General features: G+C 33.6%; 1 protein-coding gene across 1 annotated transcript; it reads right to left on the bottom strand.

The window, feature by feature from the left end:
- Positions 1 to 27,356: 27,356 nt before the first annotated feature.
- On the bottom strand, positions 27,357 to 57,336 carry LOC118190509 (uncharacterized). The gene is made up of 4 exons (XM_035361227.2): positions 57,254 to 57,336; positions 34,200 to 34,340; positions 32,396 to 32,602; positions 27,357 to 27,811 (listed from the first exon to the last, which is right to left on the bottom strand). The coding sequence occupies exons 2-4, from the start codon at positions 34,332 to 34,334 to the stop codon at positions 27,713 to 27,715; spliced, it is 441 nt and encodes a 146-aa protein (XP_035217118.1). The 5' UTR covers positions 34,335 to 34,340; positions 57,254 to 57,336; the 3' UTR covers positions 27,357 to 27,712.
- Positions 57,337 to 72,089: the final 14,753 nt, after the last annotated feature.

The raw sequence follows: 72,089 nt of genomic DNA, 5'->3' as shown, positions 1-72,089 counted from the left end.
AAAAAAATAACTTACCAGCAGTGCTGTAAACTCAAATCCAATATCTGTATACAACTCTATAAAGATTTAGAACATACTGCTGTTTCTGCTTTTTACTATTTTGATATTTGATGTTTTCTTTTCACCGTGGCTTTTGCAAGAGAAAATGGGGTTGATCTTTACAATATGGTAACTGGTAGTTTGGCGACATTTTGGAGGCGATAAAGGTTACTACCTGGGACTTTGGTAATAATGTGAGCAGTACTCAGTTCCGATTACGCATTATTTTGTGTGGGGGAAATGAGAGATCATGGGATATGTCATGTGATATTAATGGACGAATTACGGTTCTTTAATCGGAAAAGGGGGGAATTTGGACAAGTATCTGTGGATGTATATTATTTTGTATTAAGCTTCATTGTGTGTTGTGTGAAGTAGGGTTGAATAATTTTGGGATTGTATGGCGCTGTCTAAAGTGAATTGTAGATGTGATAAAGAGAATTTTTTTTTTATCAAATTCGGAAAAAAAATCGTTCAGTAATTTTATTGAATCCATAATAAAAGTGTATGCACCATGTAAGGAAGATTCGGAAGAAGATTAGGTTAGTTAGACTTTGTTAAGAATGTGAGTAGTATTCAGTTCTGATTACGCATTATTTTGTGTGAGGGAAATGAGAGATCATGGGATATGTTATGTGATATTAATGGACGAATTACTGTTCTTTAATCGGGAAAAAATCTGGCAATTTTGTATTTGGCTTTATTCTGTGTTGTGTGAAATAGTGTTTGTGAATTTTTTTATCCAATGGCCGTAACTAAAGTGAATTCGAAATGGGTATTTAGTGGTATTGAAAAGGATAGTAATAAATGTTTTTTAAGGTTGTGCGAGAGAGAAATAAAGATGTTTTATTATGTTATTTATTTTACCTGGTATCTTGCTTTGAAAGATAAGTATGATTTTAAAGATTCTGAAACAGAAGTAAGAAAAGTGTATCCGCCACGTAATCAAGATTCTGAAGAAGATTAGGTAAGTTTGTATTTTTAATTATTTGAGGATATTATTTTTATGCATTGTTGGTGGAAAGGAATTTGGTATTATTGGGAAAATTGTTATTAGCAATGATTTAGTTTAAAGTAATTAGGATTGTAAGGTAATTTTTATTAATTTAATGTATGTGCTCATTTATATTTTAAGTAGTGTTTTTGAATTTAATTATATTTTAATGAAATGATAGTTATTTTGTGAATTTTATGTTTGTAGGAATTTGGTATACGTTTTAGTTGAAGTAAACGTGCATGGAAATAATTTAAATATCTGACCCTAAGTATTTGTAATGGTTGCGGTATGAATTCGTTGGTGACGTGTATAATGTAATAGATGATTTAGAGGTAAACGTTTTTGGATATTTTATTAATTTTATATGTGGAAATGTTCATTACTTTTTCGCGATCAGGTAATTTCATATATGTTCTTTTTACCGGGTTTAAAGATTGAGAAAATTGTCATGTATTTTCGTGAAATTTTTGTAATTTATGAGAAAAAAGCAGTGTACATGGATATAGTGAAGAGTGTGCGCAATGCCATTTTTGTGCAATTCTGGGATGTTTTTTTAAGTAAAAATAAGTCGACGTGTACATGGTTTAGTGATATTTTAATTAAATGATAGTTATTTTGTGAATTTTATGTTTGTAGGAATTTGGTATACGTTTAAGTTGAAATAAACGTGCATGGAAATAATTTAAATATTTGATACTAAGTACTTGTAATACTTGCGGTATGAATTCGTTGGTGACGTGTATAATGTAATAGATGATTTAGAGGTAAAAGTTTTTGGATATTTTATTTAATTTATATGTGGAAATGTTCATATTTGTAAAGGGTAAATACTTTTTCGCGATCAGGTAATTTCATATATGTTCTTTTTACCGGGTTTAAAGATTGAGAAAATTGTCATGTATTTTCGTGAAATTTTTCTAATTTATGAGAAAAAAGCAGTGTACATGGATATAGTGAAGAGTGTGCGCAATGCCATTTTTGTGCAATTCTGGGATGTTTTTTTAAGTAAAAATAAGTCGGCGTGTGCATGGTTTATGTGTATGTGTTATTTTGAAAAACGCGTAAGGAGTATGGTATTGTGCACTTTTTCCCAATTTTGCAGTGAATATTTGTCATGATTAAGCAGTTTTGTTTGATAAAATTTCTAGCATAAGTTTAATTCGGCTAGTAGATTGTTGGAAGAAGTGTTCAGTAGATAAGAAGAAAAGAAACATGTCTTTACTTCGTGAAGACAAAATGGCGGCGGGGAAAAAAAATAGAGGGTTGCTGTAGGAGTGTCGGTTGCCAAATTTTCGCCAAAAAATCGCCAAGTTACGATAATGTAAAGATCAACCGAAAATGGCTGCAATTTGAGTTTAAGAAAGTGCAATTTGTTGCTGATTTTTTTTAAAACTGCTATGAAAATGAAGCTGACTAAACGGTGTAAACTGTCAATTGGGGAAAAATTTGATATCTATGCAACACATTTTAATTAAGTATATGCACAAAAATAATTTAATGTTAATTGTATTTTCTTTTAATATAGTTTTTCAAGCAGTTTGTTTAAAAAAAACAATGTGTATGAACATGTTCAATAATTCATTTTTAACAGACTTTGAGTTGGCCATAGTACAATAAGTTAATACATTTAGTTATCACAATAGTTACACTGCTGAGAAGTTAATACAATAGTTATCACTGCTGAGAAGCTACCTAGGCATGCATTTCCCTGAATAAAGCATTATTAGGTGATGGTGAAACCTACTCATCTTTTTTCTGTTTAACCATTTCAGTGATCTCCATACGTATTCTACTTTTCAGCTGTAGCAATTTTCTTCCATGAATGCAGATATTAAATAGCAAGCATGTTAAATGCAACTGAATTCTGGTAATCTGTATTCCATTTCCAGATGTAAACAAACAATTCAGGTTAGAGTTGACTTTAGGGTACTCCTTCTATTATAGCGAAGTTGTTTTCATTTATCACCAAGTTGTTTCATTTATTGCCAAGTTGTTTCATTTATGGTAATCTGAGTAGTTGAATGTTATGGAAACCCTATTCTGATGTAATCGTTTGCGTTATTCTGAGAAATTGTGAATCATGGGGTGTTTTGTAAGGTCTTTTGTGATGTGTGTGTTTAGGAAATACATTACTTGTTTCATTGTTTAGACGGTAGAATGGCTGAATGTAGTAAGATTAAGTTGAAGTTTCTGTATGATTTGGAACGAAAGGGGAAAAGGGCATTAATTGACTGGTATTTAAATGAAAGTTTACTTAAGCCATTTTTCGGAGAGTCCGGAACACATAGTATGTTTTTGACTCTTATTTTTGTGAATTTATGCCGCCGATATACGGATTCTAGTTCAGATAATTTTAGGAAGTTTTTGAATGCTATTGAGGAATTTTGTGTGCCACAGAGGAAAGTAGATATTTGCTTTGTGTAATGCTTAAATGCATAATGTTAATGCATAATCCTTTTTTATGTTATTTTATTGTTTAGTTTAAAATGTAGTTTGAGATTATGTATTTTGGGTAGAGAAGACTTTAAGGTACCCCTTGTATTATGGCGAAGTTGTTGTTTGATTTGTCGCCAAGTTGTTGTTTCATTTATGGTAGCCTGAGTAGTTGAATGTTATGGAACCCTATTGTGACGTAATCGGGTGCATGATTCTGGGAAATTTTGAATCATGAGATGTTTTGTAAGTGTTTTTGTGTTGTGTGTTAAAACTGTTTAGAAGGATTTGTAGGAAGAAAGGTTCAGATGGTCACTATGTGAAGCATTCGATCAGAAAGAGTACCTGGTTTGAAAAGTCATTTGAGTATGATTGATATTTTGATTTTTACGTGGCTCTGGGTGTACGAAGCGAATTCGAAAATCATGGTAAGTGAATATTTGCTCTTGGTAGTGCTTAAATGTATAACATGTTTTTCCTTTTTTATGTTATTTTATTGTTTGGTTTAAAATGTATTTTATTGAGATTATGAATTTTTTGTTTGCCTATATTGTAGGCTTTGATGCTCCTTTGACTTTTTAAGTGAAAATATATCGATGTGTACATGGACAAAGTAAAGGGAGTGGGCAATGCCAGTTTGTGCAATTCTGGGATATTTTTTTTAAGTGAAAATAGGACGACATGTACATAGATAAAGTTAAAAGAGTGCGCAATGCCATTTTTGTGATATTCGGGGATTTTTTTAAAGTGAAAATGGGTCGACGTGTACATGGATAAAGTCAAAGGAGTGCGCAATGCCATTTTTGTGCAATTCGGGTTTTTTTTTTTTTAAGGGAAAATAAGTCGATGTGTACATGGATACCGAGTTTGTGCAATTATTTGTCTTGTTATTTTGGCTTTGTGTAGCGGTGATTTTTGGCGCAAAAATCGCCACTTCGCAAGCCAAAATAACGAGTCAAAGCATTGCACAAAATCGGTATCCATGTACCGCCAAAAATCGCCAAGTTTCGCCAAGGGGTACCCTAAACTATACTTTTACATGTATTTTTTGTTTGCCTCTACTTAGAATTGGGTGCTCCTTTGATTTTTTAAGGGAAAATATATCAGTGTACATGGACAAACTCAAGGGAGTTCACAAAGCATAGTTTGTGCAATTCTCTGATTTTTTTAAGTGAAAATAGGTTGATGTGTACATGGATAAAATCAAGATCGCAGCTATACAAGCCAAAATAACAAGTCAAAGACTTGCACTAATTCAGTATCCATATGCCAAGTTTCGTGAAGTGTATCCTAAAATATACTTTTACCACAATTAAATTTTTAGAAAATTCAGCATGCTAAGTTCTGTGTTAATTTTTTCTGATATGAAAATATAAATTGAAATACGCTATATTTTCGTGATGTACATATATTGCTTAATGAAATTATTTAAAATTTTTTGCATCATGAATTTGCAAATTTTTTATTGTAAATCATAACTTTTGAGAGGGTATGTTGTCTTTCGATATTAATTTCGAGTTTATGTAGTTAGCAAGTGTAAATAATTTATTCACACTATTTCAGATACTGAGTATCAAATGGAATATTTAAAAATGAAAATTTTAATCAGCTGAAGAAAACCATGTGCACACAAATCACCATTTGTTTCTTCTCAGGGCAGTTAGAAAAGGGAAGTATCTTAGGTTTTTAATACCACGTGTAACATTTTTGGTCTAAATTTTGCTAAAAGTTTAAATAGTAAACATTTGTTTAAAACAATACTTTGCTCTTTTCTAATTACGCAGTTGCATTTTCCAATATTTGTGCTTAGTGTGTTTATATCCTTTCGATGTATTTTAAAAAAATTCGATCTGTTAAGATATCTGAAAAGGAATAAATTTCGAAGTTCAGTTTAAGACCATTCACAATTTAACAAAAATTTTTTTTGGAGGGGGGGTTGATAATTTTAAAAACAGTTTCTCTGATGGCACGTTGCACATTTTGGACCAAATGTTCACCACTATTTAAGAGTTAACTCAGACTTCTTTCATGAATTTGCTATATAGCCATAGAGATGTCTTTTTTACTTATCTTGTTCAGTGTATTATGTACTTCTGTAGTGGCCCAGTTATTGCATGAGAAATAATTATTTTTTATTTCATATATTTGTTCATGTGTTTAATTATTTTATAAAATTAACTTTAATATTTTGTTAATATTCATATTTCTTTTATGCTAAATGGCAATAAGTAGTTCATATTTATATTTAAATTTCTTTATGCTGAATGGCAACTAGTTCTAGTTCTGATTCATGATTGCTAGGTTTTTGTTTCAAAACGTTGCATGTAGCATCGTATTTCGATAGCTGGAAAATAAAATGCAATAAACTTAGCTATTTGTTTATAATTCATGCTGTTCCTAATCATAAATTAATTTTAAACATTAGTAGCCAAGGCTGCATCGTAGTGACCCTGATTAATTTTCGAAATGTCAACAAATGACTCTTCTGAAACTGCTACGAAAGATACGATGCAGTCACCGGAGCTTCATAAGGTGAGTGTAAAAATACCTCCTTTTTGGACTGATAAACCGGAAATATTGTTTTTTTCAAGTTGAAGCTCAGTTCAGAATTAGTAATATCGTTTCAGAAGAAACGAAATTTAATTTAGTTTCACAGCTTGAACCTAAGTTCGTCGAACATATTTGTGACATTGTAACGAATTATAGTGCCACAAAATATTCGGATGCTAAAATTAGGTTATTACATTTATTCAAAGATAGTGAAATTGTACGAATTAAACGTTTGATTATTGGTATCGAACTTGGAGACATGAAACCAAGCCAACCTTTTGCAGAAGTTGAGATCAGTTGCTACTACAGATGTGTCTGAAAATCTAATCAAAACTTTATGGCGACTCAATCAAAAATATATTATTAGTTAGTGATGAAGATGTAACCAAGTTAGTGTCTATGGCAGATAAAATTAGTGATGTGAGTCGGAAACCAGAAGTATTTAATGCTAATGCTTCTTCCGTTCCCGCCAATGATTTGTTGCAAAGAATTACCTCTCTTTAACACAAAATTGATCACATAACCATTCGCTCAAGACGCAGGGACTCGGATTTACATAATTCACGTTCACGATCTCGAAGCCGATTTCGTAAATGATATGACCCTATTGGCAAATTTTGTTTCTATCACTTTCGATTTGGAGCAAAATGTATTCCAGAGACATGCCAGCCTCCGTGTGCTTGGGTAAAAAACGATTCCAAAAACCAGGAAAACTTGAATCTGCAGTAGGTTCAGCGACAAACGCTGCTGCAGAAAATATGAAGGATTGTCGCAAATTTCGTTTATTCGTTCGTGACCGAAGATCAAATTTTCACTTTCTTATTGATAACGGAGCTGACGTAAGCATAATTCCTGCTACTTCACAGAATAAATGTAAAACTGAATACAAACTGTATGCAGCTAATGGCACAGATATTTCCACTTATGGAATAAAAACGCTAACTCTTGATTTGGGATTACGTCTTGATTTTCAGTTTCCATTCATAAATGCTGATGTCACAAAAGGTATTTTAGGAGCTGACTTTCTTCACAAATATAAATTGCTTTTCGATGTAAATAAGAAAAAATTGATGGCGTAACACAGCTTTGTGTCCAGTGTGATGTCGCTGCTATTTCCACTGATTACGCAGTAACCACATTAAATAAATCCATAAAAATTTTCGATTTACTGTCGAAATATCCCGAAATTTCTAAACCTAACCTTTTTCCTACATAAATTAAACATGGTGTTACACATTTTATTACGACTGATGGTCAACCCGTTTATTCAAAGGCACGACAGCTCGATCCAAAACGCTTAGCTATAGCTAAAGAGGAATTTAAATTTATGCTTGACAATGGAATAATTCGTCCATCAAACTCCCAGTGGGCGAGCCCCTTGCACCTTGTTACGAAAAAGGATGGTTCATATCGTCCTTGCGGAGACTACCGACGATTGAATGCGCAGACGATACCTGATCGATACCCAATTCCTCTCATTGAAGATTTTAATCATATTTTAAGAGGTACAAATATTTTTTCTAAAATTGATTTATTCAAAGCTTATTTTCAAATTCCCATTGCAGAAGAAGACAAATGTAAAACGGCCATCATCATTCCTTTCGGTTTATACGAATTTAATGTAATGAGTTTCGGTTTAAAAAATGCTCCTGCAACGTTCCAAAGATTTATTCACGAAGTCTTTAGAGGATTAGAATTTGTTTTTCCCTATTTAGACGATATACTCATTGCATCCAGTACCCATGAAGAACACGAAAATCACTTTAAATTAGTTTTCGAAAGATTACGTACGTTTGGGTTAAGAATTAATGTTTCAAAATCTGTATTTGCTGTTCCACAAATCGAGTTTCTAGGCTACCTAATTACACCTAAGGGTTCCCGTCCTTTGCCAGAAAGAGTTCAAGCTTTTACTAACTACAAACGACCAGAAACAATTCATGAACTTAGAACTTTTCTTGGAATGCTTAACTTTTATCGTTGTTATGTAAAGGATGCAGCGAAGAATCAAGCATTGTTACATGCATATCTTAAGGGAGCTAAAAAGAAGAACAAACGTAAAATCGAATGGACTGAAGAAGCTGAAAAACAGTTTGAAACGTGCAAGAATGACCTGGTGAACACGGCACTGTTGTCTTTTCCCAATTCTGAACTACCTCTGGCATTATTTACAGATGCTTCAGATACGGCGATTGGCTCATTGTTGCAACAATATGAAAACTCCTCGTGGAAGCCAATAGCATTTTTTTCTAAAAAATTAAGTGATACTCAGCAAAAATATAGCACCTATGATAGAGAACTATTAAGCATATATCTTTCAGTTAGACACTTTAAGCATTATCTAGAAGGAAGAGTATTTACAATTTATACAGATCACAAGCCCTTAATATTCGCCTTTCGTCAAAAACTTGACAAAGCAGCACCTAGACAGGCTCGCCAACTTCAATACATCTCCCAGTTTTCGACTGATATCAAATATGTAAAAGGTGAGAATAATATTGTGGTGGATACATTATCTAGAGTTAATGAAATTTTATCGATAGATTATGATAAAATAGCTGATGAACAAACTCAAGATGAAGAACTGAAGAGTTTGCAAACCACTACTTCCTTGAATTTAAAGCAATGTTCTCTACCTTCGGGAAAATATTTGTGGTGTGATACATCAACTAAACATATTCGACTGTATATTCCTCAGGCTTTCAGAAAACACGTCTTTCAACGAATTCATGGTTAAATTAATGGTGAATCGACTATGAAATTAATAACATCCAAATTCATTTGGCCTAACATAAAAAAAGATGTACAGTTGTGGACAAGAACCTGCATTCCTTGCCAATTTCATAAAATCAGTCGGCATACCAAAACAAAATTAGGTGAGTTTGAAGTACCACCAGGAAGATTTTCTGTCATCCATATTGATCTCATAGGACCACTTCCACCACCATCTAAAGGGAATATTTATTGTCTTACTTGCATAGATAGATTTTCGAATTGGATGGAAGCAATTCCTTTAGAAAATATTTCAGCTGAGAATGTCGCAAGAGCCTTTTATAGCAACTGGATTGCGCGTTTCGGAACGCCAAGTAAACTTATTAGTGATCGTGTATCCCAATTTAAAAGTGATACATTACGAGCTTTGTCCAAAATCTGTGGCATCAATTTACAACACACTACTGCCTACCACCCCTCGCGTAATGGCAAAGTTAAGCGCCTTCATCGAACATTAAAAACATCATTAAAAGCCCACAACAACACATCTTGGACGGAAACATTACCAACAGTACTTTGGGGTTTGCGTACTGCTATTCAAGAACATACAAATCATTCTATTGCGCAAGTAGTTTATGGCCAGAGTCTCAGACTTCCTGTAGAGTTTTTTCAGCGAACCAAATATCCAGACTGCATCGGAGACTTTTGCTAATAAACTCCAGAAACAGATGGAAGATGTTGGACCGAGACTAATTCGTAAAAATTCATCTGAACGGGTATTTGTACATAAAGACTTAACAAATTGTTCTCATGTGTTTCAGCGAATAGATCGGGTAAAAAAAACCTCTGGAACCTCCTTATGAAGGAACATTTCTTGTTATTGATCGCAAGGACAAATATTTTACTATTAGCATAAAAGGAAAACATGTTAATGTATCCCTGGATCGCTTGAAACCAGCATATATTTTAGCTGAGGAAAATTCCCACTTGATACAACCTGACTACAATGACTTGCAGAGACCGATCTCAAATTCCGATGTGAATCAAAACCATTCTCGCAGAGGCAGAACTATACGTTTAACCTGTTAGATTCAAGGACTGACTAAATTATTTTGATAGTGGTTAACACTGCAATACTAGTTACTACCTATTTCTCCATCTTTGTAACGTAACTTAGTTACTAGTGGGGGAGTAGTGTACTGGCCCAGTTATTGCATATATTTGTTCATGTGTTTAATTATTTTATAAAATTAACTTTAATATTTTGTTAATATTCATATTTATATTTCTTTTATGCTGAATGGCAATAAGTAGTTCATATTTATATTTAAATTTCTTTATGCTGAATGGCAATAAGTAGTTCATATTTATATTTAAATTTCTTTATGCTGAATGGCAACTAGTTCTAGTTCTGATTCATGATTGCTAGGTTTTAGCTTCAAAATGTTGCTTGTAGCGTCGTATTTAGATAGCTGGAAAATAAAATGCATTAAACTTAGCTATTTGTTTATAATTCATGCTGTTCCTAATCATAAATTAATTTTAAACATTAGTAGCCAAGGCTACACTTCCTTTCACCGCAATAAAATCTTTGAGGCTGTACCACTCCCAGTCCCCAACCTCAAATATTTAAAAACATTAATGTGTTATCTTTACAAAAGCCAGTATGTGGATTGCATAACTAATAAACAAGGAAATCAGGAATTTCAGATATATGACACATGCAGATTCAGTTTAAGGCCATTTTCAGCTGCTTTTAATTATATTTCTTTCATTTATTTTCTTTCATTCACATTCTTTTAGCGATTTTTATAAATAGAAGTCTCATAAATGGCCCTTTACTTTTTCCTTACTCTGTGCATCAAGAATTCACATGATCATTTAAAAGGGAACTCAGAAATCAATCATGGGTTTAGTGTATAGTCATAAAAATGCATTCCTTACTCATCTTAGTAAATGTATTATATAATTATACTCACTGCGATAAAACATTTGAGGCTCTACAACTCCCATTTCGCAACCTCATATATTTTATGAATACAAAGTACAAGATTGAGAATCATCAGGACTTCGGCAGTTTCCAATTTCGGAAATTTTCAGATTATTAACTTAAATGTAAAGATGACAATTATAAAAATAAAAATATGAAATATATGTTTATGTAATAACAAAGCATTTATGTCATTCAAGGCATGAAGTTAACAAAAACAAAACAAAACAACAAAAAAAAACCCTTAATGTTTATTTGTTTGTTTTCAATGTATGTTTTTGTGCTAATACCTTTGTACGTTCCGTTGTTTAAAAATAGTGGACTGTAAATTAACTTGATGTTACTTCAGTATAGAACCCAAAAAACCTCAGACTCCTAACGTTGACCGAAACTTCTTTATTGACTTTCAAATAGTAAGTTAGGCGAAGAGGAACGGCGAAGACCACACAAACTCCGACTTCAGTGGCGGCTTACCAACACAAACTCAGAAGAACCTCCGCTTAGTTGAAAGTCCAGTAATTCACAGCAACCTCAAAGCTCTAAACGCGAGCTTTAAAAACCTAACAAATTTGCGTCTGCGCCGTTCCTCGGTACAAAGAAAGAAATACAATTTGCATAACATCGAACATACCCCCAGCCTTGAAGTCCCAAGGGGGTTCAAACAATAAATTTAAACTGTTGAACTGCATAAACCTGAAAAAAAAATTAAAGTCTCTAAATCAAGAATTAAATGGCAAAGCGCATAGCTTTGCTATAGGTCGTTTTATTTCACCATTAGACGTGCGTAAACTCACCACTCGAACTTTCTCATCCAGACCGGGATGCACTTTAATAATTCTACCTAATTTCCAACGTAGCGGAGGTAGATTTTCGTTCTTAATAAGAACCATATCACCAATCTTCAGGTCTTGTTGTACCTTGCACCACTTGGGCCTCTGCTGCAATCTAGATAAATACTCACTGCTCCAACGATTCCAGAAATGTTGAAATAACCTTTGCACGTTCCTCCAACGGTCACTGCAGCTCATGGTTTCTTAAATTTGGTTAGATTCTGGAATAGCGTTTAAAGCCGCTCCGGTTAAAAAGTGTCCTGGTGTTATCGCCTCCAAGTCGCTACAATCACTTGAAGCTGGTACTAAAGGCCTAGAATTAAGACAGGATTCAATTTGGGTTATTAATGTCAAAAATTCCTCGTATGTTAAAATAAGTGTTCCTAAACATCTTTTTAAGTGGTGTTTCATAGACTTGATACCCGCTTCCCAAAGCCCTCCAAAATGAGGGGCAGAGGGAGGATTAAACAACCATTTAATATTTTCTGAAGAAATATAACCCTGTAGCTGTTCATCACGTTGAACAATAGAAAAGGCTTTCCTTAATTCTTTATTAGCTCCTATAAAATTCGTTGCACAATCACTGAATTTCACACGGTTTGCCTCTACGAGCTATAAACCGCTTAAGTGTCGCGAGGAATGATTTTGTTGAAAGATCTCCAACTAATTCTAAGTGTATTGCTCTTGTAGTAAAACAAATAAATAGACATACGTAACACTTAAAGATTTTGACTCCTCTACCAGGACGATATTTAACGTTAAATGGTCCTGCTAAATCAATCCCTACACGAGAAAAAGCTCTACTTTGAGTAACTCTTGAAGCGGGTAAATCTGCCATTAGCTGAGTTGCAGTTTGCACTCTAACTCTACGGCAGATAACACATTGTTTTATACACTTTCTCTAGCATTCACAATCCAAAATCTATGTCGTATGACAGAAGTGAGTAGCTGCGTACCTGCGTGAAGATACGTGTCATGATAATGCTTAATAATTAAACGCGTAATATTGTGATTCTTAGGTAAAATCATAGGATGTTTCTGATTATTTGAAACTGCAGAGTTTCTGAGCCTTCCGCCTACACGCATTACTCCCGCGGAATTCAAGAAAGGACTTAAAGACAGTAATTTACTTGATGTCTTCAAGGGTTTACCAGATTCTAAACAGAATAATTCTTCTGGAAATTCGGCTCTTTGCACAATCCTAACAATCATAGAAGTAACTTCACAGAATTCTTCAGTAGATAAATAACCCTTTATACGCTCTGTAGGTAACTTGCTACAATTATTTCTAAATCTTAAACACCACGCTAACACCCGACATAACTTTAACCATGACGAAAATCTTGAAAACACACTAGGCTCTTCAAATTTGGAAGCATTTGAACTGAAACTATTTTTCAATTCCTTCAACATAACTTCACCCTCTAATTCTACACTTGAATTTTGCTGTACATGAATTACGGATTCGTTTAACCACTGCGATCCCTTCATCCATAACTCACATTGTAGGAATTCTGATGGAATAAAACCTCTGGTCCCACAGTCTGCAGGATTTTCTTTCCCAGCAACATAATTCCATTGAATACCTGGAACAGCTTCCTGGATTTTTGCAACTCGATTTGCCACAAAAGGTAGCCAACGGCGAGGTTCGGACGAAACCCATGCCAATGTAACCCGCGAGTCGGTCCATGCGTAAATATTGTTAATAGGCAGTTCTATGCATGATAATACTGCATGTAAGAGGTTTGCTAAAAGTAACGCAGCACACAACTCTAGTCTCGGAAGAGACTGGGTTTTTAAGGGCGCTACTCTGGTTTTCGATGTCAGAAGGCTGACTTTGACTGACGAATCAAGGTCGATTGTACGGAGATAGATGACTGCACAATAAGCCTTTTCTGAAGCGTCGCAGAAAGCATGTATATCTATCACTACTGCCTTCGGACTCAAGACATACCTCGGAAATTGTAAGCATGAAAGTAAGGGTAATTCTAGATAGAAACGCTTCCATTTTCTACTTATTCTCTTATCAACAAGTTCATCCCAACCCAGCTGTAAGTTCCATAACTCTTGTAATAATATTTTCGCGTATATTATTGTTGGCGCTAACCATCCCATTGGATCAAAGATTTTGGCTACTTCTGATAAAATAGTCCTCTTAGTAAACTCTTTATCACTTATGCATACCGAAAAATGAAACGTATCACTAGAGTTGTTCCAATTAATTCCCAATACTTTTACTTTCTTGTCACTGTTTATTCCAAGAGAAATACTGGATTCTCGTAAGCACTCGGGAATATTCTCTAAAATAGCTGAACTGTTTGAAATCCACTTCCTTAAGCGAAATCCACCCCTTTTCATCATTTCATTCAACTGCTGAACTAGAACATTCGCTTCCTCTTCACTTTGTGCCCCTGAAAGCAAATCACCAACATAAAAATCACGAAGGGCAATTTTTGATGCTAAAGGAAATCTAACTTGTTCATCTAATGCAAGTTGTTTCATTACTCTAGTAGACAAATACGGCGCACAGGCAGTCCCATATGTAACTGTCACTAATCTAAATGTACTCAAGGGCTCACTAGGACTATCCCTCCAAAGCATTCGTTGCCAATTTGTATCTTCTGGGTGGACACGAATTTGTCTGAACATCTTCTCTACATCGGCACATACTGCAATTTTGTGATTTCTAAACCGTAGAAGAATTGGAAACAGCTCTTGCTGAACTCTTGGCCCAACCATCAAAGTATCATTCAATGAAAGACCCGATGTCGTTTTAGCTGAAGCATCGAAAACAACTCTCAGTTTAGTCGTAGTACTTGATTCCTTTAATACGGCATGATGAGGCATGTAATATGTAGAGTCAATAAGAATCTCTCCCTCAGGCACTCCCTCCATATGTCTCAGCTCAAGGTATTCCCTCATGAAATCCTTATACTGTTCATATATCTGAGGCCTTTTTAGAAGTGAATTTTCTAAAGATTGGAATCTACGCATAGCTAATTGTCTGGAATCTCCAAGCTGAGAAGGCGGAGAGTGAAACGGTAATTTCACAGTATATACCCCACTTTCCTCTCTCGTATATGTAGTTTTGAAATAATCTTCACATGCTCTCTCCGATTTAGTAAGCATGTCAAACGTAGGTACAGCATCCAATTTCCAAAAGTCAGACAGCATCTGATCAGTTTCGACTTGTATATTATTAACATAGATAGTAGGATTAATTTCTGTTGAATTATTCACACTACCTGAAATAATCCATCCTAGTTCAGAACGAGAAGCTACCGGTTTACCTTCTTCGCATTTAATTATTTCTCCCTTTAAAAGAGGTTAGGCAATATCTACGCCTAAAAGTATATCGACAGACCCACTTTTGTAAAATGTTGGATCTGCTAACATTAAATCATTATATTCCTCAACGTACTTCTTATCCAATGTAAAATGCGGCAAAGTTCCAATAATTCTATTGATGATAAATACTGGTGTTTTAAATGACACTTTCGCCGGAAAATGCGGAACGAAGTTTATTTCCGTAATCCCATTAGTTTTCGTATCCAAAGACCCTAAACATGAAATAAAAACTTTGGCATTTCTTCTTGCTAACCCTAGCCTTTGTACACAATCTTCTGAAATCAGGCTTGCTTGACTGCCAGGGTCAAGGAGGGCTCTACACAATTGGTATTCACCCGATGAATCTAACACTTTAATAACAGCCGTACATAATAAAACTTCACACTGAAAGTTAAAGTCTGAAACACAAGATTTAATTACTGGACTAGAACTTGCGATATTCTCCCCTGACCCAGCCGATTGAGCGCGAGGTTCTGGCCCAGGGAAAAATGGCTTAGCCATCACTGATAATCCATTCGAACTGTTCGTAACTCCTTTACGTGCCTTTGGCTCATTTTGAACTCTTTCGAAATGCAGTAGTGTGTGATGATTTTTAAAGCACTTTTTACATTTATGTTTACTTCTACACTCGAAAGCTTTATGGTTTGAAACCAAACAATTAAAACAAACATTATTTCTCTTGACAAAATTAACGCGTTCCTGAACATTCAGATTTAAAAACTTATTACATTTAAAAACTGAATGACCTGCTTTACAATACGTACACTGCGCGCGAATCTCTGAAGCCAATGAAGTTAATTTGTCTTTTGTAACTTGTTTTTTAACACCTTGCGTTTTACCTGCTTGCAAGGTTCTGGCATGAGATTTCAAGAACTAGCAGATTATTAAGTGTTGGTATTTCTTCACTCTTTAATGTTCTTTCCCACCATCCCCTCGTCGAAGAATCCAATTTAAACTGTACTATTAACATTAAAATAGTATCCGCGAATCGCTCCACTTTGAATCCTAGATTTTCAAACGAACATACACACTCTCTTACAGTGTAATATCTGACTAGGAATTTCAGATTGTAAATTTGATAAATACAAGATTTTCTTTAATAACGATGAAAGTAATTCTCTCTTATGTGAAAATCTTTGACACAATAAATGCCACGCTATTTCGAAATTCCTGTCACAAATAGTTAAAGCTTGAACAATCCGCAAAGCATCTCCTTTTAAAGAACCCTTTAAATATTGTAGCTTTTGTGCACCTGATAAACGGTCATTATCTACTATCACCGTTTTAAATAAATCAGAAAATGATAACCATTCTTCAGTACTGCCACTAAATACAGGAAGAGTTAGCTTAGGTAAGCGTATACTCGCTATTTCACAAGATTTAGTTTCCACACTAATGTCTTTAACATTCTTAACTCTGGTTAGCATTAAAATTAACTCATCAACAGTATTTTGTATGACCTGTTGTTCTTCTATAAATACATCAATATCTTTTTCTTCACACACTACAAATATGTTACTAAAAATATCCGAAAGTTCGGTCATTAAGTCATTTAATCTAGATTTAAAAAGTTCTAACTGATCAACATCAGCAGAATCGTAAGTCACGGTAATTTTCTCTTTCAGTTTACTTAACTTAGCTTTAGCTACACGCTTTTTAGTCTTAAGCGTTGTAAATTCCATTATCTAATAAGAAAGATAAAAAAACACACTGACTCACCAAATGTTTTGCGACTCCGTAGATGACGGACCAATTAAACATGTACGTTCCGTTGTTTAAAAATAGTGGACTGTAAATTAACTTGATGTTACTTCAGTATAGAACTCAAAAATCCTCAGACTCCTAACGTTGACCGAAACTTCTTTATTGACTTTCAAATAGTAAGTTAGGCGAAGAGGAACGGCGAAGACCACACAAACTCCGACTTCAGTGGCGGCTTACCAACACAAACTCAGAAGAACCTCCGCTTAGTTGAAAGTCCAGTAATTCACAGCAACCTCAAAGCTCTAAACGCGAGCTTTAAAAACCTAACAAATTTGCGTCTGCGCCGTTCCTCGGTACAAAGAAAGAAATACAATTTGCATAACATCGAACAACCTTCTCATTAATTTTATAGATAACACTGTCCTGTAATTGTTATGTCGAGAATTCCCACTCATTTATCAATCGCAATCTTTTCATTCTTGACAATTTCTTATCACTTTCTTCATTATTGCCAATTTCATTTGCATTGGTTGACTGATGATTGGGGCATTGTCATTGTAGTGGAAGCCTCTGTTATACCAACTTCATTCATCGCTTCTACCATCTTCTCTGCATTTCTTCACAAATTTTATTAATTGAAAAAAAAATTTTTTTTTGCTTTTGTTAACAAAAATGTTCAGATTTGCAGATCATCATGAATGGAATATGGTAATTGACCATAAATTATGTCGTACCCTTTTTTTATACCATATCTGCAAATAGGTCCTCCCATGATCTTGCACAGCCCCACGCAACAGATTTTATGTTAAACTGTTTCAAAATTTCTTGAATGATCTTGCCACTGTCCAGAAAATTTAGGGTAGTTTTAAGAAGGCCACATGCATAACAATCCAATGTCCATCAGCTGAATGATGAATGTGTAAACTAAAAGAAAGAATGAGGCATTATCTTTTACTAAAACTTTTTAAGTGAAGTTTTAACCAAAAAGTTGGCTATAATCAGGACAGTTTTTTTCATCATCTGGTAATATCCAGTTTCATATATTGCCAAACCTCAGGTATGGAATAATTTTCAAATTAATCAGGCATTAATGTTAGTGTAATACATACTTTTTATTTGAAGGATAGATGATGGGGAAAATCTTTACTCCTTTAACTACCTAAGGGTGTGTACTTTTTTTCAGCTATAAAGTTTGACATTTGTGCTTTCCTGCAGCATTTGCAAACATTAAAATTATTAGTCTCAATCTAGAATCTTTGACTTAAAATGATGCTTTTTCTGTCGAGGTCTCCAAGGTATTTTGTATCACATATTGCCAGAAAAAACCGTTTTCATCAGCATTATAAATATGTTTTGGAGATAACATTTTGCTATTAATAAGTTATATGAATTCATCTGCAAATTTTTCTGCTTGCTAAGTACCAGTTGAAGCTTTTTCAACTGAAATGTTATTTGCCTTTTACCATGGCAATTTTTAAATTTGGTTAACCAACCTGTTAAATATGTACTCAGTTTTTTAAGTGCATTTATGTGAATATGTTATATTCAGTTTTTTTAAGATTATTCTTCATGAAATGTTTTGGCTTGAGTTATTAGCAATGAGCCATTATTAGCATGCCTAGTTACTTATTCAATCATCACTTTGTGGCTTTTTCTGTTATTCAATGCAAGTAAGCTGAGAGAATCTATAAAAAATTCCAAAAATTTTGTTTTTCTGTTTTTATTATTATTATTATTATTATTATTATCGCATACTATTGGCTTTTCAGCACTGTACTACTCATATAATTTTGAAACAGATGTACCTTTATTATTATATATGTATTCCACCCTAAGGCACTACATGGAAGGGAGGGATGCCTCCGTGGAGGACTTTCTAAGGAAAACTGGCTCGTATTAACATGTTACACATGGGGAAAACCACGAAAACACCCATGCAGCCAGCTCGCTCGTGGGATTCGAACCTTGGACCGAACTACCAGTGTTCAGGGACTTTACCGCTCCGCCACTGGTGGGCCAGATGTACCTTTATCCTTTTTTTTTTTTACAGCAATTGAACTTTCTGCTTGTTTAACATTGAAACATGCTTAAACTTTGCAAATCTTGCTACAGCTCCAGAGTTAGAAATTCTTTTTGACCTTATTCTTTAGATATTGTTTTGATCTTTTTTACTCATTTGATAAAATTGTTGTAATAATAACAACTTAAGAAATAACAAGCTGGATCAAATTAGAGAGTTAAGAAATAATGCATTTTGTTATGTTAACTGAATTTAAGTTCATTGGAATTTAATTCTTTTTTCCTTTCCCCTCTACTATGCCAACAAAAGAAAAATAGTACTATAAGAAACATTTTGCTCCAAGAAATATGCTTTGGGATTCATTTATTGTTTTGATCAAACAAAAAATAATGCTAACCTCCCATAACCCCTCAAGGACTGAAAATATGGTTGTAACCAACATCAACCAGTGTATTTTCACTGGCCACAGTGTAATTCGGTAGCCAGCAGGTATTTAAAAATAACATCTAGTCTTCATGTTTAGTCAGGTAAGGAACTGTTTTTACAGCTCACTTGCTTTTTCTTGAGTATTACCAAGGCCAACTTATACTCAAGTCCTGCCAGTGTGAAAATATTCTTTTGAGTTTTCGATGGCCTCCGTCAAATTTCTATTGAGCGCAAGACGGCGCTACTTTTCTGCTACACTTTGCGATGTTTACAATGAGCAGAAATGTACCAGAAACAAATATTGTCTTGTTATATGCAAAATTTTGAAACGATTAATCTGTAGTAATCAGAAATTTTGCATTTCTTTGTAATAAATTTTTTTTTATTTAGAAAGAAAGCATGAAATCTTAAGTTATCCTACTTTTGTTTTCATATATAAATGACAGCTACTTGATTCCGATTTTAATTCCTGCTTGCATCTAGATCAGCGGCTCTCAACCTTTTGACTGAAGAGGCATATTTAATAAGCTTGCTTTTTTGCCCAACTTTATATGCATATCTTAATAAAATTTAGTACATACCTCATTCTACTTATATTGTGGGCATGTGTGATGGTTATATTATTTATATTCAGCCTAGTTTTCCAATTTTACACTTGGTATACAGAATTAAATGTTTTCTTAAGTGTATATTGTGATTCTACGAGTTATTATACTACTTTGTTGTGTTTTTGAAACATATTTTATATCTATGCCTGTCTCCTTTCTGTATAACAAACTGAGAAAAGCGTAATGTTTGATTTAATGAATAGCTGTATCAAAAATTTCATTATTTTCATTGGAACAGTTCAAGATTCTCTAACATTGAAAACGTAAATTGCTGCAATACATTTAATTCAATTTCTAATTTTTTAATGTTAACACTAATCAAATCTGAAACACAATTGTAGTCGAAAGAGAAACATACCAGTGTAATATTAAAATTTGGCAAAAAAGAAACTTTAATTTTGAGTTTTATTCAAATCCTGCATCAAATTAAGGTTGCATTTACTCTTCAGAGCTCTAAACCTGCATTATTTAAACTTTTATTTTTTAATATTTCCTAAAAGCAATTATTTGATAATAATTAAAAAAGGGGAAAAAATGCTTCAGTACCTAAAATTAAGTCTTTGTTAGTAACACCTTTTCTGTTATGTATTAGAAACAAATATATAAATTTTAATAATTTATTAATATGTTAACTACGTATTTAATAGGGGCTATTAAATGTTTTCTTTGCACAGGACAACTGATAGGAATATGATGAAAATTTTTTGCTGAAATAGTGTATGTTCTGAACCTATCTGTTAACTTCGTACTAATAAATAATTGAAAAGTAAAACATATATAATTTAAATTACCTTTAAATTAGAATAAATAGCTCTAATAAAGTGCAATTCAAAATAGCATATATCTAGGTCAGGTGTTCTCAACCGGTGGTACGCAAAGAAGCAAAGTATTTTTAACTATTAAATTCAAAAATTAAAACCTCAACATGCTGATTGAGTTTTTTGCTCTAACACTTAAACTTATGCGATCTCAGCTTTGTTCAAGAGTGGTGGTGAAAGTAGTATTTTGTAGTGGTATTATTAAAGATTTTCAATTTTTGTTTAGATGGTACGCGTTAGGCTGCTATCAGACGTCCGTTTGTTTCGGAAAAACCACTGTTTGGAACTTTTTTTTCTGCTTCGTCACAACAGCTAATCCCCACAGAGTAACCCAACTCTGGGGTTAACATGTAAAGGGGAGACTGATTCTCCATTACAAACAAAGCCATTTTACTTCCCAAGCCAGGAAAGAACATTACAAAATCAGATGGATTTCAGCCTATAAGCCTACTCCCCGGTCTAGGCAAAATTCTAGAACTAGTAATACTGAACAGGGTGGTTCCTTACTTAGATACTGTGCCACCCGAACAATTCGGGTTCCGAAAAGGACTTTCGACCACTAAGCAGTTGGTCAGACTGACTGAATTTATTGGAGAAGCTATCCACAATAAACAATGTGTCACCTTACGCATGCTAGACGTGGCGAAAGCTTTCGACTGCGTCCGGCATGAGGGGCTAATTTATAAGTCAATACACTTCAATTTCAGCAGAGAAATCATTCTACTTCTTCGCTCATTTATCACTAAGAGAAAATTTTATGTTAGTTTCGGTAAGGACACCTCTGACAGCAAAAGGATTACTGCCGGCGTCCCGCAAGGATAAATTTAAGGCCCGCTTATCTATTTATTTTACGTGGCGGACTTTCCTAAGGTCCATATCCCTCATAATCACTTTCTCGGCTGCTACGCGGATGATACCGTGCTAGCAGTAAAAGCTATGACAGCCATTCCTAACCTGCAGGATCTCATGTCACAGATACAAACATGGTGCACCAAGTGGTGCATTGTTATAAATGCTTAGAAATCTCAACTGTTAATCGTCCGCAGAAAATTCTCCAGAACTCCTATAAATGCTAGATTAGAGCTTTTTAAAACAGAAGTTCCAATTGTCAAAAAGTATTTGGGCATTACTTTAAATAATAAACTCACCTGGACCGATCACGTTACTAACGTGAAAAGAAAAGCTGTTGGTGTTATGAGACAGCTTGCGCCGTTAATTGGGAAGTACTCGTGCTTAGATCTGCACAAGAAAAGACATATTTATATTGCAATAATTAGGCCTGTATTTACCTACTCCTCGCCAGCTTGTGCTGCCTATACTAGGAAGGATGTGTCAAAATTATAAGTCCTTCAAAGCCGTTACCAATGCCAATTATTATGTCTCGAACGAGACACTGCATAAAGACTTAAAGATTGAATACGTGGACCACTATTTGCAGAGAATGAACACTAATTTCTTCACCAAGGCTCAAAATTGTACAATATTTTAAAGTCTTTGATTACTACGTACTAAAAGAAGATTATAATATTAGGCCCTTCGCCGGGTATCTCACTAGGGATTTAACCTTCCCGACCTAATCTATCTCCTAGGTTCTCTTGATTCTATACTGATACACTTAGGTATTTTCAGTATGTTTTCAAATTTAGACATGTATTAATGTTTGTATATAGTTGTAAATAGCTTGATTTTGTGTGTAGATTAATTTTGTAAATAGCTTGCCAAGTATTTTTGTTATTTGAAATTCCAAAATTTTGACTTGTGCTTGCATTTCAAGTTTCGCGTTACTCATAGCTCATAGAAATTGTCAGACTCGACGCGGCACTCCTCTCCATTGTTCGCCCTCACTTGTAGTTGGGCTACACAAGCCTTGGTGATGCACGGTTATCCCCTTCTCTTTATCTTTGACCTTTCAACCATCCGTTCCGACGTCCTATGCCATCGGCCTCTAATGGCAACTACTCACAGACCCGGATACATCGCGCTTGCGCGATATCCCGGCGATACTGGTACCGACTAGATTAGACCATTACAAACAAGCTGATAGCATTCGAAGCTAAAGCCAGCCAAAATTCTCCCTTTAAATCACTTTATACAGCGACTTTCGGTTAACTTTTTCAAAAAGATTCCTTCGATTGGAAACTCGGTACTAAGGCCACTATAAAGGGCTACATATATAGTAGAGTTACTATCTAGTAGCTCTACCCCGTACTCCACACTCTGCCTATCTATCATTCGGGAATTGCGTCATCACATAAAAGACCCAGAACTACTCTGGAAAGCGCATATAATGTGTTACCATTTCCCAAGAGGCGTTGTTATGGAGACAAGACCCCTCGAAGTTATCACTCTACTCGTTCATTTTTATTTAATATGATTATTAAATATTATTATTTAATACTTTAGTCCAAAGGGATTTATCCCTTAAGGACTATTGTTTACGTTTTGGAATTTTACGTGGATTCACTACAAATGGCGAATTATCACTTTTCAAACTGTTGCCACAAAGTATTATCGCCCTGTGTTATATTTAAAGAAATTAAATAATGAAAAATCTCCATAAATGTATGTATATTTCTCGCAATGTGATAAAACAACGGTACATAGAGCCATCGAATTTTGAATGACGTAATCCTCCTACGAATATGGGCATGTGGAAGACCAAATTTGAAATTTGGAAATTGTTTTATGATCCATTTCCTATTTTGTAAAACTTTAACGAATTTTGGATTAACAAACTCAAGCATTTCAAAGCGAACGATGGCAGCGTTGTGCAGGAAAAACATTTTTATCTCCAGCGCGGGAGTCTCTGTGTCGGAAATTCTAAAGATATGCTCAATTTAAAACTATTTTGCTATATTGCTGTTGAACTGAATTTTATGGTTTAAGTGCGAAGAACGTGATATTTAATAACTAAATGTAACACACAAAATGTTAAAAAATCGCCCCTTTGGACGTAATTTAAAATCTGAAACATTTCAGATTTGCTTTTTATTATGAAATTTATGTTTTATTTAATATTATTAATTTACCATTATCGCTACTGTTATTTACTGGTAAGACAGGCATACAACGATGATGGTTTTGACATGTATACTGTCAAAACTCTCGACTCGACGCTCTTGGGAGTTGTAAAGAATAAGCGGAAAGTGCCGCCGTCATATGGCAAAAAGTGAAAAAAAAAAAAAAAAAAAAAAAGGAGAGAGCTCCAGAAATTTGAAAAAGAGTCAAGAATATGCCGTCAGATAGCAACTTAGCGAGGTGGTAGAAATTAGATTCCGTTCATTTCGAAACATAAATAAATAAGTGTATTACAATAAGATAGATTTTGATAGAATTCCATAAGTTCGCTTGCAAAAGTCGGGAAAAGGCTAGTGCTGCTCGAGTGATGAGTGTGAAGCATTACTCCATAAGCTTTTCGAGAATGTCTAGTATTTTAAAGCAGATTTCTACTTTGTGTTCTGTTTATTTCATATATTTAAATCGCTAGCTATATTTATGGGCATTTCTATGGCATAAAAACAGTCTAGGTTTATCCTTTTCTTCAGTTCACGTGGGTTATTTATTATCTTTTCGAAATAGATTACTAAATTTTGTCGTTTCTCTTCGTTCTGGAGTACGCTTGGGGGGGGGAATTCGGTAAATGGAATTTTCTGTTGATGTGCGAAATATTTCTGCTGGATCTTCGGAGTTCTTTGAAATGTCCTGGTTTGATTTTCATATTCTTCCCATCCACGGTACGTACTGCGTGTTCTTTTCCACAGAACGCACATTTCGGCTTCTCTTCTTTTCCCATTTTACATTGATAAGTGTAATGTCCAAGAGAGCATTTCACGCATTTGGGCGGGTTGTTGCGAATGTTCATGTCAAAGGCAGCAAAAACCCTGCGTTTTGTTGTTTTTTAGTTCGGAATTTTGACACTAAGATACGGAAATTCATGATCAGTTCTAAATTATATATTGTTCTACCTTCAGTACTAAGTTGATTAAATGACAAGATTTTTCGTTAGCTGTTTGACCTTTTGTACTGGGTTATCTTCGGATCGGTTCTTCCTTCATTTTCTCTTCGGCGTAGTATTCGGGATAAGCTTTTAAGTACTACTCTAAGGTTGCATAATGTTGAGTGGGTCATAAATGTATGAAACGGAGTACCTCTTTCCTCTAAAAGTTTTGAAACAATTCGATACTTTTCTGCAGTTTCTGAGTTGTTCCGCTTACGCTTCGATGTTGTCGCCAGTACGATCTGTGATTTTTTCCCGAATTGCTGCCCAATCAGCATTCATATCAGTGATGACCATCGGCGGAATTTTATCCTTTTCTTCGTTTTGATATGCTCTATTTTCTGCTGCTATGTCAGATTTTTGTCTTCTTCATCAGACGACAGGGACTTGTATGGGTTTTCGTCTTCAATTAGAAGTTATTTTAATTTTGGGAGGCTGTTTGATTGGATTTTTTGGGGGCTGATAGACAGATTTTCTTTCTTCTCGGCGAGGGGAGGGGGCGTTGATGACTTAAATTTCCATCTCTCTCTCCTATTTGAAAACTAAAAAAGCTAATTTTCTTTACCGGGAATGTATCGCCTTTTTTTTTTTTTTTTTTTGTCTAATTGTATCAAAAAAGCAAAACACAACACTTTTATCAATGAAAAACTACTAATTATGTAATTAATCTTTGCAGAGAGATCAAAGGAACAGAAAACTCTCCGAAGAATTTATGAAAGTTCGCTGAGAAGTAACCTCAAATCCACTAACCAGCCTTTATTTAACAAGACTAAGTTTCCTAAATCTTCATCTGGATTCCAGAAATTCCCCAATGGAGCAGAATGAGAGCGAAACTCTTTTTTACCGTACAGTTCCAAGAAATCACTCACACATATATTTCCAGGAACAGCCCAATATAGCGCGCGATAGAATGTGCGTGACAGGCCGACGCCCACTCAAATCCACTCGCCGTCTGTTCATCTCCCGCTACAAATTTTGGAGCAAGTGGCAGCAAAATGAACAAGCATCATCAACTAGAGGCAGCGCTAAATTTACATTTTTTCCTTCAGAATATAATTTCTAATTTTTTTTAAATTTTGATTCTAAGTTTTGCTTTTAATTCTTTAATTTAATTCAATTTATTATTTTATTTTCCTGACACAGAAGCCTCTGGCAAAAATGGACACGGAATATTGAAGTGTGCGGATATTAAGCTCAAGGGGCGAAGTACTGCTGCCAAATCCATTGACATTCCTTTTGAGAGTGTTGTTCTCTATACTGTGGAAAAGTGAGTCAGGCAGAAAATTCTATATACGTAGTAGACTATAGATTTTAAGTTAGCTGCAAAATAAGGATCGTAAAATCGAAACTCGACTTCTCGGATCTGAGTGAAAAACGAAATGAAAAGATTCCTTTGACTGCTGATTGATCATTCAGGTCTCACCCAATAGCATATGCTAATAGGGGCAATCTACCGATCTGTATACAGTATCGTAGCGTCTCCCTGCTGTTTCTATGCAAATTGTGGTGAGTATTTTGACTGATAATTGAATGAATATGATTCAAATTTTAAGCTATTCCAGTGTTTAAGTAGATCAGGTTTTGCAATAAACTTTAAATATTTTGAAGCATTATATACATTAAGACAACTTTGTTTTTAATGTTAGATATTACTTAATCAGTTTATCTTACTTGATTTTATATCTGAGGTTTTTGAACCTGTATTATCGTGCTAATATATTTAACATTTTGTTTCTATACACATTATTTCACTATTGCTTTTGTTTTAAATAAATTAAAACTGTTTTGAGTTATACAAATTTTACAGCTTTTGGCTGTAATACCTTATTGTAATTAGAACCATATTCCTACTTCAAAGTTATATTACATTCCTTTACCGAAGCTTAAGGAGTAAAGAGAGCAGATTATATAATTTATTGCTCTTTCCCAAACCCTACTTTTCTGCTTAACAAATTAATTATTTAAATCATTGTTTTATGAGTCTTTAAACAGATTACTTATTAACCTATTTGTTCTTTTAATAACTTTACATTATTAAATGGGCGGGTATTCCAATATATATTTTATTTTCAGTACATTTTACATAAAATATTTAATATAGTTCATTCATCCAATTTTATGTCCCTTATTTATCTTTTTAACCAGAAAATATTTGACTTGCGACAGTTTAGTTTTTTTTTTTTTTAATTATAATGCAAATTACTGCTCCTTAAAATGAGGCAAAAAGCAACCTTAAATTAGTGTAGATACTGAATAAAACCCCATCGACTTAATAATCGAATAAAATTCCATCAACATGTATTTCTCTTTTTGAGGTACAAAATTTTGTTTCAAAGGCGGGAAGAGCGACAATCATATTTATATGGAAATTATTAGGTGGAACAAAACACAGTTATATGGAGTTATAGTCGTTATTTGTATAGAAATCTATATACGTATGGTTGCTGCTTCTCCCACTTTCGCGCCCACCAGCGGCTGAGAGGTAAAGTCGTTGGAACACTGGTAGTTGGACTTGGGTTCGATTGCAGGCGAACGAGCTGGCTGCATGGGCATTTTCGTAATTTTCCCATGTTTAACGTGGGTACCAACTAGTTTCTCTTTTCATTAGCAGGTATCCCTCGTATACTGTGTTGTAATCAAATACAGCCATCTTCGCCGAAATCTTTTATTTCTCAAGAAAAGAATGTATCTAATCGCCGTCAGTATCCACACAGTTTTATTCAAAATTTAAACCAATTTATTGCTGCTTGTTTTCTTAATTTAAAATTTTACTTTGGCATATTTCTCAACAAGTTTGAGTATTGCCACTTAGTTTATTGCAAAATTGTTAAAGGAAATATTCATGTCAATGTTAATATTGTTAAATCACTACAACACAAAATACTGAACACAATTTATTGAGCATCAGTGACATAAGCACATCATCGGGGTGTAATGAATAAAATAACGAATACAGGATTTTAAGATTATAATACAAACTATTAAGATAATAGTACATATACTAGTAAAATGAACCATCAATTATCTTCTGAACGAAAATGCAGTTTCTGCTACCGTAGCTGCAACAGTAAGACAGACAACAATAAAATTTCTAAAGTTCAAAGATATAATTATGTCAAAAACGAATATTATCTTGGTCAAGACTTTTTCTTCTATTTACAAACGAGTATCTCATTTTAAATCAGAAACCTTTAATCGTCTGTAAAGGGAAGAGATCGAACAGTAAATCCGAAGGCAATGTACTTAGCTGCACTCATCATAATTGATAGAGACATATTTATCATTGTGACATGCTGGAGTACTGTTCCTTAGTCGAATACAATTTCCTTTATAAGTTTCCGTCTGTAAGACAGAAAAACAGTATTACCCATGAAAATAATGATACACAACTTTTGATAAATGTAGAAAAGGAAAAGAAAAATGCAGTTGAATCTCAATCTACCATTCCTGCCACGACTTATTTCCTTGTAAGAAGTAAAGAAAATATTGTAATCGGAAAAAATTTAGGATATCATATTTTACCTGAAATATCCATTCTGACCTTTCCGAATCCATTTGGACGATTTTTTTGGGTGACTCCTGTACGTACGCACAGAATAAAGGATTCTTTTTCCCAGAACGGAATGTAAAATAGGCTTGAAAGGAATTCAAAAAAGAATTTGTTTTTTGTTTTGGTGACGTCAGTATGTACGTGTGTATATATCTCTTATAACTCAATGATTATCCTTAGAATGTTAAAATTTTATGTATTGGTATCCTTAGAATGTTAAAATTTTATGTATTGGTATCCTTAGAATGATAAAATTTTATGTATTGGTATGCTATAATATCTAGTTCGTACCTCCCTTTTTTTATTGCAATCGGTATTAACAAACGAAAACACACACATATCTATATTACAGATATGTTTTAAATGACGAAACTATTCATGTTGTGGCAATGTCAAAATAAAAAAATAAAAATTCCGACAAATAACGAAAAATAATATTTAATGTAGTCTTCTAGTTCTCATATTAATATTTTGGGGAAAGTTCGATGTGAGAAAATACAATTATAAGAGGTTTAACTCCCGTACGACGAAATTTCACTGGGATATTTAATTTCAAAATTTGCAGAGGAAATAAGTTCAAATGAAGTGAAGCAAAAAATGTTTATAATTTTATAGGCCGTACAAGAAAGCCATCTAGTGTCTACATCGGATTTTTAGCCCAAAGAGCGTTAGCCCAGAAGGGCTGTTAATTTCGCTTTGGCATTCTGTGTCGATTCACGATAAATGTCGGTTCACTTTTCAAACTGTTGCCACCAAATATTACAGCCCTGTATTATATTTAAAGAAATTAAATAATGAAGAATCTGCATAAATGTATGTACAGGGTGATCAGCGAATAAGCCCTGATTTCAAAATTAAATATCTCTGCAACAAAAAATCGATAGAATTATGTGGTAAACTGTACATTTATTAGCAAAACTGAAAAATGGTGTACAAAAGTTTAGAAAATTTAGTTACGAAAATCGTTAACAGATGGCGCTTTGCACTGAAAACTCTTTCTCTGAAAGGAGTAAAAAAATTAATTAAAAAAATAAAGTGAAGCAGCCTTTGCAATCAAAATACAATTTTTTCGAAATGTTCACCGTTCGAAACAATGAGGTGGCGTAAACAAACAATGAAATTTGACATCACCTCTCGCAGTGCCTCGACGGAAATGGAATCACATGCATCACCAATCAACGATTCAAGCTCATCTAAAGTAGCAGGATTGTTTCGATAGAAAATTTCTGTCTGGGAAAAAAAATCCTTTATTCTGTGCGTACGTACAGGCGTCACCCCAAAAAAATCGTCCAAATGGATTCGGAAAGGTCAGAATGGATATTTCAGGTAAAATATGATATCCTAAATTTTTCCGATTACAATATTTTCTTTACTTCTTACAAGGAAATAAGTCTTGGCAGGAATGGTAGATTGAGATTCAATTGCATTTTCCTTTTCTACATTTATCAAAAGTTGTGTATCATTATTTTCATGCGTCTTTCAATGCGCCCTACAGTCACAAGGACTCAGATCGGGAGAATATGGAGGCCAAGCTATTCCTGTGTCAGTAAATTGAGGATAATCTAATGCAATTACTTTATTCCCAAAGTATTCATGAAGAAATTGAAAAACTTTATTTGTTCGATGTGGTCGAGCTCCATCTTGCAGGAACCAGTCGATACCTGGTCGATCCTCCAACGCTAGTTGAGTGCTGACAAATTGTTCCAAAATTGTAACGTAACATTCAGTAGTTATCGTTTCTCGTACGAAAAAGGGTCCGATAATGCCTCTGGCGCGTACCGCAGCCCATGCCATAACTTTAGGCGAATGCAGTGCTTTTTCTTCACACAAATGAGGATTTTCGGTACCCCAAAATCTCCAGTTTTGTTTTTTAATGATTCCCTTCAAATGAAAATGTGCCTCATCTGTGAACCAAATGCAGCTCACATCAAATCTGTCGTTGTCGATCATTGTTAGAATCTGATTCGCAAAGTCAACCTTTTGTTGCACAGCTTTCATGGGTTATGGCCTGATGACTTTGGATTTTGTATGGAAACAGCCGTAGGCTATTTTTAAATATTTTTTGTGTGCTCGTGTACTTCAAACCTGCCTCTGATGCAGTCCGTCGGATGCTTTTCCTAGGATTTTGCTGAACGAATCTAGAAACTTTGGCTGCATTTTCAGGGGTGACTATAGTTTGCTTAGGCCCAACATTTCCCTTTCGATCATCAGCCACGCTGCCAGTCCATTCGAATTTCGCGAAGAGCATGCGAATGGTTTTCGCATCGGGTCCAACTGGAACATTGAATCGGTTTTGAAAATTGCGACGTGTTGTCCTAGGACTGTGTTCTAATCGGTGAAATTCCAGAACCAAAATGCACGTTGTTCAATGGAATGCATTATTTTGCTTTCTATGCTAGCCTCTTTACTAGCCAACAGTTGTACTGACCACTTTCGATTTCGAAGCACATTTTAAAGGCTATTGATAGGTTATTGCGATTAGAGCGCCATCTGTTAACGTTTTTCATAACTAAATTTTATAACTTTTGTACACCATTTTTACAGTTTTGCTAATAAACGTACAGTTTACAGCATAATTCTATCGATCTTTGTTGTAGAGATATTTAATTTTGATATCAGGGCTTATTCGCTGATCACCCTGTATGTTTCTCGTATTGTGATGAAACAACAGTTCCTAGAGCCATCCAATTTTGAATGACGTTATCCTACTGCGAATATGGTCATCTGGAAGCCCAAATATGAAATTTGGAATTTGTTTTATCATCGATTTCATATTTTGTAAAACTTTAACGAATTTTTGACTAACAAACTCAAGGATTTGAAAGCGAGCAATAGCAACGTCGTACAATAAAAATATTTTTATCTCCAACGCGTGAGACTGTGTATCGGAAGTTTTAAAGATATGCTCAATTTAAAATTATTTTGCGATATTGCTCTTGAACTGAATTTTATGATTTAAGTGCAAAGAATATGATACTTAATAAATGAAGGTAACATACAAAATGTTAAAAAAATGCTCCTTTGGACGTAATTTAAAATCTGAAACCTTTCAGATTTTTTTAAATTATTTTTATTTAGAATATGTATTTTATTTGCAATGTTTAATACTTTCAGAGCTCAAGTGCTTTTCCGCAATCATCTTTTTGCCCTCTCTACAACCTTCAAAAATTATAGTTCGAATGTCCACTGAATTCATTAACATTTTGCTTATACTTTTGTTGGTTAAAGGGAAACATTTTTGTATTTAATATCGAGTGTCTCGCGAATTATGCTTTCTCTTTGTAGAGAAAATGAAATTAAGTTTTAGCTAAAATGTGATTAAATTTTTTTTTCCTTCTTCCCCAAACGCACTAGAAATTAGTATAAGCAACAAATGTAGGTTTTCAAATGATTGGGCTACTCACAGACGTACCGTGAGCATCTCTTGCATTGAATAGTGCAAGATATGTACAATGTCATCCGATTTCAAACATGGTGTGAAAGCCAGAATTTTTTTAAATCAAGGAAACTAAAAGATATTTCATTGATCAAAGGTGCACAAGTTAACTTCCAATCGATTAGTATTTAACTGAGCTTAAATTTATCTTTAAAATTTATCCGAAAACAAAAATTTATCTTTGCACCACGTTTTATTTTGCCTTGTCCTGCTTCTGAGCGGTGAAAAGAGAAATTCAAAACTAGGAAAGGAGTGTTTGTCATATCGGAATATTAAATTCAATTGATGCGTTGGCTGTTGTCAAACAAATGCAACTTACGCAAAACGTTCACTAACTGAATAAATTGCACAGATTTGATCATAAATTCCACAGTTTGTTTTGAATGCTTAATACGGAATCCCTGCATAACTGTGTTCTATAGAGACATTAGGTTATTTTTCGCAGGAGACATGAAAAATGTGTAATCGCCGGGACTCGAACTTGGACCTCTCGAATACGTGCTGAATACCGTTACACCACAAAGGCATGCAGAAAGGAGGGAGAACGTACTTTATAAGTTTGTTTTTCATTTAGCTGTTTCTATGTTCGTTTTCCTCTCAGATTTTTTTTTTTTTTTTTTTCCACTTAGATTTTACTTTTTCCCTTAAATTATTTTAACATTTTCAAAAGTTTAATTCTCTGTTGTTTCAAAACTTTCGGAAATGTAATTAATTATGAAATTTCTTGTCATTCCATGTTTTCGTTTGCTTTTACAATAAATACAATAAAATATTTCCTTACATCAAATATGCTACAAATAAAATAGTTTCTTACATGAAGAATATTGGTTTGAGTTCACAATATGACTGAGGTATTGTTCCTGTAAGTGGTAAAGAATTAAATGGAGTGCAACAGAAATACTTTCTAAAAAGCTTTAGATAAAAATTAATTACTTCATACCACTTGTACATGTATGTGGCATTGAGCTTTCTCTTCTCCAGATCTTCCATTACGTCTTAAAATACCTGACATTTTGAAAGGAAGATTTTCTGATCTTAGAACAACTTTATCAATATCTCCGCTTGCCAGTTTCGAAATATCCAAATTTTCTTCTCTACCTAACAGAACGCCGGGTTCTCTTTCCAGTTCCATTCTTATTGGGTGATTCTGTAAATGAAGACTTCAGTATTAAGGAAAATTTATAATTGGCACTCTGAAAGAAAGCGTAAAGAAAGTAACATTAAACACTTCAAACAGAAGACTTCTTACAGCTGAATAAAAACTTTTTTCATTTGAAAAGGAAAACAATTACTTGAGCTTCCAGACAGTAATATTAATTTCTTGGGAATAATTTTGCTAATGATTTTTGATTCTGGCTGAGTCCCTTCTTTATATTTTTAAGACATGTTCTAGCCTCGTGGTCATGTTCTTGTGGTCATATCTGTCTATGAAGAATACATACAGTGACACTTCTTTGTAAATGTTTGTAAGGTTATTAGGGTTTTTTGAAACAGAGCCCTCGCCGGGACTCTCGAATACGTCTCGAGTATGCTTCCAATTATGCCACGAAGACAAGGGAGAGAATACTTTATAATTATATAATAGAAGATTTCAGTGCTATTAAGTGTAAATTTTCTAAACAATATTTGGGAAGAATAAATGTTTCATGTGATTTCTACTCTTTGATTCATGTTATAAAATCAATCAACCATGGCAATCGGCTAGGATTATCAAGTTTAAAACAATGCTCCATTATTAATATGGATTTCATTCGGTCGGTGACTTGGGTTTCAGGCGAATGAGCGTTTTTAGGTTTCCCCAATGTCTAACATGTATACGAGCCAGTTTTCCTTAGAATGTCCTCCACGGAAACATCTCTCCCCCCTTAAGTAAATAACCGTAGTGGGCTTTGCTTTAATCTCAATAAACCAAACCAAAACAAATAAAAACTTCGGTCAGTGTAATGTAAGGCGATCAGGAGCCAAGGCACAGCTTCTTTCAAGAGTTCTCACTTATATTGCTTCAGTGAAAGTAAAGATTATGAAAAAGGCCTGTGACGATTCTCGGGAAGCCTAAAATTTGAGATTTTAAGACCGGATTTGTGGGCCTAGGCTATAATTAGTACCTGATTTCAATGGTAAATCTGCTAAAAAAATTGTTCGAAACAGTTGATTATCACAAATAGGTGATGTCTGTTACCACTTTTAAAGAACCGATTTGGTGATAAATTTGTCTAATAAAAACGTCTAATTGGTAACGCGCACTTGGATTTATTAATTTTGTAATATTGCCAGTCATACAGCTCAATATATATTTCAGCTTGATTTGGTTTTCAGCTTTTCTTAGTCAGGTAAATATTACGCTGAGAATAAATTGTCATGTACAGCTAAAGCTTAGACTGTTTAGAAGAAAAATAAGGGAGAAGTTAAAGTTAAATAAACTTTAAAACTTCGCTAACCTAAGACTACTGTACTTTATAACTTGTATAAATAACAACAACAAGAAAACGTTGCGATCTTCAAAAATTCAAGAACATTAACATGACATAAAAACATCAGTATTTTAAGTCATCGTAACTGAAACAAAACAGAGAGTACTAGTATTTTAAACATACACGAAATATAATTTAATATAAACTATATCAAGAAAATTTCACATGCTCTTAGTTTCTGCAAAACGGACACTAAATTTTGGAAAAGAAAAAGACTGAAATTTATAGCCTGTTAGGCTGCTTTATTGAAAGCTATTTAATATGCAGGCTTACTTTAGGCATGCCCCAGAAGTTGCTGCTATCATCTGCCTTGCTGAGCATAGCCCGAAGTTGGAAAGGCATATCTGCGCAAACAATAGTAAATGGCAGTAAAACCAATCCTAAGAGACACAATCTTTTCCCAGCCATTTTAATCTGGAAATACAAAATTTAGAGAGCTCAAAATTTAAAATATATGATATACATATATCTTTATGTGTTAAATAATTATTGCATTCCCCACGCCTTCTCTTATGGTGTAAGTGGTTCTCTTGTGGTGGAATATCGCACGAAAATTTTTATGTTTCACGCTTCCTAAAATCTGGTAATCGCTTCAATCACCCCAACTAAGAATGTAGAGGACATCATTAATTGGAATCGTCGACTGGATTTTATATGCCTCCCCAGTCGCTCTTTCAGTATATAAGACATTTTCTCTGATTTCGTTGTGATATAAGTGTTTAGTCTGTCCAACTAGCAACAGGAATATCTGTCGTTGGGGGACATTTGATTTTCCCCGTTTCTTGCTCTGAAGAGCTGGATAGTCTCTACTTATGCTTTTGCTAAATGCTGTTAGTAGTTTTTTTTTTTTTTTTTCTGAACTAAATAAAATATTAAAGCTCTTAAATTAAAGAGGTTTTGTTTTCTAACCTATTTCAAAATATAACTGATAATTCAGGTGAAAGAGTACAGGAAAAATGGAAGAAAGATTTAAAAATAATGCTGTAGATTTGTTAACCTTTTCGAAGATGGGCACGTGGAATATCATTTATGCTTTCGCTGGAATTTCAAAAACGGATTTTCCCATTGGGAATCAATCGTACTACCGGTTACACTACGAATGAACGCACTAGGAAAGACAACCATTTCTTATACGATTTACATTAAAATAATTTTTTTATTTTTTAGAAAAAAGTTTTCACTGATGAATTTCCGAACGACTGTTAAACAATTTTTTGAATACTTGACGAATATTCTTTTCGAACATATTCTGTTAGTTGTTACATATATTTTAACAAAATATATATTTTAGAGCCGTTTTATTATTTGTAGCGGATTACGTCTTTTATATACCTTTACATACACTTTATCATTATTTTAACATACATAATATTTTAATAATAATCTCAAAATCTCAGATTTTGGTGTTAATTTAGATAAAACCAAGTTTAAAGCATTTGAAGAGCAGGCGCTCAGAGTAATTTTTTTTTGTCACGAAATCATGCTTCCTCATTTTTTCGTTCAAAGAATTTAGCCTCCTTCCCTTAAAATAACTTCGAGAAGGAGTTGAGTGTTATAAATTCCTAACTTCCAAGTTGATATGTATCAATTCCTAACTTCCAAGTTGATATGTATCAATTGCATATATGTGAAATGTTGTTATGCTGAGAGCATTTAGTTTCATCTTTTATTGTTGAAATTTTAATGTTTAATTTGCCTAAAAAATAATCGTATTATCAGAGCATCGAACTAACTAGAAAGCTAACTTTTAAATCAAATTTTAAAATAATAGTTTTAACGCCAACGATCATTATATGATAATCTGTTGGATAGTGATACTTCCACCTGTGCGCGCGCATAACGGATTGAACTGATTACGTAAGTTTTAACCGCGCGCTCAACGATTTATGATGTAATCAGTGTTCTATTTTTATTTTAGTTTATTTTTGAATGCCTTACGAAATGGATGCGTAGTTTTTGCTCCCTTGTACTTTTATAACTTGTGTACAGATTAAAGTTTTTAAAAAGCTGAACCTGTGCGTATTTTTTGGATATACCTAAATGAAGAACCCTGTGATTCAGGTAAGTGCTATTTTGCTTACCTACTGTTGGAATGTTTTACTCATTGATTAATATTGTCTATTGAATTGACGCAATATTAATTTCGGCATCCCGTGCCGAGACGAAAGCGAATTAATCGCAGATTGATATTAATGATTTTATGTATTTTGAATTTGAAAGGCACTAATTGAATTCTTTAAGATTTTATATGCAAACGATGCAAAAATTTCGGACATACGGCGACTTGATACACTTGGCATTTTGTACCCTGGAGAGAAGGGAAGTCGACAAGAGCTTGAGATGGCAGCTGAAGAACATTTTAACAGAAGTGTAAAATTAGATGTCGATGGAAGGTACGTTGTAAGTCTTCCGTGGATACAAGGCCATCCTCCTTTGACCACTTGCAAAAATGTTTCAGAACGAAGACTAAAGGGCTGCGTTGAATCACTGAAGAGGAATGGAAACTTAGAAGCATACGAAGAAGTGTTTAGAGAATATCTTCAAGAAGGCGTTATTGAAGAAGTTAAGAATTCTTGTAAAGAAGAAAGTGAACACTTCTTACCTCACAGAGCTGTAGTGAAAGAAAATTCCACTACAAGAGTCAGAGCGGTCTTTGATGGATCGGCTATAGAAAAGAACTCGCCTTCTATCAAAGACTGCCTGGAAAAAGGTCCCAACACCGTCGAGCTCATTCCCGCCATCATGAATCGATTTAGATTAAAGAAAATAGGCGTTGTTGCGGACATACGTAGAGCCTGAGTGAGAGTGATCGACTATATCTAAAGTTTTTATGGTGAGAGGGTGGTGATTCTGCCAAACCTCAAGTTTTCCAGCATAGACGGGTTGTGTTCGGACTTTCTTGTTCCCCGTATCTTTTGGGAGCAACCATTCGATTTCATTTACATAATGCTCCTCACCGTTTTGAAAAAACAGCCACCATGCTGTTGGAATCCTTTTACGTGGATAACTGTGTTACCAGTGTAAAAAATCCTGAAGAACTTGAGAAATTTATTGAGGAATCCAAGCTGGTTCTTAGCACTGCCAAATTCGAACTTCGAGAGTGGGAGCACAATTATAATAATCAAGACTCTGAAGATCCTTTGCCTAAAAATGAAAAGAATATTCCAGTTCTAGGGCTTCAGTGGAATTTAAAGAATGACTTTTTGACGGTAGATTTACGAGAAAATATTGAAGACGATACGGCTGTGACAAAGAGAAAAATCCTGTCAACCGTACATAAAATCTTTGATCCCCTTGGCCTCACCTGTCTTGTTACTTTGGGACCAAAAGTCCTCCTACAAGATTGCTAGAAATTGAAAGTATCATGGGATACTGAACTTCCTACCACCATTGCAAAGAAGTTTGAGAAGTGGAAACGGAAACTTTCTAAGCTAAAAGAAATAGAAATTCCTCGGTGTCTTATTCCCAATTGTGAAGTACCAAACCGTCTAACATTGCACGTATTCTGTGAGAATGGTTCTAATTTTTCAGGAGCTGAGAACTTGCTGAATAAAATTGATTGGGACGTCATTTCCCAATACAGCGAATCTCAAAAGATCATTTGGAAATGTAATCCCCCGTCTGCCCCATGGTGGGGTAGGTGGTGGGAACGTCTGATAGGTATAATCAAAGGAATTCTACGAAAGGTTCTAGGTAGAAGCTCACTTAATTTAGAAAAAATGAACACCGTTATTTGTGACATTGAAGGTATGATTAATCAGAGACCTTTAACCTATATTTCGGAAGACGTTGATGATTTAACTCCACTTACCCTTTCTATGTTTTTGCATGATCTTAAAGAAACAGGAATTCCAGATCTTGATGTTCTGGATTCGTCGTCGTTAAATAAAAGACATGCTTACCGTCAACGTATGAAACAAGATTTAAGAAAGCGGTTTCGTACTGAATATTTAGGGAATTTACGCCAATCATCGAAATCTCATAAAAATCAGAAACCCATCCAAATTGGCGATATTGTTCTGGTTTCTAGTGATAACGTCAAGAAAATTGAATGGCCTCTGGCTAGGGTGGTCGAACTCTATCCTTCTAAAGATGGAGAAGTTCGCCTAGTAAAAATAAAAATGAAAAACTAAGAATTTCTCCGCCCAGTGCTTAGGTTAATACCTCTTGAAGTGACTGATAAAAGTGATCCCGTTATACCTGTAGCAGAACAGGATTCTATTCTCAATGAACCGAAGACTGATGAAAATGGTCTTTCAGAGACCGCTTCTGACAATCCAGTACTAGTTCAAAAGGTAACTCCTTCTAAGCAACGAACTGTTAATGATTCTTTCCTAGAGACTGTTCCTGGAAAAAGATCCAGATATGGACGATTAATTCCTAGAATTAGGGTTTGAGATTCGGTCGGCGCTAAATCCTCGAACGCGCAGGGAGGTCACGTGATCGTCGCTGCATGCGTAAGCCGACGTCACAACGAAGCTCCACCCAGCATCAACAACTTCGTTCGATGTAAACAGGGTTCGCAACTTCGATTCGGAAATCTAAAATAAGTCTTTGTGAATATCTGTGAATATGTATGTTTGAACGACTTCCAGCATTATACAACTGAATGGTTTGGTTATGTTTCTCCGTATAAGAAAGCGAAAGAATAAATAGTGTTAATTTTTTAGATTGGTCTTATATAGAAAATGTAGTGCACGTAAAAAAATCTTCAACAAGATATTCTAGTATCAGATATTTTTAATCTTATTTTTATATGATACGATCGCTTTGTCAAGTTCACCGATTAAGCCAAACTTAGCAAAACTAGGCAAATTTAGTCTATAAATTTCTCTTTCAAAGAATATTCAGAATAAAACTAGGATTATGGTAACCTCACAGTAAGATTAATAATTTAATTCACAATGGAACTGTGTTTGAATAATCAGACCTTAAAAATAGATTCTAAGTTCTTGAAAATGCCAATCAATTGCATTTCCATACATGTGCTATTTTTTCTCATGTCACATCATTCATCATCATGGGTAAACTTGTGAAGAAAATTTATATAGTTGCTACTAAAACATCTGTGTGTTTTATTGGATTTACGATTGCTTGCATAATAACAGATATTTGTCATGCCACCATTCATACTTGTGGATAAATATCTGACTCTCATATAACAGTTGATAATGATATCAACGCAATTAGAAACTGAATTTCTTTGCTCCAGCCAAACTGGAATTTGTGTTTCCTCGCTTTCAAAATCAATTAAGTTTTATCCAAAATCTAGGCCCCTATTTTTTTTACCTAATCTGAAATAGTTTCCTTGCCAATTCAATATAATAAATAAAAAAAAAGTACACAGTTTCTATTCTATGACTTCGCAAATCCAACAGATGCATAAATCAGAAATTACAGAAAAATTGACGGTTTTTTTTATTGCAAGCTGAAATTAGGTGCATTTGAGTAAAAATTTTATATGATGCAATTAAAATATAAAATGAGCAAAATTTCCAGCACACATCTTGTAATACTATTTCCATCATTATCATATTTTTCAAACAAGAAGCTCACATGTGTTAAAAAAATCATGCACATTGTCATATCCTTTTTCTTGGGCTTGTAGATTCTGGATATGCATTTAATTCCTACCGTAGACGTATCGTATTGTGGGCGTTGCATAAAACAGCCATTTTAACGGCAGAAAATTTTATTAACACACAAATAAAAATAATAAGTACAAACGATTAACACACAAGTATAACTTCGTATTTTGCATCTAAGCTGACATACAGCACGTTTCCTTCGTTACTTCGCTACTACCTATTAACTACTCTAGTAAGTCTCGTGAGAGAGAGGCGTTGCAGGCCGTTCTGCTAAACTGCGTATGAGTGGTCATCACGTCATGACACCTCCCCTCGAAAAGATTTGATTGCGTCTTTCAATGACCTGTCAAATCCACATATATAAACATTTCTTGAAACAAAATAAAATAACATTCATGAAATTTTCGAACTTATTAACCAATTCTTACCATTTTAAATTAAAATTACTTCAACATAAATTCAATAATCCTATTCATTTAAAAAGATGTAACATTCAATTAACTTTCCAAACTTAAATCCTTCACATAATCATAATCATATAAGCAGTTATCATATAAACGAGGCAATACAAATCAATTATTTAAAATTAAATATAATACTTTAGCAAACCATGGCTAAATCTTTAAACCTATTACATAAAGTTAAGGGAAAGAAAATTAGCATTTTAGCTCAAAACAAATCAAACTAAACAATCAAAATGTCTTATAGTTCATAACGTCAGTCATGCTCCCAATGTGAGGCAGTCAATCGAGATAACGAATCTGTATTAATATGATCTTTTCCTTTCCGGTATGTAATCACTGCATGAAATCGCTGTAATGCTAAAGACCAGCGTTGTAAACGAGAACTTTGTGAAGAACATTCGGTGAGAAATCTGAGAGGGTTATGATCACTAACGATGACTATCTCAGAACTGAAGATATAAGCTTCAAACTTCTTCAGGGCAAAGATAACGGCAAACGCTTCCTTTTCAATAACAGCGTAATTTCTTTGTGTCTCGGTCAACTTTTTACTAGCGAAGGCTATTGGGTGTTCTACACTATTTTCATCTTGTTGAGCCAAACAAGCTCTTACAGCGTATGCCGATGCGTCTGCGTAAATGATGAAAGGCAAACTAAAATTTGGAGAGTAACATTTAGGGGCATTGCAAATGGCACGTTTTAATTGAATAAACGCTTCATCGTGTTCCTTCAGCCAAGTAATTTCGTTCGAAGCCCTTCTTTTTGTTAACGCCGTTAAAGGTTGTGCTATCGCAGAAAAATTGGGTACGTAAGACCGGTAATACGATAATAGTCCTAAAATACTTCTTACATCTTTCTTAGTACGGGGAATTTCTAAATTCTGTATGGCTTCAACGTTTTCTGGGTCAGGTTCGTGTGAACCGGAACCAACTACGTGTCCTAGAAATTTGATTTTATGCTTTGCAAAGTCACATTTATTGAAATTAACCGTGAAATTTGCCTTTTCTAGCGTACTTAAGACTTTATTAAGATGTTCCAGATGTGTATTCCAGTCATCAGAAATTATAATCACGTCATCAATATAAGAATCGGCGTAGTCTTTATATTCGGCGAGAAGTTTGTTCATAGTTCTCTGAAAAGTTGCGGCGGCATTCTTTAATCCAAAGGGTAAAACTACAAAGGCAGATTGTCCTCTGTGGGTCACAAACGACGTCAAAGGTTGGCACTCGGGCTTCAGTCGTATCTGCCAGTACCCTTTAAGAAGATCAATCAAAGTGATGTATTTGGACTTTGACACCTGGTAAATTAGGTCTACAGTGTTTTTCATGGGGAAGGCATCGGTTTCCGTCTGTGAGTTCAGGTATCGATAGTCCACACATAATCTAACAGTTCCGTCTTTTTTTGATACACAAACTACCGGATGTGCATATTTACTCTCCGACTCAACAATTAGCCCTAGCTGCAATAGCTCATCTATTTGTCGATCAACTTCATTTCTTAGAACTTCAGGTATTCGATACGGTTTCTGCTTTCTTGGCATACTTCCAGGTTTCAGTTTGATGCTGTGTTCTCTCACATTGGCGATTTTCGGAATATCAGCTCTTAGGTTCTTATACCTTTTTAAAATTTCCATAAGTTCTTTCTTCTTATGCGGTTCAAGGTGCGTAAAATCACATTCCTCATTAGAATAGTGTTCTTTTGCTCTCCGTGGAACAATTCTTGAAACGTTTTCAACTTCGCCGAAATCAATTTCTGTATCATATATCACATCGACATTATTCACGGCGGTATTGAACTTTCGTATCTTGTTTGCGAGAACGTGCTTCGATGAATTGTCAGGCATTTGTACTATGTAACTATAATCAGTATGCTTTTTGATGATCGTAGCTGGTCCCGTCCATCTGGCATAAAGTTTGTTTTGGCTATCAGGGATTAAAACTATGACCCTGTCTCCTTCCTTGAATTCTTTATGACAAGTCTTTCGGTTACGGTAGAATGCATAAGCTTGTTGCTTTCCAACATCTGTAAGTCCTGCGTATTCAGCAGCTTTTTCCAATTTCGTCTTCAAATCATTCAGATAATCGGTAACTGAACTTAACTGTCCATGAGGAACAGGAGTTTCATTAGTCCATGACGATTTCAAAATAGACAACGGGCCATTAGGACGTCTTACATAATGCATTTGGAACGGACTAACACCAGTCGTAGCATTAGGAACTTCTCGATAAGCCCAAAGTAAGTACGGTAGATGTTTCTCCCAATCTTTGGAATGTTCTCTAACGGTATGATGTATCATTCCCTTTAAAACAGCATTAAATCTTTCTACCAGGCCATTTGAACTTGGATGATAAGAAGTCGAGAACCTTGGGGACGATCCGATCCTTTTCAAAAACTCTTGGGTCAACGAAGCAGTAAAATTAGTTCCTTGATCTGAAGCAACAATTTGAGGAATTCCTGTGCGTGAAAAGATTTGCAACAATGCATCGCATGTTGCTTTGGCATTCAAATTCTTCAATGGCACCGCTTCGGGCCACCTTGTACATTGATCAACAGCACACAGAATATATTTGTAACCTCTACAGCTTGGCTCTACAGGTCCTAGGATATCCACATTAATTACCTGGAACGGTTCTTTAGGACGTGTTACTGGCGTAATCGGAACTTTATCAAAGGTACGCTTTTTCGCTTGAAGTTGACAAGAAGTACAAGCACTGCAGTATTCATTCACATCTTTCTTGATTTCAGGCCAATAGAACGAATATCTCAAACGTTCGACTGTCTTCTTGGTTCGCAGGTGACTTCCCCATAAGCTAGAATGAGCTAAGTCCAAAATTTGTTTTCTTCTTTCTTTGGGAACGACTAACTGGTAAACTCTTTCTCCTAGAACTTTATCTTTATGATACAAAAAGTTGTCAATAGCAATAAAGTTATTACTTCCATTCTTAACATTTTGCCAGCATGTTTTTAAAGATGGGTCATTCATTTGTTGCACTCGAAACAGTTCTGAATCCGAAACACATTGATCATGTCTCCGGCTACCTTTGGAATCATCCTTACCTGTATCTTCATATACAAGAGCACAGCATTCTATTATCTTCTTAACAGTTTCATTAATTAGGTTTTCACTATCATGGTTAAGTATTTCGTCAAAATTTTCAGTTTCATGAAAATGTATTTCACAAAAGCTATCAGTGATAATGTTTACATTTCTACATTCGAAATTAAACTTTCTTTTATCATCTCCCCTTAACTCATTAAAAGCACTTAACGACAAGAGTAAATCGTTACATAACTAATCCACCATTGCACATGTTATAAAAATAGGTGACATAAATTTATCATTTTCAGAATATATTGCTAAAGGTAGGTTAATGAGAGGAGCTTTTAAAGCTTGCCCGAAAGCTGACGTGAGGATAACACTTCCATGTGGCGAACGGTATTTTTCTGGTACAATGTCGGCCTTGACAACGGTTAATTGCGTGCCTGTATCTGCTACTGCATTAATTAATTTACCATCACATATAAGTTTAACGGTTGGCAAGTCATCTATTAATTCTTTAACCTCTTGATTCGCAGTAAAATATTTAGAAGAAATCTTTGCAGTTACGGCGTTAGAATTATTCTTAATTTCTTCTTTAGCAACCCTTTCCTTATCTTCATGCAACAATATATTATGATACTTAGAATTACATTTTGAACATTTTAATTGAGAAGGGCAATTTTTTATTCTACAGTTCCTTTCGAAACAAAGAAAGCACCGATTAGAAGCCCTTAAACTCTTTTTCCTTTCTTCCGGAGACATAACGCATTTTTACGAAGCATGATTTTTGCTTTCGCAAAATAAGCAAGGGAAAGTTCGAACAACTGCTATTTTGCTTACATTAGGGGAATAGCTGGCGCCAAATTTGTTGGCGTTGAATGAATTCCGAGTGTGGAAGTTGTTTCGCTTTTCATTTGGTTGTGAATGCCTTCCAAGAGAATTAGTGTGACTTTTAGAATAAAATAAATTTAATGAAGTTCGTTCGCGACTTTCAATTTCCCGTTTTAGAAATTTCATGAGGTTGTCGACATTAAGAGTTTCCTCATCTGCGTTTTGACGAGCAAAATCAAGCGTTATATCCTGAGGTATGCATTTCATTAACAAAGGGTATAGTAACTTTCCATACGATTCGGTCTTGACCCCTATCGAATTTAGTGACCTTACTTGTACGTTGCAGGTATCATATAATTCCCTCAAAGAATTAATGTCATTAGAACTTCGGACAGGCCGTAAATTTAAAAGTTTATGCATGTAAGAATTAATAAGGAGATCATTTCGACCATACCTCTCTTTGAGAATTTTAAAAGCTTCGTCGTAGTTTTCTGGAGATAAAGAAAAGCCTTCTATTGTTTTTAAAGCTGCACCGCCTAACAGGCTAAGCAAGTAATTAAACTTATCTACTTAAGATAGTTTTTCGTTTTGATTTATTGTCGTGTCAAAAGAATTGTAAAATGTCTGCCACATTTCAGCATTCCCATAAAATTTATCAATCATAATCTTTGGCAATTTAACATTATAATCAGAACTTTTATCGACACCAGAAATAGATAAATTGTTACTATCATTAGAAGAACCATTAGAAACTAGCGAATTATTGCTATTTCTTTTTTCTTTCAATAATTTTGTGCCTCTAAAGCTCCATTTCGCAATCCTTTCTTCGTACTCCAAGGCACTTTTGACTTCGGTTTCAATGTCATTAACATCAGTCAAAGTTTTAATTTTTTAGTCTAACGCTCTCAAAGAAATATCTTTTACTTTTAAAATTTCCAGTGATTCTTCAAGGTCTTCGAGGTTACCGGCTGTAATTAATGATTCAATAGCATTTGTTACTTTAGTAATGGCTGAACGTATAACTTTCCGTTCTTTCTTAGATTTCTTTAGCTCTTCAGCCATTTTTGTAACCTTGAATTCCACTTTACCACAAAATAAATTGAACAAATTTCTTACCTTTCTGAAGACTCACTTACGCACTTATCCGTGAACTATGCAGAATGACATATCCTCCTGTTCTGACACCACTGTCATATCCTTTTAATTGGGCGTGTAGATTCTGGATATGCTTTTAATTCCTACCGTAGACGTATCGTATTGTGGGCGTTGCATAAAACAGCCATTTTAACTGCACAAAATTTTATTAACACACAAATAAAAATAATAAGTACAAACGATTAACACGCAAGTATAACTTCGTATTTTGCATCTAAGCTGACATACAGCACGTTTCCTTTGTTACTTCGCTACTACCTATTAACTACTCTAGTAAGTCTCGTGAGAGAGAGGCGTTGCAGGCCGTTCTGCTAAACTGCGCATGCGGGGTCACACGTCATAACACACATTGTTCCTATTAAAATTTTGGCTAAAGTGCAGAATCGCGCACTTATTTGTTTGGTGCTTTTACAAGAGTAAAAAGAATTGGATTTTTGTCAATTTTCTTTGACTTTTTAAGTGAAAATAGGTCGATGTGTACATGGATAAAGTCAAGAGTGTGCGTAATGCCATTTTTGTGCAATTCTGGGATTTTTTTTTTTAAGTGAAAATAGGTTGACGTGTACATGGATACCGAGTATGTGCAATTCTTAAAAACGCGCCAAGCAGTGGGCGATTCTGCACTTTCCCCAAAATTTTATGCTCATTTTTTTTCTCTAATAAGTATGTTTTTAAAATGCTTGTGTACTTTTATCATGCATCTTAATAATACGAGTGAAACTGAAAAAAATTCATAAATATCAGATTTCATATGGGGCGCTCAACACACTTTTGTTCTGCAGTGTTGCCTCTGCTATAATTTTATGGAACACTGCATTTCTGAATATTAAAAAAAAATCGATATCTATAGTATAGGCTGCATCTTTATGAAAGGCAAATTAAATGCAGATTCTGCCAAGTTGGGAAATAATAGGTGGCAGTGCCAGAAATAAATTTTTTTTCTACATGTATCAACCATTTAACTTACTTTCTGTTTTTTCAGCATTCATCTTTACAACCTATATTTCTGTCATTGAACTTGATTTAGTATTAAACTATTATTTTAATTCTCAGGTATGCATACATAGAATTAGTTTCATTAGTTAAAAAAATTTTATTTGTAAGTAAGATGCTTACAATGCTATATTGCTAAAGATATATAAGCATGCAGGAAAAGAATTGTTTTAAAGGACATAAATTATATCTTAATAGACAAATCAACATAATCAACATAATCAACATAATCAACAAACCAATCACTAATATAATTTGCTATTTCAAAATTTTCAGTAACAATACATTTTCTTTTCTTTCTTTTTAATTTTTCAAAGCTACAAAACAGAAAATAAATCCATGACTGTTCCAAAATTTAAATACTCAAAGAAAGTGTTGAGAACAAAATATGATTTTAATAATGAATATTTATAAGGAATAATGTTTAACATTTATAAGAACTGTGCAAATAAATTATCACTAACAGCAACACATGCATCGCAACCACAAATGAGGTAACCTACATCTACTTTGAAAGATGGCTGGCATGCACTTCTACAGCAATGGTGCTAATTTGGTGCCAAGGTCGGAGTAGGGTTTCAAAAATTTATAGTTAACTATCACAAAATTCTGCAAAAGCGTGCCTTGTGGTATATAAAAAAGTTTCTTCAAATTTTGTACATGCCAAACAGATCTCCTTTTGTGATATAGTTTTGGCTAGCCTATATCAAATTATATAACAAAACAGTTTGCATTATACAAGGCAATCAGTCTCTTCAAAATTTGTTGCACTATGCATGAACTATCTTCTCTATAAATACTTCTGTTTGATATTTCATAACGTAGAGTAAACTTGGAAAGATTTGTTATGTACTGCTAAGCAACTTTTGCTCTATTTAATATTACTATTACATTAGTGTTTATAGAATATAAACTCTGAAGGGAAATATACCTCGTGTTTTAAAGAAATTATTCTGTACTTTGCTATTAATGCAATTGGTACGGTCTATAAACAAGCTATTATTTTTTCTAAAATTACAATTTTAAGTTTTTAAATTATTGAATATAGTTCTGTTTGGATCATAATTATACTTACAAATTAACATTGCATTATTTAGATTATAACATAGGACTAAACAGCTATTTGCCTAAGAGGAAAAATGCCTTTGTGGAATACTTATTGTAAGAAAAGTTCCTCACTTCCATGTTACACATGGAAAAAAAACCCCACAAAAACTCTCATACAGTCAATCCATTTGCTGGGATTTGAAATTGAGTTGAACTAACAACACTCCACAGTTTTACCAATTGCCTAGTGTGAGCCATTTCATCGCAGGAAAATATTGTTAATACATATTAAATATGGGTCTCGCCAGCCGTTGGGAAGTTATGACCACTCAACACTGGTAGTTCAACCCAACCTGGTTTGAACACATTCAAATGAGCTAGCTGCATTGGTGTTTTTCTCCATGTGTAACATGAATATGAGCTAGTTTCCCTTAGGCAGTTCACTACAAAGGTATCCCTGCCTTTAGGCATGTAACCCTTGTGTACTTGTACCATATTAAAAATAACCTAACTTTAAATTTGAATGCAGTGTTCACAGTTATGGTAAATCACACATTTTAAGGTATTTTTTAAAAATTTCTTGAACTATAGAAAAAATTACTCATTATCTGTAATATGTGTTATTAAACGTTTTGCATTCCTAGATATCCGTACCCTGTAAGGTCATTAGGCCTTTAACTGTAATAACTCATTTGCGTCATTGGAAAGAAACATTATATCTATTGCAACGATTCATCCACTGCCACTTGTTTTTCTGTATTCTCCTTTTTCTATATAACACACATATACGTCTAAGTTTTTGTGCTTTTGTTCTCACGATATGCATAGTAATCTGTTTTCAGGAAAGGAAACATCTGAGAATGTTATAAACTTGGTATTAAAATTCTAGAATCAGAAAGAAGAAAGAGGCGCATGATGTCTTTAAAGCAAGCCACATTACAGTCTACGCATGCAGAAGGCTAAATATGAGATTTTGCCGAAAACAATCAAAACTGCACTATGCTGTCCACCACTAGGCTAAAACATTAAAATTCCCATTGGAAGGATCATAATCTACGATCATGCTACTTAAAAACCATCTGGGAAAATGCTATACATATGCCTGGGTTGAACAATAAATACTTTTTGGTAACATCATGGGTTCCCACGTAAATGCTTTTTGGCGGCATGGTGCGTTGCTTCATCAATATATTGTCATGGCTTATCGGTGGAAGTGTAAAAAAAAAAAAAAAAAAAAAAAAAAAAAAAATAACTGGCAAAATATTAGGTACTGTTCTATTATCGGGACCGGATTAACAAATGTATGTGTATACGCATACATTCGTACTTAAATATATGAACACATACATACATATATACATGTATAACGTTTCTACATTTCTGAATTAGGTCCTTATAAAGGAACAGTGCCAAATATTATACAGAAATAGGTAAATTATGTGTTTAATAGAAAATGCAGTGGCTATTAAAATAACGCCCTCACCAACCAGTTAAAAATTCTTTATCTACTTCAACACAGCCTCTTTCTGCTCAGATATTTAGAGATATAGAAATTTCCTGTGAGGAGACTACATAATGTAGAGTTTTATGAAATTAACTAAAACATACGTAATACAGAGTAATGACACATTTCTATATTTTAAAAAGAAATTCAAAGGCATTCGTAATAGGACGATACCAAAATCAAAACATACTGATATGGCAACGAAATGAACTGAAATATAAACAGAACGTTAGTTTTAAAAATGTTACGATACTTCTTTAGTATTGCAGCTTCCATTTTTTTAAACATCAAGCTGGCATCAGAATTATTGCCAAGTTCATCTCTCATGTACACTTTGTTGCTGTCCTGCTTCCTCAATTGCTTTTAATATGGCATAAGAAGCATTCCAAGGTCTCAAAGTTTTTTGCTATATTAACTCCGCAAAGTAAGATTCATGCTGATAGTGAAACGTGCCTCTTCGATTTTTATTCCATCACTTAACTGAGCTCCACAGTCTTTCTATGTTTTATATATGAGCAGCTGTTGTTAGATCAAGAAAATTAAATTTATTGTTCACAGAAAAATGTCTGTAAGCTGGTATTTACCAGTTCCTGTCTTTTATATTCTCACCAGAAGTTTGAATAACTTGTCACTCCCTCTTGTAGACGGTCGACAACTTTTGTCATGAGTGTGGATGGCTCTCTATTTAGAAACTGAGCGAGAAAGAATTTTTCAGTTTTTTGGCATAACTTGTCATATATACAGCATTGTGGAAGAATCATGCCTGTTTTGGTTTTTTGCTGTGTGAACAGATTTTCCGCTATGTTCAAAAATTTTTCAGGGCCACCTATTCACATATTTGGTTGGCGGATCATATGCAGAGAATACATCTCTCTCGTAAAAATGTTTCAGTGAATAGTCACATTTTTGTAGTGTTTATTTCATTTTATGCTGTTACAAACAGTATTCTGAAATCACTAAACCAGCTGTTAAAACATATACTTTTCTTTCATTTGCAAATTTTCAAGCTGCACCTCTAAATGCTTTCACTGATGTGAAATTTTATTGAATGTCCATTTTTGCATATTCGAATGTGATGTAAAATATGTGCATTTCTTGAAAGAAAGATATAGCAAGCATCTTCCTTACTTATCAGTAAATTAAGAATTTTAAGGTTATAATATAAATAAAAATTCATTAACATGTAGAATACTGAGAGCTCTTTTTGTAATGAGAGAATTCTGATTGATTATGAATTATTAACATTTGCATGGTAAGAAATGTGATCACATGGTCTCCTCAAAGCTCTTCTCATAAGCAAACTGTACATCATCATTGTTGGGGCTGCCGGATGTTTCAGAATAGTTTACTTTGGCGATTTATAAAAAATCTTGACACCTTTAAAAAACAAGATCCGTAATAATAAGGAAGAAACAATATCACATCCTTTACCAAAGCTTGGTTTAACTTATTTGATTGTAGCACATAAGGGCTATCAACCTAACGATGGATGCCTTTGTGAAGGACTTTCTACGGGAAACTGGCTCGTATCTACACTAGAAAAGCCTGGAATCCGTCTTTGAATTATATTTTAAGCCTTAAATTGATATTAGCTTTCTATGAAAATACCTTGGCAGCTTCACAAGAGCTCATTCATATTAAAATTTAAGTGTATTTCGCAGAATAAAAATTTGTTATTTGAATTTAGTGTGGGTGCAATATATTTTTCAAAACTATTCAGAACAAACTTATAAACTTGAAATCTCATATATTTCTCAGTGATTTAAAATAAACACAAGAGTATATTGGAAAGCTATACATGCAAAAATGTTAATATTTGGTATGTATTTAGTTAGCATCTGTAGTATTTTCAGAAAAAATTTTTTCTACTGAAATTCATATTGCACAAGCATGTTTCAATTTATGCGCAGAAATTTACTGAGCGTAAGGGGCGTATCTTTGATGTGACATCATCTAACACGTAACATGGACCTTATAAGAAATAGACTAACCCAAATGGGTTTTCTCCCTCGTCTGAGGCGTTGCCTTCTGTCACCTTGATCACATCCGGAGGAGTAATGACCAAGGAGGTTAGAATAGACCTAATCTAACCTCCTTGAGGACGACTTACAGAAATTTAACATTGGTTGCCTATTGCAGCGTGTATAATTGTGAAGAAAAAGTTGGTTGTAGCGCCTCATTACACGAATTAGAATTTCTTACATATTTTTATTTTTGAAATTGAGATTGATTTTTAAAAATTTAGCATATTTATCAAGCATAATTAACATTCCAAATAATTATAAAGCTATTGCATGCTTTCAGGGCTGGATATTTTTTAGCTTTTCCTATGCTGTAAGGAAATTTGTAACTACTACTTTTAGAAAATAATATTTTAAATCTGAACTAAAAGAAAATTTCAAACAAGCAATTTTCTCTTGCAATTTCTATGCTTTTTATTGGTGTAAATAAGTAAAAAACACTAAAATATTTAAAAACTAATTTTTGAAAGTTTTGTTTAAAATTCTAAATTGTGCTGCTTTTTTTAAAATTATAGATGAGTACAATAGCACACTTTCTATAAAGGAATATTATTTCAATTATATTTCATAATACATCATAGTGATAAACACTTTTGACTCCTTAAAAATTTTTATACATTTAATTCTAATATTAAAATTGTATTTAGCCGTAATAATTAATTTTGCTTGTATTTTATAGTGATTAATTTTTTTAATTTATTTTTAGTTCTGCATAAGATTCTTTTTTATTTACTGTTAATTTAATTTATTAGCCCAAAGCGGCGGTAGCCTAGAAAGGCTGTTAGTTTCGAAGCGGCATTTTGCGCTGTACTATAAGTGTCCGTGTTTCCTTGCAAATTGTTGTTACCAAATATTATCGCCCTGTATTATATGTAAAGAAATTAAATAATGAAGAATCTGCATGAATACATGTATGTTTCTCGCACTGTGACAAAAACGACAGTATTAAAACCAAAAATTTTGAATAATGCAATCCTCCACCCGACCATGGGCATCTGGACAGCCGAATTTCGAATTTGTTTTAATCTATTTCATATTTTGTAAAACTTTAACGAAATTTTTATTAACAAACTCAACGAGTTCAGAGCGAGCACTGTACGGAAAATAACAGCTTTATCTCCGGTGCGGAAATCCTAAAGATATGCTGTTTTCAAATGTATGTGGTTTACGGGCGAAGAACATGATATTCAATAAATATACGTAACACACAAAACTTTAAAGAAAGGTTCCTTTTGAGCGTAATATAAAATCTGAGTGCTTCTAGATTTTATTTTATCTTTTTTTTTTCCTTCATTACGCTCAGAAAATTTTATGCTCCGAATTTTATGAATTATTAAAATAACTAATCCACTTTAATGTTAATAATTTAATGATCATATAATCAAATAAATATGGTTATTTTGTAATGTTATTATAGTTTGGAAAATCACTGCCTGAAAATGTTCATTAAATTAAAATTTTTTTTTATCAGATCTTGTTTAATTTTACCTTATTTATTTCAAAGCATCACGTACTGTCAATCTTATTTAATTTTACTTTATTTTTACGCAAAATTAAGTTCATAAATTTTGTACTTAGAGTTTTTACCATTTTACCAAAGTAAAGATGTTTGTACAAGAATTACGCGTGAAAAAAATGCGCGAAATGCAGTAAAAAGTGCTTTAATGAGATATATTAAATCCTATTTGGAAAAAACTGTGGCTTTCATAATCTCATCACTCTACAACGTACCACATTTAATAATTAAAAAGAGTTATGTGATAGAAACGCCATAGGTTTCAGTGTTAAAGTAAACCAGATCGTCCCTACTCTTTCTTGCCGACATGTCGGTGACGCGCGCCCCGCCCACTGGGTTGGTCTATCTCTTATAAGGTCTATGACACGTAGTTCGGATGTCACGTGACCTCCCTGCGCGTTTGGAGATTTAGCGCTGACCTTGAGATTCCGTGGTTCGAATCTCAAAGGTGAGAGGATGTTGGATAGTGATACTTCCGCCTGTGCGCGCGCATAACGGATTGAACTGATTACTAAGCTTTAACCGCGCGCTCAACTATTTATGACGTAATCAGTGTTCTATTTGGATGCATAGTTTTTGCTCTCTTGTACTTTTATAACTTGTGAACAGATTAAAGTTTTTAAAAAGCTGAACCTGTGCGTATTTTTTAAATATACCTGAATGAAGAAACCGGTAATTCAGGTAAGTGCTATTTTGCTTACCTACTGTTGGAATTGTTTACGCATTGATTAATATTGTCTATTGAATCGACGCAATATAATCTGCTAGCGTTAAAATTATTGTTATAAAATTTGATATTTTTTATTGCAGAACCCTCAAGCTGAATCTAAATTTGCATGTTCTGTAAATGATGTTCTCTGTTATTCTTTCAATAAATTTTTAGATCAATAACTTGTTAAACTGCTAGAAAACTGGCATTTTTTTAGTGGCTTTATTAAGACTTTTACTATCTTCATTCATTCTAAGGGCTTTACTAAGACATTTTAAGGAATAAAATATTTACAACACTTTGATATTTAGCAGGATCTCAAGGTTCCGTTCCGCTTATAAGTAAGTTAATATATATATTTTTTTCCTTGATAGTTTATTGTTGCTCAGACACTGTTTCCGGGTTTTTCATTTTAGGATAGCAAACTATGGGTGGCACTGTGTCATATTTTCATAGCTAGATTGTGAGAGTTTCACTTTAAAACTTGATAAGTGCTTTTCATAAAACTTGTATTTATCATTGCTGAAATGACATCCGTATGAACGTTTGTTGTTTTTGAAAAACAATTAGCAACTTTACACTCTATAAGGTATTTTCTATAAGGTCTCACTCCTTCCTAGCGTGCTTTCGTGGTGTAGTGGTTCTGCACGCTGAGCCGGTATTCCAGAGGTCCGTGGTTCGATTCCCAGCGAAGGCGATTACTAATTTTTCATCCCTCCGGCTTTAAAAAGAAAAGAAACCTAATGTCTCTACACCTCTAACATAAAAAATGTGACACACACACACACACACACAAAAAAAAAAAAAAAAAAAAAAAAAAAAAAAAAAGGCTGTCCCAATAAATCATTGTATTCACAGAATCAGTTCTTCGTGACATTATCACCTTGCAGGTAGTCCCCATCAGCATTCACACACTTCTGCATTCGGTGCTGCCATTGCTGGTAACAGTTCTGGAACGAGGTTTTTGTAAAGCCCTTCAGGAGATTCTCCGCTTTTGCCTGTACCTCTTCAACTGAGGTAAAATGGCTTTACTTTAAGCAAGATTTAACTTTAGAAAATCAAAAAAAGTCCCATGGAGCCAAATCAGGTGAGTAAGGAGAATACCCCATCACAGTAATGTTTTTGGTAGTCAGAAACTGCTTGACAGATAGGGGCCGTGTGAGCAGGTGCATTGTCCTGTTGCAACAGCTATCCATCACTCCACAACTATAGCCTTTATTCCCTGAATTTTTCAAGAAGTATTTGTAGTACTTTTCAGTGTTGATTAACAGTCTGACCACTGGAAACCCACTCAATCATTACAATTCCATTAGTGTCGAAGGAGATAACTAACATTGCCTTGAATTTTGATTTTGACATGCGTGCTTTGTTAATTTCCCCTGAAAACCGCTTATGCGATTTGAAGACAGATGCACGAAACAATCATCTCCATAATCCTCAGTTAACATTTGAAAAGTTTCCGTGGCTGATTTCTTAAGTTTCACAAGAAACTTGATGTTGATTTACTGTCCAGTTTTTACATTAAATATTTTTCCGGCAGAATGCAGTTGCACATGTTCACTCAATGACGCAGTACTTCCAATTGCTGTGATCAGTGAAGTCGAAACTAGCCGCACAGATAGAGGAAGTATTTGGGATGACGTCACCAAAACAGTTGTTGCTAACTCCACTCTTTTTTTCAAACTAACACCCTTATTCTTGTTTTTTGTTTGTTTGTTTTGTTTTGTTTGAGACTTCGTAAACTTGCGTAAAGCGCACAGAAGGAAGGCAACTAAATTTTAAGAATTGGATTTAAAACAAATTCTACAGGATGGATATTTATATATAAGCATTTTTTTAATTAGCTATAAACGTTATAATACATTAAAAGCTTTAATATCATAGTGACATCTTCTAGTAATCTGTAGATTCGCTAAGGTAAAAATTCTCTTCTCTTTGCGAAATAAAATAAAATATAAATTATAACTTTAAACTATGCTATTATTTATAACACATAAATAACTATTTAAACTATTTATTTATTTTTAAAAGGTTTAGAAACCAGAAAAGGGAAATGAAAGCAATAAATCTGGAAAAATAATTCAAATTTGGAAAAAGCGAAAGAAGTTTGATTAAATCATCCTAAAATCATATTTAATTTCAAATCTTTAAATAAGTAGATAAATACAATTTATGCAGTCTGCTATTTTAATTATTTACTAAAATATTTAATATTTTACTGATGAATAAACATGAGATTTAAACCCAAGATGGTAAATAACATTTTAAGAACTTTAAAATAACATTCTGTACTTCAAATTCATATAAAGGTAAAAACGTTAAATATACATTTGATGTTTGCTACCGACTGTAAATTAAAACGTCACTAAAACAGTCGATTTAGAAACTGGAAAAATTTAGCAAGTATCATCCTTTATTTATACGTACATGCTTGTTAAAGGATCATTCCGTGGGAGAATAAAATGTGCTGCCATCAGAATCTCTGTTTAATGGAATAAAAATAAAAATATATTTTTTAAGCATTCTATTGTAAATAATTCTTACGTTTTTAATAATCGTTGTGTGTTGGTTATATGTTGATCAATTTCTCTAATCTTTTAAAAAATGCTTTATAACCGCTTGAAATTTTTAATGATATAGAAAATTTAAAATTAATAAAATTGCAAATTTTTAGAATAATTTTTAGAGGCCGTAGGAAATTGTTGAGAAGTATGAAACAGTAAAAGATAAATAATTTGCTGTTTACTGATAATCGCAATGCTTCCCAGGTACAGTGTAACGTCTATTAAATCACATGATACATACACACGGATATTTGAAAATAACCTGAATGACAAAACTGTAGGTAAGCATTTCATAATTATGGATCGATTCTCTAAGCCTTGTTAACTTAGAGAATTTCAAGTGTCTCTTTTCAATGTGGCATTAATCAGAGCAGAATGACTCGTCTTGGGTGTTTTTGTGTCTGAAAACCCTACATCAAATTTCTGAAGAAACACTCTAGGTGACACTTCTTGGGGAAGAGCAACACGATACACTGACGCTACTCATCAAATCTTTCTGGGTGTGGTTTTATTCTACATATTTCCACGAAGAAAGAAAGTTCCGAAGAAGCATTTCAAAGGATAAAAAGGCAATCCATTGCTGTTGATGAGATGAAAAAAAAAATAATTTGCTTTGCCATGAGTTCCATTATAATGCCCCAAGCAGTGAGCAGAATGTATGTAGAAAACGCTTTGAAGAAGAGTAAAATATATAAAAGTAATAATAGAATTGCTTTTTAAATAATTCCGCTGAGTTTTAAGTCGCTTCTCTTACATCAGTAAAGTAAAGTATTCGAAGCTAATTAATGCGGGTGCAAGAAGATACTTAATTTTATGAATGCATATCAAAGCTACACTGAAACACATGCCAATATATTTTAATACCTCTAAAGAGTGTTGTTTCATTTAACGAATATCTGATATAGATGAAGATTAAATTGATACCAACTAGTAAGACGTTAAAACTTTCATTTATTTCTCATTTTTTTAAAAAAAGTGAATTACTTCTCAGTGTAACAAAGCGAATCATTCAAAAAGTATTTTTACCTACATTTTTTATAGCATCATGAAACAAGTATTATTTGAAATGATCAGTATAGCGTAGTAGAAATAAACACAATTTTAACATCACTTAACACTCGTACGTCAATTAGAATAAAATTAATCATAGTAATATAAATTATATAATATTATATTATATTAATGTTATAGTATTATAATATGTATTTAATACTATATTTCCTATATTTCTGAGGGGATTAATATCTACAAAAATAAAATAATTTTTAGTCATTGTTAAACTTTAAAATAGATACATTGTTATTAGATTTAGATATCACGTACACTATGCATATAAAGTAGAGAGTTTATGAAAGGAAATGTGATTGTATTTAAAGGAAACAGGCCTAAGCTCCGAAAATATTAGAAAAATATAAACAACGACATCTTTCAAAGGAATAAAATTGCATAATTTCTTAAACGCTTATTTTAATATTGTAGAATTTAAGAAGGAAATGTAAGTAAACCACATCATGCTTAACAGAAATAGAGAATATGAGTATAAATTATAATCATACTGACGGTAAAAGAAAAGAATTTTCATCAGTAAAAGTATATATCTTTATATATACTTTTAAGTTAATAAGAATGCTACTAATGAAATGCTAATGAATAAGGCAATAAGAATGCTGAAAATATTTTGAAGCAAGTTCATTGTCATTTTGAAAATGTCTCTGTGCATCTTAGAAATGAACGTACTTAAATTTAAGTACACAAACAACGCATAATGTATTGGAAAATGAAATTTCATTCCGGTTGCCACGAATTAACAGAACGATGCAAGAAGTTTATCGATAAAATATACCTGAGTTTCTAAGTACCACTAATTACATAATTTACAAAAGTCTGAAAGGGCTTACTTGTAGATGATGAGTTCCAGCGAGCCAAAGTGAAGTGGTCACTTCTTAGTAGTGACAGTGCTCTTCGGCTGCCTTTTATATTATGCTAGTTGCTACCATTTTTTTTTAATACAAACCTCAAATTTCCTGAAAAGAAACCTCATAGTATTCGAACTTAAGTAAATTCTCCCACTGCATATTTTTATTGCGAGGCTTAAAGCTCCATTTATATTGCTGAATAGCATGAATGAAGAAGCTTAGTAAAAGGAAATTAAAAAAACACGATTTCAGTGATCGTTTTTTTCTCGAGTCAGGAAGTTCTCACAACCAAATAAACCCTTTTTGCTGGCACGTGTTAGAAATTTAACTTTTTTTCCCCATTCACTAGTAGCAACAATGTTGCAAATCTTCAGGAATAATTTTGATTATCAGATTGAAAAGTTTAAAACATTGTTTCTTTAACTTATTAGGCAAGTTACTAGAATTTTATAAAATTCATTCATGCGAAGTAAAAAATTATACACATATGAAACTTAATGTGTATTTAGAATATCAAATGAAAAATGTACAAAAGGAGTAAAATATTATTATTTAATTCCTATATTTGTATCACGCTTACGAAACCAAGGACTAATATTTTGTTTCATTGCAATATTTTTTCCAACGTGATGGCTATTTTAGTTCGTGAAGAAGAGGATTTTAATAGTTACTGCAGAAGACATGCTGCAATTAAAAAACTGATCAAATGTTAAGAGAAATCTATAGAGTTTTCCTAAAAGTTCAGAAATTAAATTTTAAAAATCAAAATCATTATTTACAGTATATTTTTCTTTTTTTTAAAGGCATTTTAATGAAATGTATAGTTATACCAAATGCTCATTTATAAGGTATACTAAGCGCACACTTTGGAGTTCAAGATAGGAATGAATTCAAAATCAGGAAATATACAAAACACAAGCAAAATCTTTTAATTAACATTTTTAACTTTTACACTCTGCATCTTTTTACCAATATTTTAATATATATATATTAGTCTAGAATGTATAGATTGCAGAATAAATGTATTAATAATATTTACGAATTTCCTTTCGTTTTAAGTGGATACTGGAGATAGCTCGGGGAATCTAGGTGTTTTTTATTTTCGTATAAGCACATACAAGTCCAGAATAATATACGAGAACAGCAGCACGATCAGAGTGCTTTTGCGTTTAGGCTGAAATGAGTATTAGTAACATTAATATTAATAGCACACAGTTTAATTCTTAATTATGCTTATACATAATTTTTCCCTTCACTGAAGTTTTTCATAAAGTTTTCAATTTATAACTTAGAATATCTTATGTTAATTAACCAGTTATCATCTTCTGGTATTTTCTATTACATCTTTTTCCCGTATTCCTCTCTCGAATGCAAATTAGCTTTGAGTGTATTTAAGCTGAGGGTTTTGAATCTTAGTTGAGAGAGTTTCTGGCAATCGCCTTTGCTGTTAGTAATTTTTCGACAGCTGTTTTTAAAGTAAGATTCCGGCTTTAGCATTTTCGTTAGCGAATGAGTTAAATTGTGAATTACATGATTGGAAAGGCCACCTAGGTGACAGCAATAGCGTCATTCAGGCATAAGTGATAGCAATTACAGCTGCTGTTGAATATCTAATAAGCCGAAAAATCTCAAAAGCTTATCTCTATACGGATAGTATGTCTGCCTTGCTGGCCCTAAGCAAACACAACCATGTTTCCCCGTTGATCATCCGCCTTCAAAAACTCTTAAAAGATAACCCACAGGTACACGTGGACATGACGTGGGTGAAAGCTCACGAAGGCAATGCAGGTAATGAGGCAGCGGACGTGCTCGCCAAAGAGGCAGCCTCAAACATCAACGCACGTCCCATCGCTGTTCCGGCGCCACCTTCCCATCTTAAAAGACTGCTGAAAGGCGCAGCAGTCCAATGGTGGCAAAGAGTATGGGAACATGGAAACACAGGAAGAAGAGTGTATGGCTTTCTACCGATGGTGACAACGGAGAGACTCATAGCAAACGCTCCACTTACTAACTTTGTAACTGGGCACGGTCCCTTCCCGGACTACTTCAACAGACGAACTATTTCTAATACGGATCGCTGTGTATGCGGGGAAGAGGGGACACCCGATCACTATATCTTCCGGTGCCCACTCACAGAACAGCACCATTTCCCGGAACCCACGAACATACCTGCCTTCCACAAGTTTATCCTTAAAAATAAAGCGGCAATCAACACAGTGTGCAAAATCGTTAACACCATTAAGGCCTACGGCCAAGACCTTTGCCTCCCATTATAAAACAGTGCTATTCATAATGGTCTCAGTGACTGCATTCTGCCTTAACAAACTGTGCAACAACATATACTGCATGCTGTATACCGTGTTTCACTTGTGGGTATTGCGTACATTCTGCGCAATGTGCCTAGTACTGCCACTGTAAAGTACTTTCCCTGAAACTATACTGAACTGCCACTATAACTGTGCACCTTATATGTTTTATGTGTTTAATGCAATGTGTGTGTTTAACGTAATGTTTATATATGTTTTATGCTGTTTAATGTCGTATTGTGTGTACTTTGTATCATTGTACTGTTATGTTTTGTATATTTTGTGTTGAACTGTGTTTTCTCTATGTATATTTATTTGTCATGTATTTCAAATGTGTGTGCTTAATTATGTATCATATTAATGTGTATTGTGTATATGTAATAATGTATGTATATAATGTGTATGTAATTATGTATCATATTGATGTATAAGTAGTATTTTATGTGCAAGCAGTAATTTATGAGTAATAATATGTAATGTAATGCATATATTTAAGTATATTAATGTGTAAGGTAATGGATATATGTAATTATGTATCATATTAATACGTAAGCAGTATTGTCTGTACAAGCAGCAAATCATGTGTAAGCAGGAATATGTGTGAGCAGTAACTTACGTGCAAGCAGTAATTAATGAGTATTTTTGTATCATACTAATGTGTAAGCAGTACTTAATGAGTATTTACGTATCACACTAATGTGTAAGCAGTAACTTATGTGTAAGGAGTAATTTATGAGTATTTATGTGTCATACTAATGTGTAAGCAGTATTTCATATGTAAACAGTAACTTATGCGTAAGCAGGAACTTATGCATCATCAGTAGGCAGCAATTCCTGTGTACGTAGTAATTTACGTACAGTGCAACTGAATATGTATGTAATCTTATACATGTAATTTATGCATAAGCTGTAACAAGGTGCAAGCGTAGGCAGTAATGTATCATATTAATGTGTAAGCAGTATTTGTATTATATTAATGTGTTATCATGTATCATATTAATGTGTAATGTAATGAGTATATGTAATTATGTATCATTTAAAGTGTAAGTAGCATTCTATGTGCAAGCATTAATTCAAGTGTAAGTAGTAATTTATGTGTAAACAGTAATTTAGGAGTAATAATGTGTAATATAATGCATATATTTATGTGTATATGTAAGCATATTAATGTGTAAGGTAATGTGTATATGTAATCATGTATCATATTAATATGTAAGTAGTATCTTCTGTGCAAGCAGCAAATCATGTGCAAGCAGCTTATGTGTAAGCAGTAATTAATGAGTATCTATTTAACATAATGTGCAAGCAGTATTTCATATGCAAGCAGTAACTTATGTGTAAGGAGTAATTTATGAGTATTTATGTATCATACTAGTCTGTAAACAGTAACTTATGTGTAAGCAGGAACTTATGTATCATCAGTAGGCCGCAATTAATGAGTACGTAGTAATTTATGTACAATGCAACAGAATATGTATGTAATGCAATGGTATAACGCAACTATGCACAATGCAGCTATGTAATATAATCCCTGACTGAAACAGCATGCTGTTTCATACTCCGCACTGAATAACCAAATACATGTAAACTGTGATCCGAATGTTGCCATATGTACAATGCTATATGTAATAATGTATCATATTAATGTGTAACCAGAATTTTAAGTGTAAGCAGTAACTTATATAAGTAATAATTTATGTGTCATCAGCAGGCAGTAACTTATGTGTAAAGTAGCAGTTATGTATAGTGCAACAGTATATGTGTGTAACGCAACGGTGCATTGCAACTATGTAGTATATTCTTTAACTGAAATAGCATTTTGTTTCATACTCCGCACTGAATAACCCAATATGAGTGAACTGCGATCTGAATGTTGCCATATGTACAATGTATTATGCAATTGTGTATCATATTAATGTGTAAGCAGTATTTTTCAGTATTTGTATCATAATAATGTGTAATTATGTATCAAATTAACGTGTAATGTAGCATGTATATGTAACTGAGCATCATATTAATGCACCATATTAATGTAGTCATATTAATGTAAGCAGTATTTCATGTGTAAGCAGTATTTCATGTGTAAGCAGTAATTTATGTGTAAGCAGTAATTCAGGTACAAGCACAAGCAGTAACTTATGTGTATGCGATAATTTACGAAAAAGCAGAATTTATATGTTATCAGTAGGCAGTAATTTATGAGTAAGTAGTAATTTATGTTGAAGTATCGATAAACTCCCGGTGCGTCCTTATGGGGCCATAGGGAGTTGTTGCGTCTAGATAGGGGAGGGTGTGGGACATATGCCTGTTTACCTCTGTTAGACGCCAGGCGTCCCCGTCCTCCGTCACCCGTCACCTGCCGGTAAAATATTTTGAGATAGCTTATTCTATTGAATGTGTACTCTTAGAGTACGTTATCAATGTTTGCATTTAATCGTCTGTTTATCGCCTAATTTAAATAGCCGCAAGTGGTTGTTTTGTCTGTACCAGAAGTCGTGTCTTTATATTCAATTTAGACTTCAATAAAAAATGTTATTTTAAACCTTCTTCAGTGCTTTGTGCGTATTTAAGACGTAGCTATAACTCCCTATCTGTATAGAAGGGTCTGTGGAACATAAGCTTTAGTTTCTAGTTACAATGCAAACCTTACAGATACATATCTTATTTTAAACAGAAAGACATTATTTTATTGCCCTCTCCTATCCGTTCTGTCATTTTAATAAAAATTTCTATTTTAATCCTTTTTAGTACTCTAAATGTTTGTCAGTCATAATTACATCAATGCAAATTATTGCTTTGTATCAACGTAATTCTCCGCATGAAAGATTAATATCGTTGATGCAAACAAATTTATATCAATGATATTAATTATTTATTTATTTATAGTGAGCGAAATCGAAGGCACTCATTAGAACCGAGTGCTGATGCTAAAGATTTTGATTTGGATGTTTTTACGCCACTTAGAATTTTTCTGAATACTTATTATGCTATCATGCTACCATGAACGTAATTATCATTACCGTCCTGAACAGTAGAATGTGTTCCTTAGTCGTTTATAAATCCGTATGAACAGAAGACATAGTAGCTCATAAGATATTTAGTTCAGAATAAAATTATGATAGTTTTATTATAATAATTCTGAGCACAGAAATACGTCTGATTAAATGCAAGTGATATTTGGATTTTTATTAAGAAGTTAAGATGACTGATGAAGATGTTATAAGACGACTGATGAACTACGAAGTATTTAATTATAATTAGCAGGGCTTCATTTTGTAGGATTTGCACTATTCCCGATGAGTTTTTGCTGATGCTGTTCGAACTACAGCAGCGGGCAGAAAATGGATTTCTTAGTGATAGCCATCTTTTGGTTTCCAAACTGAGGGGCAATTTGCATCCCGAAACAGAACTCATGTTCATAAACGTCTCTTGTTGACTTTATCCCTTACGTAAGATAAGATACTTTTTATAATCAGTTTCTCTTCTGGTGTAATTCTCAGAAATATTTGAGTGAAATGAACTGTAGCATTTTCTTTGATGTAGATGTTGTTATTGCCGCCCAACCGGTATAATGTTTAACGTCGCTGATTGCCGTGCCGAAGGGCCCGGGTTCGAATCCCAGAGAAGCCGGTGCGGTTGTTTGTAAATGTATAGTTTCCGTGCGCATAGGTACACTAAATATGCGGCGAATTGAAATTCCTCTAGAGAGGATGGTGGTAGGGAAAGAGGGGTACGACCCGTCCATTCGGGGTACTCTCCATGAAAAATTGGGGGCGGAAATGAGCTAAATCGTAGTGCAGCTATGTAATGCTCAAGGTTGTTGCCAACCACAGGCATATCTTGCGCTTCTTTCTACGTGGAATTTCGTGGGCGTGGGCTGACTATAGATCAGACAAGTGAGCGTTAATCAACAACTAAAGGAACAACAGATATCGTTAATAGATTTCTTGTTTTGTGACTGCTGAATACAACAAGGATATTCTCATACTCTCAATAGTATTAATTGCCAATGTGTCAAACCATTTAATGACTAGATTTAGAGCATTTATAGAAGGTTACTTTGCATAACTGACTTTATCAATATAGAAGTTTGATCAGCACCATTCGTAATTATAACGTTGTTTAGTCTGGGTGGAACAATGATACTCTTAAGACTGATTTTCAAGGGTTTCTTATTATTTTCTGCGATAGGGCATTAATTTAAATTTTTATGAGTTTTTGTCATATATGCAAATAGCCGTGTAAATATTTTATCACTGCTGGAGTAGCAGAGGATAATTGTAAGCAATTAGCTAGTGGAAGAGGCCAACATGGGTTCATAGGTTAGGTTATTTGAAAAAGGAAATGCACTTGAGGGCTACCTGATTAAGAAGAGGGATGAAGAGGGATCCTTTGTGGAGGATATTTTGAGAAAAAATGGCTCGTTTTCACGATACACATAAGGAAAACAGTGAAAGCCAACCATGCAGCCAGCTAGTTTTCCTGGGATGAAACCCATACTGAGTTACTAGTAGAGACCAACGCTGAATATTCTACATGCAGAAAAAAGGCAGAAACAGCCTTCGTTTCAACAAATAACTTAACTATTAATCCGATTAGCTGCGTAATTTGATGTACCAAGCAAGTATTCTCTCAGGACTAAACTGAATTGGTTTCAAAAGATAGTTCTTCAGAAAAGAGTATTTTTTTAGAGCTATTTTTTAAAGAAGGTTTAACGGGAGTATAGTGCGAAGGTTATGGCTTGGTTTACGTTTTTCACCTTTTTTAGGTTTACACACTCCTACTAACTTCAGGGCGACAAAGCATTGTATATATTTTTAATACGAATATCAATTTATTAGAAACAGTCTGAAGTACTTTCTAGGAGCTATTACACAATCCATATGTTTTCTTTGGAGCAAGGTATTGGATAATTTGTGGAATATATTTTATATTTATTTATTTATTATTATATTTTATATTAACTTATGATTTCGAACTACACTATTGCTTCACCTTTTCGCCAACTCTCATAAGGATGTAAATACGATGAGGATATTTGAAGCGAAGTTCTTGAAAGTTTTAGACATAGAGCTTGTTATTGGAGAAGTCAAACAATAAGAATCAGAGTAATATTTGTAAATTTTGGAGGACTAGTTTCGATGGTTTAACTACAGAACCGGCTTCTTCAGCTGTCTAAGTGCAAATGAACGAGATACGCTATGGTAAAAAGATAAGATAAGATAAGAATGGCTGTACAGAAGTTAAGCGCCATCTAGTGATGAAACAAAAAACTAAAACATAATTTCCTTAAAGGCTGAAGGTAAAGATGGATTGCAGTTCTGCAAAAAAAAATGAAAGTGTGATTTTTGCACCAGCAGTGCTGAGCAATAGAGATTTCTGTGTTTCTTTTTTTTTTCTAACATATACCTCATTAATTAACGCGAAATTTTAAGGCTCTTTTATTTTGGCCAATGTAAATTAAACCAAATTGGCAAGGAATCCTGTAAATAACCCAAGAATTCAAATACGGCATGGGGTCATTAAGTATGGAACTGGGACTTAATTTACATTTCTCTGCAGCCAAAATTATTCAAAAAAGTTCTTCCATTGGTGAATTAGATTTTCTAGAGGAGTTTCACATAAAAAAAAAATCTTTCTGTTCTAGTTAACGACCCTAATTCCAATCCATCCTTATCTTCAACCTTTAAAAAAAGTCTGTCCAGGCATTCTAATCTCATCACCATATCTTGTCTCTTTCATTTGCACTTAGACAGCTGAGGGAGATGGTTCTGTAGTTAAACCATCGAAACGTATCCTACAAAAATCACAAATATTACGCTAATTCTTGTTGTTTAACTTTTTCAGTAATCATTATTCGGCATGTTATTTTAACCTAAAAAAACAGAGTTTGTGTTCGCAGTTATACTTTTCTCTCTCACAGGTTTCCTTACGTTAGTTGCCGCCACTTGCGATTTTATTAGCAGAAGTTATAGCGCTCTCTTAGAATTTGAGGCAACACTTAGCTAGTCCATTTGTATTGCCAGCTTCTACTAATAGACGTTTGTGTGGGCTATTAAATGAATACAAGCTCCATTTAAGTTTATACTAGACTGTGTTACAGTAAAACATTACCAAAATACACGTTAGCGTTCAAAAATGAAACAGCAGCTGGTTTAAGGAACCAAAGGAGAGTGTTACTGTGCAATTAACGTACAATATGGAGCCAATAATTAAGAAAATAGCACTGGTCATAGAAAAAATTAAAAATATCGATAATTCAAAGGAATGAAAAATTTACCTCTAACTTATCGTACCAAAAGAAGTCATAGACGACATGTAATATTTTTATTGAATGGGAATTTTTTTGGAATGGGACAGAAAACTGAAACATGAAAAATAGCCTAGCTAATTAGATAACTGCGAAGAGCATATACCTCTGACCTTTTTCTTATAAACAGTAACGTCTCTTGCTGCAAATGAAACTTCTAATATGTAGCAATGCACCAGAGTCGACATAAAAGCTTTCAGATGTCATTATAGAAAAAATGTTCAGAAAATGCTAAGCATAATTTAATCTTGTGAAAATGCAATTACTTCGAAGGAGATAAGTAAGTCGCTATCTCTTCCCGAGACCCTGTATATTACAGTCAATGTAAGGGTAGTCCACCTATTTCTTAAACACAGTTTAAATTGTTTTCCAAAATGTGGCCTTTTACGTAGAAGAAGTACCAGAGGATCTGCATACTATAGCTAATGTTTCAGACATCAGTGAGGGAAGCTACATCAGTGAGAAGATTCATTTTTAGAATATGTATCAACTGACGACAATATTGAGACAACGTTTATGAAAACTGAACATGGTATTACAGCAAACAGATCATGGTTAGAAAGTGTTAAAACTGCAGAAATTGACAGTGAAGTGATATAAAAAGAGGTGATACATATCAACATTAATCGAATTTAGAGAAATAGTGCAGCTTCTAAGTAAAACAATTGAAATGAAAGTTTCTGATCAAAACGCTACCAACAATTTTATGAAATTGAGAATACAATTAAAAGAGTGTTGATGAATCAGGGATAAAAAAACTGTTTGTACGATAAAAACAGGAATAATTTTTTTTTTTTTTTTTGTAAAAGTTGAAAATTTCATTGAGTACGTAATTATAAAAATAATTTTATATAAAAAATAAAAATAAATTTCTAGATTGCGCAAAATATTAGTTTTAGCATTAATATTTTATTATTATTTTACAATTGATTTTTGAACTTGTTGTCATCTATTATTTTAACAAATGAGTTTAAATTTGTTATCATAATTTACAATGCGCAAATCGTCTGTGAGAATCGTCTGCTAGACTATCGGCGCAGTCGCAAAGCGTTACGACAGTTAACAGTTTTTTCTTTACCGTTGTTAAAAAGTAAATGGAAATGGTTGTTCTAAAGATTTGAAGTTGTGTTTTAATTGTTTATTCGGACAAATGTTTTATATACATTCAGCCGGTTAATAAATTCAAATATGCATGGAACATAAGTGATTTTAATAAGCGCGGATACTGTATTATAAATATTTAAACTGCCACTTATTTGATGGAGATGTTTTTAACAGCGTACAATGTGTTCATACTGAAGCTAGAAAATTTCCAAATAAGATAATCAAAACTGGGTATAAAAGATAGCAAACTCTTACAAATGGCCATGGCTGATTTAGCTACGTTTTTGCTAATTTATAATTTATTAACAATTTTTTGATCATAGTTGTTAAAAAAGGGATATATCTAACTTATAATTTTCTTTATAAAAAGATTTGAATTGAATAATTTCGGTATAGTAATGGTACAGTCTTGAAATGATAAAATCAATCAACAGATCGATAATCACCGGCACTTAGAATAATCTTTCGTAGACTCCTTCCACAGACAAAAAATGTCCAGAATCGTGAATGGTCTCTTATAAAGCATTCACTATATACTTAATATTCTAGATTTATGCATACATTTCTTTAGTTTTATATCTTTGCTTGCTTCGCTGCCAGCCTTCGTATGGCTTTTAAATGTACCGGAAAAATGGCTGAAGGGAACACCAAACGTTAAATTTAAAAACTGCGTAGAATTTTACTCTGCAGGAAAACTTCATAAAAAAAGTTATTACGTATAACAAAATTACAATGAAATAAGCAATATCCCTTAATACAAATATTAATTATCCTAATAAATAAATTAACCAACTTCCCTTTGCAAACTCTTAAGAGCTCAAATGGTATAAAGGAGGTTAAGAATTTTGTTTCCTAAAAAATCACTCAAAACTTTTCAATATCTTAAAGACAGTGAAATGAGCAATAAATAACATAAAAGAATACGAAAAAACAAAAAATTCTGAAAAGCAAAGTATAATTAATGATATTTTATCTTATATTTTTAAGAGAAAAAAATTACAATGAAATAAGCTACATCCCTTAATACAAATATTATTTATCCTAATAAAAAATTAACCAACTTTCCGTTGAAGAAAAAAAAAATCATGCAAAACTTTTCAATATCTTACAAACAGTGAAATAAGCAAAAAATAACATGAAAGCAACTGAAAAACCAAAAATTCCGCGCGCAATTTTACTCTGCAGAACAACTTTATAAAAAACATCAATAAAATGTATTATATATATAAAAAAATGACAATGAAATATGCCAATCTCTTAAAAACAGTGACATAAGAAATAAGATGAAAAATTGTTGCCAAACCCATATTTCTAAAAGAATGAAACTATTCAAAATGATGCAATTTCATCAAAAATCTATCAACAACAATAAGAAAGTAAAATTGTCGCCAAAATCACATTTTTAAAGATGTGAGATTTGAGAAGTGTACTCGGAAGCTTCATTTAAAAAAATGTTTAAAAATACAAAATATTATCATTTTTCCAAAATTCTTTTTGTAAAAGCAGTCGCTAGGCTGAAAGTTTAACGTGTCCAAAAATCAAAGAAAAATAAACTGTACGTTTTTAAACATAAACCTTTTTAGAAAAAATCCCGTTGAAAAGGTGTTAAGCTCACTTTGTTAAATAAATTCTTATTTAATCGATTTATTCAAACACGAAATTTATTTTAAGTTCGTAAAATAGCTAAGTGCCTACATTTCATGACGATGTGAAAATGGAGTGCGTAGAGTAAAATCTCGCTTTCTTATAGCCCATCAGGTCTCAAAATGACGCGATTTCGTCACAAAACATAAAATAAAAAACATTCTAATTCGAATTTTGAAAAAATCGCTTCTAGGTGCACTGGCTCTTGTCTAGATGCACCTATGTACCAAATTTCGTAGCCTTTGGTCTATTAGCTTACGCGCAGAGCGAACGAAAGACACACACACACAGACAGACTCTTTATTTTATTATATGTAGAGATAATACAGCATTTCTAAAACAATATTTCGATTTAGTATGGTTAGGAAAGAGAACTGCCAGATAAAAACCTTAACCAAAATATGAAACTAAAATATTTTTAACTTCTTGAATCTTCAGTGACAAAATTTTCGGCTATTAAAGTCTATCTGAAACTTTTAATTTGCAATGTAATTTTTTATTTTTGAATTTGTTTCCAAAAACAGAATTAAAAGTAAAAGAAACGTTTGCAAATAAAAAATAAATGGAAAAACGGTATTAGGCTTTTCAGATATCAACCGGATCGAGCCCATTCAATATTAATAATTTTGTACAGTGTCCTCCGAACTAAGCAGATATTTTCCGACGAATTTTCTTTCATACTGTTAGAGTGAAAATTTTAGTATCGAAGAAGTTACGTTGTTCTTTACTTTTCCTCTTCTGCTTCAACCTCCGCCTAGATCATTGAAGAATATTAGATTGAAATTCTTCAAAAAACTTTTAATGATATCCGGAAGAAAATTTGTCCGTTCCTTTCCCAATGGTTGACGAAAACAGAATCAGAGACCGATCACTCATGTAACAGAAAATGTTATCAATCTTGTAAAGCAATTAAATTTGGAAATTGATACTAATGACGTCAACGCATTGTTGGACTCAAATAGCAAAAAGCTAATATTCAGTGAGCTTAATATCGAAAACAGCGAGCAAATCGATATTGAAGAAGCTGATTAAATAGAAGTCATCGAAACGCAAGACGAGTTTGACAAAGTCATCGGCATCAAAATAACTTCGTACATGTAGCACATTTATTGTAATACTATTTCGTATATATGATACGATGAAACACCGGGTGTCCACCGATAACATCGCGGCAAAAACATCGTGGACGAAAACGTCGCGGAGAAAACAACGCAAGGCGAAAACATCGTGCTACAAAACATCGTGGGAGAAATCATCGCAAAGAGAAAACATCGCAGTCCTAAAACATCGTGGTACAAAACATCGTGGGAGAAATCATCGCAAAGAGAAAACATCGCAGTCCTAAAACATCGTCGTCGAAAATAAAGCGGTTCAAAAACTTCGCAGTTTAAAAACATCGTCGTCGAAAATATCGTGGTAAAAAAAAAAAGTATCTACAAATCATCGCTTGACGATAACATCGCAGACAAATATGTAATAATAATGTAAAAATACGTAACAGAATGTACTTTTCATATATATATATATGTTACCGTGAAAGACCGAAATTGGAGAATGTCGACTTTCACCGGAGAATGTCAACATTCACCAAATACGTCAGTGAAAGATCGAATATTTCTTTACATTCTTGTACATTTGGACCCTCACCGGTGTATGTCGACAATCACAGATATGCTCTGGTGTAGGTCGAAAAGAGAAGAGTATATGTACACGCTGCCATTCCAAAAGGAAGTGTTCCACAAATAAATGCAGTTGTAAAAGCAAGGGCCTCTTGTGCAATTCAAAGTGTCATAATTGTTTAAGTTGTTGCAATAAATAAGATTTGAATCACATAATTTGGTAAGTTTATAACTTCTATTATTTTCCTTTCTCATTTTGAATGTACTGTGTGTTTTAAGTTCTTATATTCTTAAGTTCTTATTCTGAGTCCCAAGTGCGTTTTTTCGCGAATGAATTACGGAGAAGGAAATATAATATTCTTATATGTTCAACATTCATCCTTAGTACATGGTGAATGTCGACATTCACCGGTGTAAGTCAGAAATAAGAGTATTTGGAAAATATTTCGGACATACACCAAGCGACTATGTGAATGTTGACATTCACCGGTGAAAGTCGACATTCTCCAGATTTCGGTGTTTGGTTAAAGCCGAAAACATCGCGGCAAAAACATCGCGGACGATAACGTCGCGGAGAAAACAACGCAAGGCGAAAACGTCGTGCTACAAAACATCGTGGGAGAAAACATCGCAAAAAGAAAACATCGCAGTTCTAAAACATCGTGGTACAAAACATCGTCGTCGAAAATAAAGCGGTTCAAAAACTTCGCAATTTAAAAACATCGTCGTCGAAAATATCGTAGTAAAAAATAAAGTATCTACAAATCATTGCTTGACGATAACATCGCAGACATGCTTTTTTCATACATGCTTTTCGCAAACATGCGTTAATAACTGTAAATGGATATTCCCATAATGATTTGTGAGCGCAAAATGGAAAGAAGGATAATTTTTACTTTCACATTTTTTTATTAACTAATAAATTTTTTCTGAAAAAGTAAGAAGGAAACTTAAGCATAGAAAATTAATGCAACTTATAGCAATTAATAGAATTTTAAACCGACATAGTTAACTAACAAAGGCCATTAATAAATAATTTTTTATAAAGTTTTTACTGGTAATTTTTCGTGAAAAGTATAATCTATAAGTTGCATTTAATTTTCTATGCTTAAGTTTCCTTCTTACTTTTTCAGAAAAAATTTATTAGTTAATAAAAAATGTGAAAGTAAAAATTATCCTTCTTTACATTTTGCGCTCACAAATCTTTATGGGAATATTCATTTACAGTTATTAACGCATGTTTGCGAAAAGCATGTATGAAAAAAGCATGTCTGCGATGTTATCGTCAAGCAATGATTTGTAGATACTTTATTTTTTACTACGATATTTTCGACGACGATGTTTTTAAATTGCGAAGTTTTTGAACCGCTTTATTTTCGACGACGATGTTTTGTACCACGATGTTTTAGAACTGCGATGTTTTCTCTTTGCGATGTTTTCTCCCACGATGTTTTGTAGCACGACGTTTTCGCCTTGCGTTGTTTTCTCCGCGACGTTATCGTCCGCGATGTTTTTGCCGCGATGTTTTCGGCTTTAACCAAACACCGAAATCTGGAGAATGTCGACTTTCACCGGTGAATGTCAACATTCACATAGTCGCTTGGTGTATGTCCGAAATATTTTCCAAATACTCTTATTTCTGACTTACACCGGTGAATGTCGACATTCACCATGTACTAAGGGTGAATGTTGAACATATAAGAATATTATATTTCCTTCTCCGTAATTCATTCGCGAAAAAACGCACTTGGGACTCAGAATAAGAACTTAAGAATATAAGAACTTAAAACACACAGTACATTCAAAATGAGAAAGGAAAATAATAGAAGTTATAA

Source organism: Stegodyphus dumicola, chromosome 1 (genome assembly GCF_044657685.1).
Source record: "Stegodyphus dumicola isolate Sdum_Otavi_A_Nest chromosome 1, ASM4465768v1".
NCBI lineage: Eukaryota > Metazoa > Arthropoda > Arachnida > Araneae > Eresidae > Stegodyphus > Stegodyphus dumicola.
Note: the sequence above shows the minus strand (reverse complement) of the source record. Positions and strands in the feature narration are given on the sequence as shown.

Coding starts and splice junctions, on each gene's coding strand:
- LOC118190509 (XM_035361227.2), bottom strand. CDS start 34,334: ATGGCTGGGAAAAGATTGTGTCTCTTAGGATTGGTTTTACTGCCATTT. Junction 32,603..34,199: donor ACTTCTGGGGCATGCCTAAA/GTAAGCCTGCAT, acceptor CTTCATTTACAG/AATCACCCAATAAGAATGGA. Junction 27,812..32,395: donor GCCACATACATGTACAAGTG/GTATGAAGTAAT, acceptor TCTGTCTTACAG/ACGGAAACTTATAAAGGAAA.